The 72,089-nt window shown below is 39.8% G+C and overlaps 2 protein-coding genes across 2 annotated transcripts; one reads left to right on the forward strand and one right to left on the reverse strand.

Annotated features, from left to right (window-relative positions):
- Nucleotides 1–1,191: 1,191 nt before the first annotated feature.
- Nucleotides 1,192–15,516, reverse strand: LOC133044811 (prostaglandin F synthase 1). Its single transcript, XM_061126565.1, has 9 exons — nt 15,375–15,516; nt 13,100–13,267; nt 12,150–12,266; nt 10,484–10,561; nt 9,952–10,074; nt 7,513–7,622; nt 6,419–6,584; nt 4,042–4,124; nt 1,192–1,941 (listed from the first exon to the last, which is right to left on the reverse strand). The coding sequence occupies exons 1-9, from the start codon at nt 15,456–15,458 to the stop codon at nt 1,899–1,901; spliced, it is 972 nt and encodes a 323-aa protein (XP_060982548.1). The 5' UTR covers nt 15,459–15,516; the 3' UTR covers nt 1,192–1,898.
- A 21,997-nt stretch (nt 15,517–37,513) lies between these two features.
- LOC133044376 (prostaglandin F synthase 1-like) lies at nt 37,514–53,663 on the forward strand. The gene is made up of 10 exons (XM_061125766.1): nt 37,514–37,587; nt 38,468–38,634; nt 41,478–41,645; nt 42,467–42,583; nt 43,450–43,527; nt 43,947–44,069; nt 46,749–46,858; nt 49,658–49,823; nt 51,358–51,440; nt 53,533–53,663. The coding sequence occupies exons 2-10, from the start codon at nt 38,551–38,553 to the stop codon at nt 53,573–53,575; spliced, it is 972 nt and encodes a 323-aa protein (XP_060981749.1). The 5' UTR covers nt 37,514–37,587; nt 38,468–38,550; the 3' UTR covers nt 53,576–53,663.
- Nucleotides 53,664–72,089: the final 18,426 nt, after the last annotated feature.

Raw genomic sequence — 72,089 nt, forward strand, 5'->3', positions numbered from 1 at the left:
TTTCTCGGGAGGGAGGTGTTTTCTTTACATTACATGGTAGCAAACACGCCCTACATGTCTCTGCAGGGTAAGGCTATTTGTTGTACAGATGAAAAGTTGTGTGGGATGAAAGGTTGTTAGTGCCTCTTCCTGATAGATGTACAGAAAAGTGAGAGAGTGACTAGAACTATCTCAACAGGCACTTACTAATTTCTAACAGCTAAATACTCCTGATTTCATTCATAGTCTCACCCTCCTCTAGACTATCGACTCAAGAATTCATTTTAATTTGTCATCCATTTTATTGATAAAACAGTCTTACTAAAAATATTCAATAAACTTGTGCTGAATAAATCAATGAATGAATGGCTAAACATATAATAACTAATCAAAGTGTTTAGCATAAAAAAGAATGTATATATATATATATACATACATATGTGAATATATATATATATCTGAATCATTTTGCTGTACAGCAGAAATTAACACAACATTGTAAACTGACTATACCTCAATAGAAATGTTTTAAATAAAGAACTAACAGTTTTTAAAAATTAAATAAATTGAAAAGATGCACTGCTTTATAACGTGTGTGCATACTCAGTCATTAAATCCTGTTCAACTTTTTGCCACCCCACAGACTGTAGCCCGTCATGATCTTCTGTCCCTGGGATTTCCCAGGCAAAAATACTGGACTGAATTGCCATTTCCTTCTTCAGGGACTCTTCCCGATCCAGAGATCAAACCTGTGTCTCCTTCACTGACAGGTGGATTCTTTACCACTGAGCCACCTGAGAAGCATTATAAAAAGCTAAATATAATACCGTAACTTTTTAGTTTATTTTCTATTGAAGTATAGTTGAATGACAATGTTGTTTCAATTGCTGATGTACACAAAGTGACTCAGTTATACACATATATACAATCTTTTTCATATTCTTTTCCATTATGGTTTACCATAGATAAATATTGTTCCCTGTGCCATACAGTAGGACTTTCTTGTTAATCCTTTCCATATATAATAGCTTGCATCTGCTAACTCCAGCCTCCCAATCCAACCTTCTCCCAACCCCTTGACCCTTGGCAACCATCAGATAACACTTGATAGCTTACAAAAAACTTATGCGAAGTAAAACCTAAGTATACAACCTGCATATTGAAGATAATTTCAAATTATAAACAGAAACACACGTTTGTATAGGGGAGTCATGAAGGTATGAAATAAAATTTATATTTTATGACAGAAATTTAAATATGAAAAATTCTTCTGTGCCCTTTGCACCCCTCTGTCCTCATTGTGGGTTGTGGGTTTGCTTTATACATATACCGGAACTCTTCCATCAATGTGAGGACCTGCTCAACCATAAAGAGTCATATTTCTCCCAGCATCAATAAGATAGCTCCTTAAAAGATAAATTTCTTCTTGATCTTATAAGGGGTCACATGACTCAACATGATGACACTTAGATGTGTATTATGTACACTGTCAATAATATGTCTTTTCATGTAGAGCCCTCTGTCTCCAAAACTTTCATCCCTGTGCCTTGACTTTTAGAAGACAGAACAGCTATCAGAGTTTTCTGGGTTATAGTTCTCAAATTTGGCTCAAATACAGTGTTCTATTTCTTTCTTAGATTGATTCATTTTCAACAAAGTAAGATGCACCAAATTTATTAAATGGGTTAATCGGGTTATCTTTATTTTCTATCTTTTCCCCTTTACTTTTCAAATTATTTTGTTATCGGGAAAAACTAGTACCCATATTTGAAATCTTGATTAGTTCATAAAAGATTTTTAAAGAAAAACAAGCTTTCAAAAGTTCAGACACTTAAACATCTCCACCAAGTATAGAAATGCTCTTCACAGCCCTAGAAGCAAGACGTTCAGGTAGAAGGCATGGTGGACACCTCACACAGTCAATATTCTTCAGAAAATGGATACTCAGGGTGACCAATACCCCTGAAAGAGGAGGAGAATTGATTTATTAAATCTGTCTTGTTGTCACAGAGCAGATTACTCTGTTGATGCAGTCAGAATGGGCTCAAACTCGAAATCTACAAAACATTCCCTCCTTTTCCCCCAACAAGCACACACCAGGTGTCTGCTTCATGTGCGCACTGCACCTGCGTGTCCAATCCCAACATTCACGTGTAATAATTACTCCATGGTGACTTACATAATATATATTTGCATACAATTTATATGGGAGCACAAGACCTAGGGCTTACTGTGGAGGTCATTTCAGACACAGGTGGAACTTTCAACACTAAGTGATGAGAATAATCAGAGTTAAGGAATACCTTGCTCTTTTTCATATAAACATTCAATGAAAAAATGTTGAGCATACCCAAAATATAGGATGCCTCCACTGAGAAATTCCTATTAAACTGAAGAAATACCACATACATCTAAATAATCATATCTATAAATTGTGATTACTATTTTCTTATTTTATATGACAACACATTATTTATTCATTAGTATTACTGCTGTTATCTTTACTTATGGCCTGATTTATCTTTCTAACATGGTCTTTTTCAATTCAATTCATTAAAGAGTGCATTCAGAGCAATTCCATGTGCCAAAAGTTGTGCTCTTGACATAAACCCACAAGGATGAGTAAGTCTAGGCACTCACACCATAATGAAGGAGAACACAGAACACACTTAAAAGCTTTTGAAAACAGAAAAGTAACTTTCATTTATCATTATGTCTTTTCTCAGAATCATGGTATACTCGTAAACACATGTATATGTGCATATAAATATCTTCTTTAAGAGCAAGAAGGAGAGTTTTGAGATTTTTCATTTGAAACTAAATATTCATTTTATCACTAATTTGTATTTGCTTCTCTCTAAAATGTTTTCCAATATCTCTCTGGTTGATTAGCCCTCTTTCTCTTCAATCCTGACATTCTCCTGCAGTAATTAGGCAGCTGGAATTCTAGGTTTGCGACTAAGTCAAAATCAAGGAGGTAGGGGCTCCCCAGGGGATGGACCCCTGTGGGACAAAGGCAGCACTAGATTCAGTCTGGACTCAAGAAACTAGAGACCTAGACGATCTTACCAGGGTGTGTCCTGCTAAGGACACAGCAGTCACTCTCTGGAGGGTCAGTTAAGCTCATGATCTACTTGCACTTCATTTGGTGACATTACAAGGATGAAGAAATGTGTTGTAACAGGGGGGAAAGGGATCGATTTGGATGAAATGGATGGTGTCTTGGTACCAGAAATGCCATTCGGGAGAAAAACCATCAGACACTAGGAGGAGGGGGTGCAAGCAGGCCCACTGTGACTACTCAGCAATAATGCTTGTTGGCCTTCGTGGGTCCCTCCTCCAAAAAACATGAGCAATACATTTACAATTGTGTTAGGATAAACATGTGGACTCCCGGGTGGCTCACTGTTAAAGAATCCACTTGCCAATGCAGGAGATGCTGAAAATGTGGGTTTGATCCCTGAGTTGGGAAGATCTTATCCCCTAGATAAGAAAATGGCAACCCACTCCAGTATTCTTGCTGGGAAATCCCAGGGACAGAGGAGCCTGGAGGGCTACAGTTCCTGGGCCACAAGGAGTCAGACACAACTGACCATACACATACGTTAGGATAAACATGATCGTAATCCAAGATGGACTCTATTATACAGTCCTTATTTATCATTTCCTCCTGATTCTACAGCGATTTAAAGCTGAAATACTCATGTAGGTACCTGGAAGAGCAGTGGGCTACAGGCACTGTGCTCTCGGTGTCTAGTAGGTCCCTCAGCCCTGAGAGGAGCTACACCAGGCACGGATTACAGGCACAACGTTGTGAATTCATCACAATGTCAAATCTGGGGATCTTACTTATGGGTTGTCCTGGGCCCCAATCACATTTCTGTTGGTGATAAATGGAGCCCTGGAGGAAACCTCTGGTCTGAGGTCTGCAGGAAGACCCTGGTTTCCTCCTATGCTGGAAATCAGGACATCCTCCCTAAAACTAAGTTTTAAGAAAGCTTATTCCTCTGCTGAGCTATATGCTAGAGAAAACTGTGTGTTTAACATATACAAGTCACTTACTGTTGAAAATCATAGTATCTTATATTATGATTGAGGCCGTCGATTGCTTTGATATCCTCTGGAGTCAGTTCAAAGTCAAACACCTGGAAGGAAGGAAGAATCACATTAACCTCTCACCCAAGGAGCTGGCCTCCCCCTGGGGACTGGAGGACTTCCAGATGGATGGAGACAAGAAGAGGGGACAGGGAAGCCATGTCTGTCATCACCTTCCGGGTGAACGAGCCTGGGACCCTCTGCTGAGTTCTCACCTCTCCTTCCTACACCTTCTCCTTTTCTGTCCACCTTAAACAGATTATAGTGCATCAGTCTCTTGTCTTTCTAAGTGAATTATTTGAGACAGAAAATTAAAAGACACATATCTTCTTTCAAAAACAGAGGGGCAGTCAGACAATTCAGACAAAATACCTGCATTTCACCATGGATTAAACTGTTTTTCTTCTTCCCAACACCCCCTAAATATGATATAACTTTGAACTTAATAAGAATTGTAAGGAGGATCCCTCCCTCTGAAAACCTACCCAATAATCCTATATCAAACTTATTCATTATCTATGAGTAAATCTAACCAAAAAGGATTACATAAAGCCTTTAAGGAGATAAGTTATGAAATGTGCTTAAATATTAAAGCACACCTAAATAATTAGAAATTCATCTCATAGCATGGAAATCTCAATTTTGAAAAGAAATCAGTTTTCTCCAAAGCATTCTAGTGTTTCAATGTACCATGAACCTAAGACATAAACATGAATTCTTTTGTGAGAGTTGGGAAAGTGATACTAAATTTACATCAAGGAACAACTAGTGAAAAGTAGCAAAGATCTCTTTAAGGAAGGAGAGAAGCAAGACTTATTTTCCACTATAATAAGTACAGAAAATTGAGTAGTTAAATAGAAGAGAGATCATAAATGTACTTATGGACACTTGATATATGACAGAGTTGACAACGAAAATCTGTAGAAAAATATGGACCTTTAGATTTCCATTTAAATATACATATACATATATATATACATACATATAATGTATATGTATATATATATCCCTTTTCATGTCTTATTAGACAATCAGTTCCAGCTATATTACAGAATCAAATTTTAAAGGAAACAGTCTTTCAGGGGACAATTTCCCTTCCCCTTGACTTGACCTGAGCTGTAACCTGCCTTGGACAGTGATATCTGTATTGGACTGTGATATTCCCAGAAGTGGTGAGTAAGTTCTGAGTCCAGACATGAAGAGGGTTTTTCCCCACTCACTGACTGCAGATCATAGCACTGTGCTGAGATGAAGACTAGGTTAGCTGACCACAGTCTAGCCAAATATATATGAAAAACTAGATGGAAAGGCTTGCAGGCTCTTGTGACAAGAGCCACATCTACCTGCTAAAGCAGAACTACAAGCTGCTCTGCACTGAACTGCAAATGCATGAGAGAGGCCAGCCAAGAGGACAACAGCTGGGCTGAGTTCAGGCTGATCGACAAACTATGGAAACAAGAGAAGCATCACTAATCTCTGCATTAAATCCTGAAACCGGGGGGAGTTTCCTTACAGCTATGGCTAAGAGTACGATAATGGTCTCCTACACACAAGTCAAAAGACAACTCAGCAAAAATGGGCACAGCCTTGAACAGGAAATTTGCAACAACAAAAACTCATGGAGATTAAATGTATAAAAATGAAGCTACATTACTATTCAGGGAAATGTAAAATAAAATCATGATAATTTAGAGGTTCAAGATCACTCCTGTAACTTGTGTGTCCCCCTGAGTTACATGTTGGAAACTTCACCCCACTCTGATGGTGTTAGAAATGGGCCCTTGAAGAGTGATTAATTAGGTTATGATGGTAGGACCCTCATGAATGAGATTTAAACAATATCATATTCATATAAGAGACTTAGGAGAGCTCTGTTGCCCCCTCCACCAAGTTAAGATACAAGGAGAAGCCTGTGACCTGGAGGAGGACCCTCACCTGACCACATGGGCACCCTGATCTCGGATCTCCACCTCTAGAACTGTGAGACTACACAGTTCAATTGTTTCTATGCCACACAATGTGGTGTCTGTTAGAGCAGCCTAAATGATCTATGAAAATCACATAATGCAATTTTGTCAATTGAGAACAAAGAAAATGAGATGTCAATTGCACAAGATGATAGAATAAATGGTTGATGTAATGCTGAAACAAAAATCTGTTTTCTGTCCAACCTGAATCCTCTCCAGCCATACCACTTCTCCTGTTGCCATACAACACATTCATGCATTGAGAAGAATAGGTAACTTGTCTTGATTCAAGAAAAGTCTTGAGAGATGGACAAAGAATGACCCTCGTAAAGGATATTCCCTAGGAGTCCTCTGCCCACAGCCCCACTCATCATCACCTGCATGTTCTCCTTGATACGCTTCTTGTTGAAACTCTTGGCCAGAACCACAACCCCACGTTGTATCTGGTAGCGAAGGGCAACCAGAGCTGGCGTTTGCTTGTGCTTTTTGGCAATGGCACAAAGAACCGGGTCCTCCAAGAGAACAGGATTGTTTGAGTTCACCCTGGAAGGAAATTCAGAAATGCTGAGGAGCTGAGACTAAGTACTCAGTTTCTAAGGAGGCTTCTCAAACAGACCAAGTAGGTTCACTCTAGATCGATGCTTCTCAAAGTGCGGTCCCTGAGCCAGCAGCATCAGCAGCACCTTGGATCTTGCTAGAAATGCAAACTCCATGGCTTAACTGCAGACAAACTCAATCAGGAACTCAACTGTGGCACCTGGCAGTCTGTGTTTACAAAGCTTTCCCAGGAATGTGATGCGTGCTTCTGAGACCAGTACTGCTAATCTTGTGGAATTTTTTTTCTGTTTTTACTTCTCAGTAGTTGTTTTTCTCTTATAATTACAGCTCTAAAGTAAGTACAAGGGCATGAAAAGAAAATGAGATGGAGAAGACCAGGAAAATTAAAAATTTTTGCTGTTCTCAAGTGTTGATAAAAATTGAGTTGTCCAAAAATGAGAACTATTCATTTCATTGTTATTTGCATTATGCAATACCCCTACAAATAAATGTTTACTAAAGTGATTCGACTTGTTATTTTTTGATCATCATAGACCTGGGAGGTATTTAATATTATCCTGATTTTAGACATAAGGTAAGGGAAGCTTGAAAAGTTTATTATTCATTAGTAATGTATTCATTAGTTAATAAATAAGTAAATCATCACTTAAGTTTATGTCTTAGTTCTCAACTATGGAATTATATATAAATTTCTTGCAGACTTGCATTTTAACATTTTACAACAAGATACATGATATATAAAAATTGGCTGGGTGATGGATGGGAAGACAAAAGAGAAGGGTTTCTCCCATCTCTCTTCTCTTCCCCTGCCAAATGAGAGTTATCTCCAGAGCACTGTTACATTATGATAAAGATAGTTCTTCAAAAATTGAGTTTTAGAGAATCTCTTTGTTGTCTTCAGTGATGTTCATACCATTCTGATAATAGTTGGGATCCCAGAGCAGCATAAGCAACTAGGACAATATCATGGGACTTGCAGAACTCTAACAGTTTGCTCTGGTTGAGGTAAGGGTGACATTCCACCTGTAGAATGGAAGATAGACGAGTGTTAGTTTATACAAAAATAATATATTAATATTACAAAGATTAAAAGTTTAAAAAACTCTAAAGAAAAAACTATGTCACATCAAATTACAACTTAAAACATCAACCTGAAGTCATGATATTTTTAAAAAAAGAAATTTTATTGCTGTCTCCTGAAAAGATAAAAAGAAAAATAATGACATTCTTGAGAAAAAGCAACTCTAGGAACCAGATCTCGGTTGCTGTACACCACCAGGACACATGCCTAATTCCAGATCTGGGACAGGAAAAGAGCTCTCAGAATTGTGGACATCAAACTGTGCCAGACAGCAAGAAATTGCACAAAGACTTATGGACAAATGACTTAAAGACAAAGGAACTGGTGACATTTGGGTAGACTTGAGCATCAGAAGGAATCATGAGTGAAAACAAGTATAGCACACAGAGTAAATAAAAATCCCTGAAGCCCTAGTGATGAGAGAGGTAGAAAGAACAAAAATATTTTCCTCCAGGGCAGATGATTATTACAATAAATCCTTTCTCAGAAACTGACAATTAGTGACAAGGAGTTAAGTTTTACCCTGTCTTGTAGGAATAAGTGTGGAGGCTTCCCAGGTGGTGCTGGTTGTAAAGAACCCACCTGCCAATATGAGAGATGCAGGTTTGATCCCTGGGTCAGGAAGATCCCCTGGAGGAGGGCATGGCAACCCACTCCAGCATTCTTGTCTGGAGAATCCCGTGGACAGAGGAGCCTGGCAGGCTACAGTCCACAGGGTAGCAAAGAGCCAGACGTGACTGAGCACATGCACATGCATACTAATTAATGTCACAAAACAACGAGAAATACAGTGTATCTGTCAAAAGCTCGTCTAGATATTTTGGTAACAGAATGCTTCGGTGGTCATTCTAGGTGAAAAGACCTTGAGAAACGTGGCTCAGTGTGACATGGGAACCACATAAGATATAGGTCAACAAAGTGTTATAGATCTTTATTTATTAAATATATAATACATAATAAATACATAAAATTAAATATATTTATATTCTCTGTTGTAATCTTAACTCTTCTAATATCTGACATTTATCATAATAAAAAATATGGACAAAATTGATGTTAGAATCACATTAATATTTTAATTTCTAAAATTGAAAAAATATATAATTGATATATGTATATTTCTTGAATTTTATAAGCTACACTCAGCTTGCAAAGAATCTGCTATAGGAGATTCTTTATCCTTGACTTCAAGTTGTACATTAAAGACATTATGGCACGTTTGAAATAAGACCATTTCACCAGGATAAAGATTACATGACATGTATATCACATCTCAGTTATATATGTAGATAGGTCAAACTTAGAATTAAACATTAGAGAGATGGTCACCAGGGGTTGGGAGGAAGGAGGAATCCAGATTTGCTAATCATGCGTGTGAAGTCTCAATTATACAAGATGAATAAATTCTAGATCTGCTGTACACCACTGTCTGTATAGTAAACAACACTGTATTGTACTGAATACTTAAACATTTTTTATGAGGTTAGATCTCATGTTTTGTCACCACAATAAAGTAAAAATAGAGCCAAAAAAGGAAGAGTGCAGAAACAGACATAGACAAGGAGTGCTTAACCAGTTCATTTTATGATGGACATTGATGGGAGAACCAGTCCAAGACTGAGTAAATGATAAGATGTGCTCTAAGCTAAGTATATGTTCCTGAGTGAATATCTATGGATAGTATCACCATAAGCCTTTAACTTCATCCATCTGACTTGACAGACCTTCATCATCTCCAGCAAACTTTCCTGTACTGTGCTCCATGATGAAGACCAATGAATGTAGAGACACCAAGACTAAGTTTTCAGGCATCCTATGGACATAGACCCCACACAAACACTTAACACCTATCTCTGCTGATTTTTCCCTTTGTTATTTACTTCTCATTCCGTGTTTTCATGGTCTTCCATCCTATACACAGTTCCCTCTGAGGCACTTTCCCATCAGATTAGTGATCAGCCTTTCAACTCAGGGAAAGGCCTCCTTCCTCTAAGTTCTGGAGGACTAGTCTAACCCCGTTTCCCTCACATCCATTACCTTCCCTCAATTCCTACCACAACTTAGTGGGAAGTCCTCCCCATAAGTTCCACCCAGATTTTATCAAAGATACTGTTATGGATTCTATTCACACCATCCAGACAGAGGCTCAGCTGTGTAAAATCTTCTGTCCACAAAGGTTGGATGAACAGGAGGGGAGGACAGACAGACATCAAGCTCCAGTGCAAGGAGGAGGTTCTGAAGAGCAAGAGGGAGAGGAGCTGAGCTGCTCACCTGGTTGCAGACAGGCTTGTACTTGAGCCCCGGCTTGTTCAGGATCTTCTCCAGCTGCTTGTGGTTGAAGTTGGACACCCCGATGGACTTAGCCAGCCCTGCATCCTTACACTTCTCCAGGGCCTGGGAGGGAGGGGTGGAGTGAATGATTCAGTCACTTAGAGTGAATGATAGATCAAGAATAAATGTTGGAAAAAATCTGTAAAAAGTCAGGAATTAACATTGATTTTAAGAAAGAAAAAAGGAGAAGAGGGTCATGACACAAGAAGCATTACCATCTCCTTGTTAGAAAAACCCCAGAGAAGACATATCACACGGAAGGAAAGAGATGCCTGTCTTCACTGCCCCATATTCTCCTCCACTGTTCTTCTCTGTGAACATTTCAGCAATGGTTCCTCCCCACAACCTTCCCGCCCTTAAGTTCCTGAACTGCTAAGTCTGATGGTCCACAGCCCATTCTCACAGGTGGAAGAAATGAAAGAATTTTCCCCCACCTAGCTCCTCATCTGGGCTTTCTTCTCCCCAGACTCACCTCCCACGTGTGACAGAGATCCACCGAGTCAAATATCAGTTTTCCACTTTCATCTTTTGGAACAAATTCATTCCCTGGCTGGAATAGAAGCAATCATTGCAGAGCTGTTACCAAATGATTTCTCCACATTTAGCTAGGCTGCCGGGCATGTCTAGACCAGGCACCAGACCTCTACGAGATCAGTAAAGCAATATTCTAGATACCAATATTAGAAAAGTGATTTGCAAATGGAGTTATGAGAAATGTCTTCAGGAGGCAGGCTCCCACTAATCTCTTACACTTAATATATGTTTTAATGAATGTAATTTTCATACACTGTAATGGGGACTCTCAGTGACTTATGTGAATTTTTTTCTGCTCCTCATACTTTGCTCTTGCAAAATGTCTCTCACGCTGGGAATGGGAATAAATTACATGGCTTTATTTCCAGATTAAAGATTGCAAACTTGACCTGGGCCAGATAATCAGACTTCCTTTTCCCTCTGAGCATCTGATGCACTAGGACAGGCACATGAAACAGCAAGACTCTGTTTAGGTGGATATGGAATGTAGAAGATCCAGACATGCTCTCAAATTTCATGAGTATGAACCTTAAGTTGCCCCAAGGCTATATTTGCCACTAATGGAAAGTGTTCAGTGAAAATAAAGCAAAGCAAGAGTAATGACAGGATAACAGATTTTTTTAAAGGGTTACATTACTGAAGAGTATTGCAAATCCTTAAATCTATCCATGGCTGGGATGTGCCATCTACATAGTCAAATAGACTCTTTTGCATAGGATGGCTTGAGTAGATTTCTGTAACTTAAAATCAAGAGGCCTGGTGCACTGGGAAGACCCAGAGGAATCGGGTGGAGAGGGAGGTGGGAGGGGGGATCGGGATGGAGAATACGTGTAAATCTATTGCTGATTCATGTCAATGTATGACAAAACCCACTGAAAAAAAAAAAATAAATAAATAAAAAATCAAGAGTTCTATGTAATACATTTATTTTGTTGTTGCTGTTGTTTTGTTTTTGGATACAGCCTGCCGGATCTTAGTTCCCAGAACTCCTTCCCTCAACTTGACTTGCCTCAGCAGTGAAAGCATGGAATCCTAACCACTGGACTGCCAGGAAATTCCCGTTGCAGTTCTTAATGGCTAAGTACAGTCTATAATCCTCATCATGAAGCCAGGCAACAGTGTAGGCAATGTCCCTCAAGTCGCTCTAAAGGCTGGGAGGTTTAGACCCACCCAGAGGGAGCACCACCAAACCTGTTCCCCTAGAAAGAGTGAAAGGGGGAACAACTCAGACTGTGCAAGTGTGAGGCAGTGTCATTGCTCACCACTCTGTACCAAACTGTCTTCATGAAATCCCCAAGAGATTCAGAAGTCATAATCAGGGATGTGTGCTAAAAATGTCCATTTATATTTTCTCAAGTTTTTGAGCAAAGCACATGAGATTATTATTGAATGCCTTTCTCTGGGAGGCATGTAACAGAATTAAATATTCAAGGAAGCTCAGTAAAAAGATGATCAGAAATGATTATTTGGGGGATTCTACTCTAGTGCAATCATCTCTTCAACCTACTAAGAAAATCTTAAGTCAACCATCCATCCAAGTTTATAAGCACTCTGAGGCAAGAAAAAAAAAAAAATATGATTGAATACAAAAGCAGATTGCTAACCTTCAGGGACACTGGAGAATGAATAATATAGAGATCAACATAGTCCAGTTGAAGATTTTTCAGTGACTTTTCTAAGGCTGGTCGGACCAATTCTGGTCGAAGGTAAGTGCACCAAAGCTGCAGAGGTTAAACAAAGGAAGCTGCATGAAATGAGTGCTGTAGCTAATTTTTTTTGTCTCATTTCACTTAATAACTAGACATTTTTTATTGGTTAGAAATGGATGACCACTAAAAAATTGCCCCCTTTCTTCTAGAGTTCAATTTTAAGTCTACCCTACCCATGTAAACTTCATTATTTGAATTTATCATCACTCCACTATTCACAAAAGAATGAAATGAATCAAGATATAAATAACCTTATCAAATAATTACCAAGCCCATCATCTGAATTATGTTTGAAAGATATTCAGAAGACAAACAGTCTGATTTGATCAAATAGTCAATCTTCTCAGAATTAATTAGTGTTACATAACCTAGGGGAAGGTGCTTTGAACATATTAACATGTGAAGAACATAATTCTACACACTTTGGCTAGATCTTGTGTAATATACAAAGTGAAGCCCTAATGCTCTCTTACTGATGGAGCTGAGGTCTGAGATTCAGAATGTGAAGAAATTTGAGAAAGTCTCCCAGATGATAAGGAAACTATAATCTAATCGAACTTCTTTCTGTTTGATTCATTAGCTCATACTAAATCACACCACTCTGGTAGGTTCAGAGAAGTAAAGTGATTTAAATTAAAATTAAAATTTGAACACAGCAATGATGAAATAGTTATAATCACTCTCTCTTTTAGGAGGGGGAAGAGAAGAGGATACTAGATTTAAGATGTAAATATGTGCAAAAAAAGCTGTATCAATAAACAGCATTCACCTAAGTACTGATCCTATTACCTGTCACCTTCACACAATCACTGCACACATGTGCACACACACACCACACACAGCACCTTTGAAGTGTAGAATATGTCTTCTCTCTTCACAGTGCCATCTGCAATCTTGCTTCGAATGGCCTGGCCAACCTGCTCCTCATTTTGATACAAATGAGCACTGTCTACATGGCGGAACCCAATCTCTATAGCAAATTTCGTGGCCTCCAGAGCTTCACTCTTAGGAACCTACATGAGTAAGAAAAGGAGAAGTTGAATATCCACATGATTAAGAGATTGTTACGGCATGAGACTGATCATCCCAAGAACCAACTTTTCTTCATGCATTTGGTTCATTCTGCAAGTGTGTGGTGATGAACCCATGACAGTTTCTCTGAATGTTCCTGGTCAGTGCTTAAATGGACACCCAGGAACCCTTCAACCCCAGGTGACCAGTGGATGATCTCAGGCATCAGAGGACCCAAGACCACCTCCAGGTTCAGTCATTTGCTGATACAATCCAAAGGACTCAAAATAAAGTTGTAGTCATGTATACAGCTTACACTGTGAGATGTCTGGGGCAAAATCAACTAAAGTATGAGGGCATGGTAAAAGTATCAAAGGCTCAGCTTGTGGCTCAGCTGGTAAAGATCTGCCTGCAATGAGGGAGACCTGGGTTCGATTCCTGGGTTGGTAAGATCTCCTGGAGAAGGGGAACGCTACCCACTCCAGTATTCTGGCCTAGAGAATTCCATGGACTGTACAGTGCATAGGGTCACAAAGAGTCGAACACAACTGAGAGACTTTCACTTCAATTCACTTTAAAAGCGTCAAGAAAACAGGTGAAAGCTTTTGAGACCTCTGTCTACGAGTGCAGCCACACAGAATACACCTAAAACTATCTATTCAATCTGTAAAAAGTGATGTTCTCATATAATTATCCATTGCAAATGATTACCACAATTAAGCTATCAGAAGATCCATAACCCCACATACATTACTTCTGTGTGTGGTGAGAACATTTAAGATTTACGCTCTTAGCAAATCTCAAACAGAATCTATTATTATTAACTAGAGTCACCATGCTGTATATCCAGTCTCCAGACCTATGTATCTTATCAGTGAAGGTCTGTACCTTTGACAAACATCTTTCCATTCTTGAGAGCCTTGTCCTCAGTTTCTGAGCACTATGTCTCTATGCTTCTATGAGTCAATTTTTTTAGATTCCACCTATAAAAAGATCATGAAATATTTGTTCTCTATGCCTGGCTTATTTCATTTAATGTTCTCCAGGTTCATCTGTGTGGTTGCAAATGGTGAGATTAACTTTCCTTTTAAGGCTGACTAATATTGTATGTATGTTTCTATAATTCAGAATCTTTTATTTTCAAGGAGGTAGATGTTTGGTCTAACTTTCCTCTGTTGGGTCTCAGCCCTGGTTTTCCTTAAGATCACTTGCCTTGTGGGATGTACTAAGAAATGAACAAATGAGCTTTAGTAATGACCTGGGCCCTTCCCTCTCCTCATCACACTTTGCACTACAAGTAAACAAGCCCTGTATTCTGTCTGCAAAATGTCTCTGAATATTATCTTCTGTTTTAGAAATTAGAAAAGTGAGACTCAAAGTTTCAGGACCAGTCCCTTGTCACAGCTACATACTTTAAAGACAAGATGGACAGCAAACTTTCTGGGGTCAGGTCTAGAGATGTGTTCACTAGCACCTCTTATGCCTGAGTATTGCAGACTATAATAAAAAGACACTGAAAATCCCAGTAGTTCAAAGTTGGATGTAAGATAGTAGCTTATCCCCTCAAATGATACTAAAGCTTCCATTAGGAGATGTTTCCAAGCAGGAACAGATGTACAAGGCAAAACACAGCTAGTGTTTCTTTCCTGGCATGGAGCAGGCACCCCACAGTAAAAAACCAATTCTTCCCATTAGTTTTCTGTCACCTCCTATTCAGGAAATTTTACCTCAATACTTCTCTGGGTCATGTCTTTTTGGAAAGAGGAAAGAGTTCTGGAATTAATGAAATATACAGAGAAACCTGGCCATTGCAACCTCTCTCAAAGCAAAATAGCTGACAGGCAGTGTTCTCAACAGCCAAGTCTCACCTCTTCTGCCAAACTGGGAAAGAGACAGAAATTGGAGGGGAACTCAGAGTATTCTGCAGGTAAGCACAGCCTCAGACCCTGATGCAGAGTGGAGCCTGGATCTTCTCTCCTGGTTAGTGGAACCATGTGATCCTCCCAGGGTCACACAGGAACTCAGCACTTGACAACCCAAGTCCCTTTCCACTCATGTCACATCCACTACTATTTATATTATATCTCAACCCCAAACCACTACTCTTACCTCCTCAGGTGCATAGGTTCCAAATCCCAGGACAGGAATGAAATGGCCATCATTAAGCTTCACCTTCTGGCTTTTGGGATCCATTGCTTGTTGCTCCTCTGAGTAAGCAGACTGTGATTTTTTTCTTCTGCCTTCAGAGGTTATAAATAACAGGAAGTTAACACGCCAGCTGCACTGTCCAGTGTTTGCAGATACATTGTAGGAGGAGGAGCATGAATAAACCAATAGCTTTGGAGATGGAAGAAGATTGAAGTCAGTTAACTTGTTTGATTTTTTTTTTATCAGTATAACCTTAAGTATCATATAGTGATGAGATGGGCTAACAATTATTGATCATATGTTATATGGAAACTTCCACATAACAATCATTTCATTTTTATGATTATGAAGCCCAATCTTGATTCAACACCAACTGAAACAATTATCTTACAGCATTAACACCCGCACATATACAAATCACACAGTTTAAAAGTGTTTCATATTAATAAGCATGTTTCAAAATGTAATCCCTTAATAAAGAATCAAAACATCAAATGAGGAGAAATTTGCCTTTTTATATTTCCTAACAGCAAGTTATTTTTCTTTACAGACCTGAGAAGGGTGAAACCCTGAAAAGGATTCTAAAGGTGGACATTTTGTCAAAGTGCTTACTGACGTGTGCTGTGCCTAGTTGCTAAGTCATCTCTGACTCTTTGCCACCCCATGGACTGTAGTTTGCCAGGCTCCTCTGTCCATGGGATTCTCCAGGCAAGAATACCAGAGTGGGTTGCCATTCTTTTCTCCAGAGGATCTTCCTGACCCAGGGATCAAACCAGGGTCTCCTGTGTTGCAGGCAGACTCTCTACTGTCTGAGTTACAAGGAAGTCCCCTGCAGGGAAGGCTATCTATTATAGGTATATTTACATATGGGGCCAGGGACAAAGGAGTAAGGGTAAAGACATAGACTAGACCATGTATAAGTAAAATCCTGAGTAGAACTGTGGTGTGGTTTTGGGGATAGTAAGGCATTCAAAAACAGTCACAAATTCAGGAGAATCAGGAAGCTACCCATGGGCCGGACAAGATGTTGACTCAGGAATGGACCGAGTTGCTCTTAATTTTCCTGTTGGGCTGATCCCAGGACTAGGAGCATGGAAAACCAACTAGCTAAGTTCAGTCAGGACAAGGAATCAATCTGCCAAGAGCAAATATTTGCCTCGTGTGTCAAGTAGCCAATATGACCACAAACAGACACACAAGAACATTCACACTCGGCCTAGAAGAAAGGAAGGAAAGGAAGGAAGAAGGAAGGAAGAAAAATAGAAAGGGAGAAAGAAATAAAGAAAGGAAACCATGATCCAGGAAAGGAAGGAAATAAATCAGCACCGACTCTTCCTGAACAATCACAGGAGCCACACTCAGTGCACAGTGAGTTTCACACGCTGTCCTGGGGAGGAGCTCCAGGTGGGCAAGAGGACGCTGAGCTCAGCTCCCCCAGGAGCTGAGGAACAGGGGCTCGGAGGTCCTCCCTGGAGAGACCCATGAACACCACGCACTGGGCACCGCAGCCCTGGGATGACCTCAGGAGGTCATGGCCCCGCGGCTGCTGTGAACCCAGGGGGACCCACAGGAGGCCCAGGAGCCTGACTCCTATACAGAGAAATGCACCCACTCCTGCTCCTGGAATAGGCTGAGGGGGCGGCAGGACACTTCCCAGGACTCAGCCTGTTTATTGGGCAGTCTGTGTGCCCCCTGGCCCACAGATGGCCCCCTCAGCAGCCCTGGATCCAGTTTACCCCCCAGGGGCAAGGGGCCACCCATGCTGGGCAGAGTGGGCAGTGAGGGGTACAGAGCAGGCTGACACCAGCAGGACATCTGGATGTGGCAGGGCGGCCATCAGAGAGGGGACCAAGGAGCAGGATCTGGGGCTCTGATGGTGTGCCAGGTCTGCACCACAGGCACGGCCGCCCACACCAGGGGCTGCTTCAGCACACCTCCCTCCATCTCTGCCACCCTCTGGGGCAAAGGTGCCAGAGTGGGGGAGGGGGGTGCACACCTACAAGGTAGAGCCAAGTTAAGGCCGCAATCAGGGCTTCTGCTTCAGCGCCTTGGGACACGCCTGGTCCAGTAGGGTGTGGACAGCCACAGAGCACAAGAAAAGCCTCTGCTCACACTTGGCCCTGGATCTAGCCTCCCTCTCAACCTCCCACCCAGCTGCCAGCTGCCAGTACACCCTGGGAAAGGTCTGACCTTGGCCCACTTCTGCTCCAACTCTGTCCCAAAGCCTCCAGGCACACAGACTACAGACTGCACAGGGACATGTCCACAAAAGGACACCCCTGCAAGACTGGTATAGGTAAATTTTTCACCTAATTTCATACAGTTGGAAGAAGTTAAGCAAATTGAGAAGACAGAGGAAGTTGTTCAAGTTAAAGAATAAGAAAAAAAAAAAAAAGCCCTGCAAAAATAGCTAATAAGACAGTTAACTCACCAAAATAATTTACCATATTTCAAAGAATTAGTAATAAGAATTCTAACTTCACAAGGGAAAAGAATAAATGAACACAATGAAGAGTGTTAAGAAGTAACTAGAAAATATTAAAGACAATAACCAGTCAGAACTGAAGATTATGATAATTCAGAGAGAAAAACACACTAGGAGGAAATAATAGCAGGCTAGGTGATACAGATTTCAGAAGTGATCTGAAAGATACCATTATTAAAATCATTCAATAAAAACAGCAAAAAGAAAAGCAAAATTTAAAGAAGAGAATGGTTTAATGGGAGGGAGGCTCAAAGGGAGGGGACCTATGTATACAAGTGGCTGATTCATTTTGTTGTACAGCAGAAACTAACACACCCTTGTAAAGCAATTATCCTCCAATTTAAAAAAAGAAAACCATTTAAAGGACCACAGGGACAACATCAGGTATACTGACATCCACATTCTAGGAGTCCTAGAAACAGGAGAGAGAGAAAGGGGCAGAAAAGACATTTGATGAAATTATGACCCCAAATAACCAGGACCCAAAGAAGGGAAAAGTTATCCAGGTGTGGAAGCACAGAGTCTCAAATAACATAAAACCAAAGCTGCCCACACCAAGATATATCACAGTCAAAATGACAAAAGTTACAGATAAAAGAATTCTCAAGGCAGCAAGAGAAAAACAACATGTCACAGACAAGGAAAACCACATCAGATTATTGCCTGATTTTCCTGCAGAAACTATGTAGGCAGAAGACTATGCCATGATCTTTCTGAAGTACCAAAAGGAAAAAATTAAATGCAAGATAACCTACAAGATTATTATTCAGAATTGAAGGAGACCTAAAAAGCTTCTCAGACAAGCAAAAACTAAAAGAATTCATCAATAATAAAATAATCAGAAAAGAAATGTTAAAGGATCCTCTCTAAGTGGAAAAAAAGATGCCACCAAGAAGTAAGAGTTTATAGGAAAGGAAGAACATGACATCAAAAACACAAAATGTGCAAGAGGAGAGTAAAACATGCAGATCCTTTAGAATGTGTTTGAACCTAAATGGTTATCAAATTAAAATGAGGATACCAGTCACAAGTCTACAATCAATTCACAAAAATGAGAGAGAAAGGAATACAAGCAAAAAACTAAAGAAAATCATTAAACCACAAGTTGCTGTTGTTCAGTTGCTCAGTCACGACTGACTCTGTGACACCATGGACTGAAGCATGCCAGGCTTCCTTGACCTTCACCATCTCCTGGAGTTTGCTCAAACTCAAGTGATGTCACCCAGCCGCCTCATCCTCTGTCAGCCCCTTCTCCTCCCACCTTCAATCTTTCCCAGCATCAGGGTCTTTTCCAATGAGTTGGCTCTTCACATCAAGTGGCCAAAATATTGGAGCTTCAGCTTCAGCATCAGTCCTTCAAAAGAATATTCAGGGTTGATTTCCTTTAGGATTGGCTGCTTTGAACTCTTTGCAGTCCAAAAGACTCTCAAGAGCCTTCTCCAGCACCACAGTTGGAAAGCATCAGTTCTTCAGGGCTCAGGGTTCTTTGTGGTCCAACTCTCACATCTGTACTTGACTACTGGAAAAACCATAGCTTTGCCTATATGGATGGACCTTTTCTGACAAAGTGATGTCTCTGCTTTTTAATCCACTGTCTAGTTTTGTTAGTTTTTCTGCCAAGGAGCAAGTCTCTTTTGATTTTGTGGCTACAGTCATTGTCCACAGTGATTTTGGAGCCCAAGTAAAATCCAACTGATATTTGTCACTATTTTCATTTCTCCCCATCTATTTGCCATGAACTGATGGGACTGGATGCCATAAACTGGTTTTGAATGTTGAGTTTTAAGCCAGATTTTTCTTTCTCCTCTTTTACCTTCATCAAGAGGCCAGGCAAAGGAGAATAAAAGAACAACACAAAACTAGAGGAAAGAAAACAGAAAACAAGTAACGAAATGGCAATTAGTACAATCCTATCAATAATCACCTTAAAAGTCAATGGAATGAACTATCTGGTCAAAAGATGGATTGGCTGATTGATTGAATAATAATAATAATAAAACACGAGTCCATCTATATGCTGCTTACAAGAGACTCACTGCAGACCTATGTTTCTTTAGATAAAGAGACTGTCAGCAAAGGGATGAAAAAGACATTTCATGAAAATGAAAATGATGAGACAGTGAGGGGTGGAAATACTCATATCAGACAAAATAAACTCTAAAATACAGTCTATAACAAAAGACACAGAAGAGCATTACAGAGTGTTGAAGGGGTCAATACAGAAAGAGGATATACCACTGGTTAACATATATGCACCAGGATGTTGAGGAGTATAATTGATGCTATTGCTCCATCAGCATGGCATTTTGCATCAAGTGTATCTGTGATTAAGATCATTTTTATTTTTACCTCTACTCCTTCACAGACCGCAGCCTTGAGCAGTTTTCCATGCTTTGGAAAGGACAGTGGATATTCTTTTAATTAATTTCTGAAACCCAGGTGGTCACAGACTCTTTTTTCACCTTATTTTCTGCAGGGCATACAGTTTCTGTGGCACATAAATGCTGAGGTACAGAAAACGCCTTGCCTTTTTATTGTTACATATATGTGACAGTAAATCTGGTGTTTGCTGGACGGTGAGTAATGAATGAGCTGTCTTCCTTGGATCCACCAGACCTGTTGTGTACATTAGATGTGTCATGTATCACAAGGTCAGTGTTCTTCCCCAAAAGGGAAAACTAAAGAAGTTTTAGAGATGAAGACCACAGTCTTTACTGAAAGCAACTTCAAGAGTTTGTGAACAAATAATAAGATAAATGACTTGAATTTCTGTATATTTGAACAATAGTCCTTGATATCTGCTTCTACTGTGATTGCCAAAATTCACATGAAACCTTCCAGATACCGTCTAAGAGAGACTCTTTTGTGGTCTGGAGAACCAGAAAAGGGTCTTCTGATGGGGAGGTCTTTTCTCCCAGCATGGTCCCAAGCTGTCCTCCATTCGCACACTCGTATAGGCCATTCTGTTAAAACTTTTTCCCTTGTTTCTCTTTTATATCAACAATTAGATGCTGAGACCTGAAAGCAGTAACCCTCTTTTTCCTCTGGAGCTGAGCTGACCACCATTCAGGCACCTGGACTTGAATGCACAAAGGACTTGGGACAATGGGTGTCTCTATGGAGCTAATCCCTGATGATGGGGGTGCTCCCAAGTCTTGGTTCTTTATCTAGAATAGAGTATGTTCTTCAGCTACCATTTCCATGAAAGATCATGTTTGAAATAGCCACAAAGATATCAATTCCAAGCAAAATGAAAAACTGTGATTCCTTCCCACTCATCTGAATTTGTGGGTGGAAATCATGCACACTATAGTGAGAAGACTTTTCTAGTTACCAGATCAAGAACAATAGATGTACTTGCTTCAGGACATGAAGACTGTGTTTTCTATGAAGATGGATTGGATGAACACCCAGCAGATATTGAAATGCATGTTACCTAAAAAGAGCTCCTTGAATGTTTGTTTGAGAATCTGAGCACTTCTTATACATTGTTATCAACTCCTTCTATAAAAGATGATGTTTATTGATGTAGCACTTTATTCCTGTTGTGATCTGATCACACTTATCCTCTGATTGTGACAGGACTTCAAGTTCCCTGAAACTCTGAGATCTGGTAAGTACAAAAAAACAAAGATGAAGAACAGGTGGTGGTTCTGAGACATGGAGGGGAGGGAACAGAAGCAGGAACTGGGGAACGTGACCAAAGCACCTGGGCCACCATTATTTGGAGCTTACTATCATCCTGTTTACACAGTTACTATGGTTTGGGATGCACTGTGTAGAAAACTGAAGTCAAAGAGAAATAGAAGTTGGTACTGGAGGGTGTGGAGAGACTACACAACAGTGTTTTGTGTGATATTTGTGGAAGAATGTGTTTCCTTTCCTGTGTGTTGTCCATCCACACAGAAACTGTGACAGTTTCTACCATGTCCATGTCTGCTGGTTGGGAAACCCTAGGACTAGTTCAAGGTATAAATCCAAATGCTCTTAGAAAATGATTTGAATTCAGTAGGGAAGAGAAATAGCGGTAGCCAAGACAAACTCAAAAGACTGAGGAAATAAAAACACTTTACATTTCGCATCACTAGGCTGGGATAATCAAAAGTTTAATTATGGACATATTAAGGATTAAAAAGTAAAGAACACCAAGCCAAGCAATTTGAAATAAGGTTTTTAAGGTGTTTCCAGGAATTTCCGCGCTATTCAGCTTTATCAGAAATAAGATTTGCAAAGTTTTTTTTCCCTTTCTGTGGATTGTCCTCTCAGTCTCTTGATAGTTTCTTTGATACAAAAGTATTCTGAATTTTAACAAAATTTATTTATCTGTCTTTTGCCTGTGCTTATTATGAAACATTAAATCTAATATACTGAAGCCTTCCCTCTAGCTTTTCTCCTGAGTTTCATATTTGTGTCTTGTATGCTTAAGTCTTTGATGCATTTTGGGGTGTGTGTGTGTGTGTGTGTGTGTGTGTGTGTGTGTGTGGTGTGTGTGATGAAAATGAATGGGTAGCTTCTTTATTCTGAATACAGATATGAAGTTTATTCAGCACTGTTTGTTAAAAAGACTGACTTTTCCCCGTAAATGGCCTTTGCAACCTTGTCAATTATCATATATTATGTTTGTGTTTATTTCTGTATGAGTTCTATTTCACTAGTCTTTATATCTGTCTTTATGCCATTACCCACAGTTTTGATTATAGTAGCTTTGTAGTTAATTACGAAAGCTCAAATTATGAGAAACCAAATTCTGTTCTCTGTTGTTTCTTTACTTTCTACTTTCCAAGATTTATTTCTTCCTTTTCAAAATTGTTTTGTCTAATCAGGGTCCTTTGTAATTCCAGATGCATTTTAGGGTTAGTTTTTCTACTTCCCCTTCCTCCAAATATTGTTGGCATATGTAAAGTTCAATTGAATGTGCAGATCACTTTGATTAGTTTTGTCATCTTAATATTAAATCTTTCATTAATGAAACATGGTTGCTGTTCCATATATTTTTGTCTTTACTTCCTTCAGGCAAATTTTATATTGCTAATTATTCATTTCTTTTGCCTTTTTGGTTATTTCCAAATGCATTATTTTTTCATGTTTTTTTTTTCCAGTGGAATTGCTTTACAGTTTTTCTTTTAAGATTTACATACAAATTTACATTCTTAGTGTATAGAAATGTAACTGACTTTTCTGTTTTGATATTGCACCCTACACCTCTGCTAAAATTATTTATTAGTTGTAACAGTTTTTTGTTTTATCTTTATGGTTTTCTACATAAATGATCATGCCATCTCAGAACAGAGATAATTTTATTACTTTTGAATGCATATTATTTTTTGTTTCTTTTATTACTATAGCTGAAACTGATGACTGTATGTTTACCATGAGTGGTAAAAACTGGTAAAACTTCTATATTACTGATCTTAACCAGAAATGCTTTCAGTCTTTTATCACTGAATCTGATATGAGTTGTGGTTTTTTCATGTATAGGCTTCATTTTAAAAAATTAATTAATTTATTTTACCTTACAATATTGTATTGGTTTTGCCATACATTGACTTGAATCTGCCATGGGTATACATGTGTTCCCCATCCTGAACCCCCCCTCCCAGCACCCTCCCCATCCCGTCCCTCTGGTCCATCCCAGTGCACCAGCCCCAAGCACCCTGTCTCCTGCATCAAATCTGGACTGGCGATTTGTTTCACATATGATAATTTGCATATTTCAATGCCATTCTCGCATATTATCACTCCCTTACCCTCTCCCACAGAGTCCAAAAGACTGTTCAATACATCTGTGTCTCTCTTGCTATCTCGTATACAGGGTTATCATTACCATCTTTCTAAATTCCATATGTATGCGTTAGTTTTCTGTATTGATGTTTTTCTTTCTGGCTTACTTCACTCTGTATAATAGGCTCCAGTTTCATCCACCTCATTAGAACTGATTCAAATTAATGGCTGAGTAATATTCCATTGTGTATCTGTACCACAGCTTTCTTTTTTTTTTTTTTTCCAGTGGGTTTTGTCATACATTGATATGAATCAGCCATGGATTTACATGTATTCCCAATCCCGATCCCCCCTCCCACCTCCCTCTCCACCCGATTCCTCTGGGTCTTCCCAGTGCACCAGGCCGGAGCACTTGTCTCATGCATCCCACCTGGGCTGGTGATCTGTTTCACCATAGATAGTATACATGCTGTTCTTTTGAAATATCCCACCCTCACATTCTCCCACAGAGTTCAAAAGTCTGTTCTGTATTTCTGTGTCTCTTTTTCTGTTTTGCATATAGGGTTATCGTTATCACCTTTCTAAATTCCATATATATGTGTTAGTATGCTGTAATGTTCTTTATCTTTCTGGCTTACTTCACTCTGTATAAGGGGCTCCAGCTTCATCCATCTCATTAGGACTGGTTCAAATGAATTCTTTTTAATGGCTGAGTAATATTCCATGGTGTATATGTGCCACAGCTTCCTTATCCATTCATCTGCTGATGGGCATCTAGGTTGCTTCCATGTCCTGGCTATTATAAACAGTGCTGTGATGAACATTGGGGTACACATGTCTCTTTCAATTCTGGTTTCCTCGGTGTGTATGCCCAGAAGTGGGATTGCTGGGTCACATGGCAGTTCTATTTCCAGTTTTTTAAGGAATCTCCACACTGTTCTCCATAGAGGCTGTACTAGATTGCATTCCCACCAACAGTGTAAGAGGGTTCCCTTTTCTCCACACCCTCTCCAGCATTTATTGCTTGTAGACTTTTGGATAGCAGCCATTCTAACTGGCGTGTAATGGAACCTCATTGTGGTTTTGATTTGCATTTCTCTGATAATAAGTCATGTTGAGCATCTTTTCATGTGTTTGTTAGCCATCTGTATGTCTTATTTGGAGAAAGGTCTGTTTAGTTCTTTGGCCAACTTTTTGATTGGGTCATTTATTTTTCTGGAATTGAGCTGCAGGTGTTGCTTGTGTATTTTTGAGATTAATTCTTTGTTGCTTCATTTACTATTATTTTCTTCCATTCTGAAGTCTGTCTTTTCACCTTGCTTATAGTTTCCTTTGTTGTGCAAAAGATTTTTAAGTTTCATTAGGTCCCATTTGTTTATTTTTGCTTTTATTTCCAATATTCTGGGAGGTGGGTCATAGAGGATCCTGCTGTGGTTTATGTCAGAGTGTTTTGCCCATGTTTTCCTTTAGGAGTTTTATAGTTTCTGGTCTTACATTTAGATCTATAATCCATTTTAAGTTTATTTTTGTGTATGGTGTTAGAAAGTGTTCCAGTTTCATTCTTTTACAAGTGGTTGACCAGTTTTCCCAGCACCACTTGTTAAAGAGATTGTCTTTTCTCCATTGTATATTTTTGTCTCCTTTGTCAAAGGTAAGGTGTCAATAGGCACATGGATTTATCTCTGGGTTTTCTATTTTGTTCCATTGATCCATATTTCTGTCTTTGTGCCAGTACCACCCTGTCTTGATGACTGTGGCTTTGTAGTAGAGACTGAAGTCAGGCAGGTTGATTCCTCCAGTTTCATTCTTCTTTCTCAAGATTGCTTTGGCTATTCGAGATTTTTTGTATTTCCATTCGAAGTGTGAAATTCCTTGTTCTAGTTCTGTGAAAAATACCGTTGGTAGCTTGATAGGGATTGCATTGAATCTGTAGATTGCTTTTTGTCATATACTCATTTTCACTATATTAATTCTTCTGATCAATGAACACAGTATATTTCTCCATCTATTTGTGTCCTCTTTGATTTCTTTCATCAGTGTTTTATGGTTTTCTATATATAGGTCTTTTGTTTCTTTAGGTAGATATATTCCTAAGTATTTTATTCTTTTCGTTGCAATGGTGAATGAGATTGTCTCCTTAATTTCTCTTTCTGTTTTCACATTGTTAATTTATAGGAATGCAAGGGATTTCTGTGTGTTAATGTTATATCCTTCAACTTTACAATATTCATTGATTAGCTCTAGCAATTTTCGGGTGGCGTCTTTAGGGTTTTCTATGTAGAGGATCATGTCATCTGCAAACAGTGAGAGTTTTACTTCTTCTTTTCAAATCTGGATTCCTTTTATTTATTTTTCTGCTCTGATTGCTGTGGCCAAAACTTCCAAAACTATATTGAATAGTAGTGGTGAGAGTGGGCACACTTGTCTTGTTCCTGACTTTAGGGGAAATGCTTTCAATTTTTCACCGTTGAGAATAATGTTTGCTGAGGGTTTGTCATATATAGCTTTTATTATGTTGAGGTATTTTCCTTCTATTCCTGCTTTCTGGAGGGTTTTTATCATAAATGGATGTTGAATTTTGTCGGAGGCTTTCTCTGCATCTATTGAGATAATTGTATGGTTTTTATTTTTCAATTTGTTAAAGTAGTGTATTACATTGATTGATTTGTGTATATTGAAGGATCCTTGAATCCCTGGGATAAAACCCACTTGGTCATGATGTATGATCTTTTTAATATGTTGTTGGATTCTGTTTGCTAGAATTTTGTTAAAGATTTTTGCATCTATGTTCATCAGTGATATTGGCCTATGGTTTTCTTTTTTTGTGTGGCATCTTTGCCAGGTTTAGGTATTAAAGTGATGGCGGCCTCACAGAATGAGTTTGTAAGTTTCCCTTCCTCTGCAGTTTTCTGCAATTTTCTGGAAGAGCTTGACTAGGATAGGTGTTAGTTGTTCTCTAAATTTTTGTCAGAATTTAGCTGGGAAGCCGTCTGGTCCTGGGCTTTTGTTTGTTGGAAGATTTCCGATTACAGTTTCAATTTCTATGCTTGTGACGGGTCTGTTGAGATTTTCTATTTCTTCTTGGTTCAATTTTGGAAAGTTGTACTTTTCTAAGAATTTGTCCATTTCTTCCAAGTTGTCCATTTTATTTGCATATATTTGCTGATAATAATCTCTTATGATCCTTTGTATTTCTGTGTTGTCTGTTGTGATCTCTCCATTTTCATTTCTAATTTTGCTGATTTGATTTTTTTTCTCCCTTTGTTTCTTGATGAGTCTGGCTAATATTTCATCAAGTTTATTTACCTTCTCAGAGAACCAGCTTTCAGATTTGTTGATTTTTGCTATGGTCTCTTTTGCTTCTTTTGCATTTATTTCTGCCCTAATTTTTAAGATTTCTTTCCTTCTACTAACCCTGGGGTTCATAATTTCTTCCTTTTCAAGTTGTTTTAGGTGTAGAGTAAGATTATGTATTTGATTTTTTCTTGTTTCTTAAGATAAGCCTGTATTGCTATGAACCTTCCCCTTAGCACTGCTTTTACAGTGTTCCATAGGTTTTGGATTATTGTTTTTTCATTTTCATTTGTTTCTATGCATATTTGGACTTCTTCTGTGATTTGTTGGTTATTAAGCAGCGTGTTGTTCAGCCTCCATATGTTGGAATTTTTAATAGTTTTTCTCCTGTAATTGTCATATAATCTTACTGCATTGTGGTCAGAAAAGATGCTTGGAATGATTTCAATTTTTTTGAATTTACCAAGGCTAGATTTATGGCCCAGGATGTGGTCTATCCTGGAGAAGGTTCTGTGTGTGCTTGAGAAAAAGGTGAAATTCATTGTTTTGGGGTGAAATGTCCTATAGATATCAATTAGGTCTAAGTGGTCTATTGTATCATTTAAAGTTTGTGCTTCCTTGTTAATTTTCTGTTTAGTTGATCTATCCATAGGTGTGAGTGGAGTATTAAAGTCTCCCACTATTACTGTGTTATTGTTAATTTTCCCTTTCATACTTGTTAGCATTTGTCTTACATATTGTGGTGCTCCTAAGTTGGGTGCATATATATTTATGATTGTTATATCTTCTTCTTGGATTGATCCTTTGATCATTATGTACTGTCCGTCTTGGTCTCTTTTCACAACCTTTGTTTTAAAGTCACTTTATCTAATATGAGTTTTGCTACTCCTGCTTTTTTTGGTCTCTATTTGCATGGAATATCTTTTTCCAGCACTTCACTTTCAGTCTGTATGTGTCCCTTGTTTCGAGGTGGGTCTCTTGTAGACAACATATATAGGGGTCTTGTTTTTGTATCCATTCAGCCAGACTTTGTCTTTTGGCTGGGGCATTCAACCCATTTACACTTAAGGTAATTATTGATAAAAATTGTCCTGTTGCCATTTACTTTATTGTTTTGAGTTTGAGTTTATACACCCTTTCTTTGTTTCCTGTCTAGAGAAGATCCTTTAGCATTTGTTGAAGAGCTGGTTTGGTGGTGCTGAATTCTCTCAACTTTTGCTTGTCTGTAAAGCTTTTGATTTCTCCTTCATATTTGAATGGGATCATTGCTGGATACAGTAATCTGGGTTGTAGGTTATTTTCTTTCATGACTTTAAGTATGTCCTGCCATTCCCTTCTGGCCTGAAGAGTTTCTATTGAAAGATTAGCTGTTATGCTTATGGGAATCCCCTTGTGTGTTATTTCTTGTTTTTCCCTTGCTGCTTTTAATATTTGTTCTTTGTGTTTGATCTTTGTTAATTTGATTAATATGTGTCTTGGGTTGTTTCACCTTGGGTTTATTCTGTTTGGGACTCTCTGGGTTTCTTGGACTTGGGTGATTATTTCCTTCCCCATTTTAGGGAAGTTTTCAACTATTATCTCCTCAAGTATTTTCTCATGGCCTTTCTTTTGTCCTCTTCTTCTGGGACTCCTATGATTCAAATGTTGGAGCATTTAACATTGTCCCAGAGGTCTCTGAGGTTGTCCTCACTTCTTTTAATTCTTTTTTCTTTTTTCCTCTCTGTTCCATTTATTTCTACCATTCTATCTTCTACCTCACTTGTCCCATCTTCTGCCTCTGTCATTCTACTGTTGGTTCCCTCCAGAGTGCTTTTGATCTCATTTATTGCAATGTTCATTATATATTGACTTTTTTAATTTCTTTTAGGTCTTTGTTAAACCTTTCTTGCATCTTCTCGATCCTTGTCTCCAGGCTATTTATTTGTAACTCCAACTTGATTTCAAGATTTTGGATCATTTTCACTATCCTTATTTGAAATTCTTAATCAGGTAGTTTTCCTATCTCTTCCTCTTCTGTTTGGTTTAGTGGGCATTTATCCTGTTCCTTTACCTGCTGGGTATTTCTCTGCCTTTTCACCTTGTTTATATTGCTGTGTTTCGGGTGGCCTTTCCGTATTCTGGCAGTTGGTGTTTACTCTTTATTGTGGAGTTTCCTCGCTGTGGGTGGGGTTGAATGGGTGGCTTCTCAAGGTTCTGGTTAGGGAAGATTGTGTCGGCGTTCTGGTGGGTGGAGCTGGATTTCTTCTCTCTGGAGTGCAATGAAGTGTCCAATAATAAGTTTTGAGATGTCAGTGGGTTTGGTGTGACTTTGGTCAGTCTGTATATTGAGGCTCAGGGTTATGTTCCTGTGTTGCTGGAGAATTTGCATGGTATGTCTTGCTCTGGAGCTTGTTGGCCTTCAGGTGGTGCTAGGTTTCAGTGTAGGTATGGAGGTGTTTGATGAGCTCCTATCATTTAATGTTCCCTGGATTCCGGAGTTCTCTGGTATTCTCAGGATTTGGACTTAGGCCTCCTGCCTCTGGTTTTCAGTCTTATTTTTACAGTATCCTCAAGACTTCTGCATCTATACAGCACCAATGATAAAACATCTAGGTTAATGATGAAAAGTTTCTCCACAGTGAGGGACACCCAAAGAGGTACACAGAGTTACATGGAGAAGAGAAGATGGGAGAGGGAGTCAGAGGTGACCAGGAGGAGCAGAGTGGGTATCAAATGGGGAGAGAGCAAGCTAGCCAGTAATCACTTCCCTATGTGCTCTCCACAGTCTGGACCCCTCAGAGATGTTCACAGAGTTACAAACAGAGAGGAGGGAGGAAGGAGACAGAGGTGGCCAGGAGGATAAAAGGGGGAATCAAAAGGAGAGAGACAGATCCAGCCAGTAATCAATTCCCTAAGTGTTCTCCACAGCCCAGAACACACAAAGAGATTCACCAAGTTGGGTAGAGAAGAAAGGGGAGCCGGGGGAGATAAAGATGACCTGGTGGAGAAAAAGGAGAGTCAAAAGCGGGAGAGAACAATCAGGCCAGTGATCCCGCTCCCAAGTGAAAATGGGTACTGAAGATTGGGTTCTTAAAGGTACAAAGTTGATAACAAATACCAAAAAGCAAAGATCAAAAATCTTGGGTAGAGGTTAGATTTCCAAAAATACAATATTAAAAAAAGAAGAAAAATTAAAAACAAACAAAAAATAAAATCACAGAAATTATAAAATATATACATATGAAGTTTGTTTTAGAAATACGGCCTTTTTTTTTTTTTTTTTTTTTTTTTTTGCAAGGTAATAGTAGGTTATAAAAATGAAAATTAAAGGAGTAATGGGAACTTAAAAATAAAAAAATAGAATAAAAAATTTTTTTTAATTTTTTTCATTTAAAAAATAGTAGTAGTAAAAGTATATCCAAGAATTTCTCTGGAGCTGTTGCAGACAGTGTGGGGTCAGTTCATCTTCAGATAGTTCCTTTGTCCGGCTTGTACTTCTCAATGTCTATAGGCCCCTTCCTTTGTAGTCTGTGCTAACTACAGGGTTTTAATCTACTGCACCTGTCATTTCCAAAGCGGTTCCCTCTGTTTATTTTAGCTTCTGTTTGCTGGTCTCTTCGGAGTCTAATTCCCGCCCTGCAACACTGGGTGTGGTGGTGGTCACTTTTTCTTTTTTTTTTAGGTTCGCTTGCTCAGTCCTGCTTTGGGAAGGGAGGAACACTGTGAACAAATATCACTGGCATGTGCTCACAGTGATTCAGCCACACTGGGTTTGCCCCTGCTAACGGCATATGTGCTTTCCCAGTCTACACTGCTCAGACTCTAGGTTGCTCTGCCAAGAACTGTCTGATGCGGGCCCTGGTTCACATGCACTTCCCAGGTCTAAGCCGCTCAAATTCAGGTTCTCGGGTACTCCACAAAGGTGCAGGTTGGGCCTGCATTTTGCACCCATCCCAGGTCCGAGCAGCTCAGGTGACCAGGTCCTTGGCGTGTGTAGTCGCCCCCATTTGAAGGCTGCGGCTTATGCCCTCCCCCATTCTAGCCACTCAGTTTTCTGGGTGTACAACGGGCACACCTTCTTAGGTGTGCCATTTGTCTATTCTGGGGAGCTGGTCTCTGGCTGCAACCCTCCCTGTGGATGTCAATCGTCTGGAATCCCAAGAAGTCTTGGTTAGCAGAGAAGCCTGCTTGCAGTTTGGTATAGGATGCCTCTCTGGGGCCGCAATTGCCCCCTTCCAGCCTGCCTGTCTCCAGCGGGGCATGGGCTGGTCTGCAGCCAGCTAGCTCTGCTCAGTCCTTTGTTCTGTGAGCGTGCCTGGCGGTGTCTTAGGTTAGGGTTTTCACGGGATCATGGTATAGCTATCCCACAGTGTGGGTTGCTATCTCAAGCTAGTTCCCTCAAATTGCCCTCAGGGTATTTAAGCCCTGTCCTTACCCGAAGCCATGCAGACCGCTCCTCGCTGTCCCTTTCCCGCTTGCTAGTGGGGGATGCGAGAGTCTGGGCTGCTTCTCCACTGGGAGTTGATGTTAGGCAGGTAATCTGTGGGTTTTAATTATTTATTTATTTTTCCTCCCAGTTATTTTGCCCTCTGAGTTTCCAAGGCTTGCCACAGACCCGCCGGAGAGAGTGTTTGCTGGTGTTTAGAAACTTCTTTTTTAAGACTGCTTCCCTGGTGTCTCAGAGGGTGAAGCGTCTGCCTGCAATGAGGGAGACCAGGGATCAATCCCTGGGTTGGGAAGATCCCCTGGAGAAGGAAATGGCAACCCACTCCAGTACTCTTGCCTGGAAAATCCCATGGATGGAGGAGACTGGTAGGCTACAGTCCATGGGGCTGCAAAGAGTTGGACACGACTGAGCGACTTCACTTTCACTTTCCCAGGATTGATCTGTCTCTATCTCTTTTGTCTCTCTTTTTATCTTTTATATTTTGTCCTACCACCTTTCGAAGACACTAGGCTGCCTTTCTGGGTGTCTGTTGTCCTCTGCCAGCATTCAGAAGTTGTTCTGTGGAATTTGCTCGGTGTTCAAATGTTCTTTCGATGAATTTGTGGTGGAGAAAGTGGTCTCCCCGTCCTATTCCTCTGCCATCTATGTATAGGCTTCATTATGTTGAGAAAGCTTCTTTCTATTTCTGGTTTATTGGAATTTTTTTTTTAATCATAAAAGGATATTGAGTTGTGTCACAATCTTTGTTCCACATCACTTGTTATTATCATGTGATTTTCCCCCCTGCTTTTTGTTAATGTGGTGTATTGCCTTTACTAAAATAAATATGTACACATTTGTTGCCCAGGAAAGAGTCTCATTTGGTCATGATGTATAATTTTTAGTATGCTCCTGAATTCAATTTTCCCATATTTTATTGAGAAATTTTGTGGCAATCATCATCTGAAACATCTGTCTGTAGTTGACTTTTCTGTAGTACTGGTCAGGTACTGGTCTCTGGCTAATGCTGGCTTTGATAGAATGTGTTGGAAAGTATTCCTTCCTCTTGAATATTTTTTGGAGAATTTAAGAATGATTGCTGTTAATTCTGCTATAAATGCTTGGTAGAATTTACTAGTGTGGTCGTCTGGCTCTGGGTTTCTCTTTCTTGAGAGTTTCCTAATTACTGATTCAATCTGCTTGGTAGGAATAAGTCTACTCAGGCTTTCTGTTCCTTCAGGATTTTGTCTTCACAGACTGTGTGTCTCTAGAAAATTTCCATTTCAGCTAGATTATTCAGTGTGTTGGCATAGATTTGTTCAGAGCATCTCTTTCTATTTCCTCATTGGTCTTTTGTCTAGTTGTTTTATCGATTATTGAAAGTAGACATTAATGTCTCCAACTAGTGCTATAGTGGTATTTGTTTTTCCCTTCAACTCTAACTATCTTGGCTTCATCTATTTTGGAATTCTGATGTTTGGCCCATCTATGTTTGTAATTTCTCTATATTCTTGGTGGATTCACCATTTATCAGTGTAGAATATCCTTCTTTGTCTTGTCACAATTTTTATTTTAAAACCTTTAAATTTTCTGATATACACAGAAGAATTATACAAAGATCTTCATGGCCCAGATAACCATGATGGTGTGATCCCTCACCTAGAACCAGATAGCCTGAAATGTGACATCAAGCAGGCCTTAGGAAGCATCACTATGAACAAAGCTAGTGAAGGTGATGGAATTCCACTTGAGCTATTTCAAATCTTAAAAGATAATGCTGTAAAAGTGCTTCCCTCAATATGCCATCAAATTTGGAAAACTCAGCAGTGGCCACAGGACTGGAAAAACTCAGTTTTCATTCCAATCCCAAAGAAGGGCAATGCCAAAGAACATTCAAACTACCACACAAGTGCACTTATCTCACATGCTAGCAAAGTAACGCTCATAATTCTCCAAGCCAAGCTTCAATAGTACGTGAAACGTGAACTTCCAGGTCTTCAAGCTGGATTTAGAAAAGGCAGAGGAGCCAGAGATCAAATTGCCAACATCCAATTTGATCATCAAAAAAGCAGGAGAATTCCATCAAAACATCTACTTCTGCTTTATTAATAACGCCAAAACCTTTGACTGTGAAGATAACAACAAACTGTGGAAAATTATACAAGAGATGGGAATACAAGACCACCTTACCTGCCACCTGAAAAATCTACGTGCAGATCAAGAAACAACAGATAGAACCGGACATGGAACAATGGACTGGTTCCAAATTGGGAAAGGAGTACGTCAACACTGTATAATGTCACCCTGCTTATTTAACTTACATGCAGAGTATATCATGTGAAATGCCAGGCTGGATGAAACACAAGCTGGAAACAAAACTGCCAGTAGAAATATCAATAATCTCAGATACGCAGATGACACCACCCTTATGGCAGAAAGTGAAGAAGACCTAAAGAGCCTCTTGATGAAAGTGAAAGAGGAGAGTGAAAAAGCTGGCTTAAAACTCAATATTAAAAAGGGTAAGATCATGGCATCCAGTCCCATCACTTCATAGTAAATAGATAGGAAACAATGGAAACAGTGAGAGACTTTATTTTCTTGGGCTCCCAAATCACCACAGATGGTGACTGCAGCCATGAAATTAAAAGACACTTGCTCCTTGGAAGAAAAGCTATGGCCAACCTAAGTAGCATATTACAAAGCAGAGACATTACTTTGCCAACAAAGGTCTGCCTAATCAAAGCTCTGATTTTTCCAGTAGTCATGTATAGATGTGAGTTACTATAAAGAAAGCTGAGTGCCAAAGAATTGATGCTGTTGAGCTGTGATGTTGGAGAAGACTCTTAGAGTCCCTTGGATCCAACCAGGCCATCCTAAAGGAGATCCATCCTGAATATTCAATGGAAGGACTGATGCTGAATCTGAAACTCCAATACTTTGACCACCTGGGGCAAAGAATTGACTCTTTGGAAAGGACCCTGATGCTTGAAAAGATTGAAGGCAGGAGGAGAAGGGGACTACAGAGGAAGAGATCATTGTTGGATGACATCATCAACTCAATGGACTTGAGTTTGAGAAAGCTTTGGGAGTTGGTGGTGGACAGAGAAGCCTGGCATGTTGCAGTTCATGGGGTCGCAGAGTCAGACACGACTGAGCGACTGAACTGAACTGAGTGTGGTCACACCAGCTCTCTTTTAGTTACTGTGTACATAGAATGTCTTTGGTCACTTTTTCCTTTCAAAGAAGGTTTGTCCTTAGATTTACAGTAAATCACTTATAATGACAGAAATGCTATATATTTTTTAAAAATCTATTCTGACAAAATATACTATTTGAATATGGAGTTTAATTTTTTTACATTAAAAGTAATGACTGATAGGAAAATACTTTGTCTTTTTATATTTTTTGGTGTGACTTAGTTCCTTATTTCCTCCATTACCACTTTCCTTTATGTTCAGATGATTTTTCATAGTGACAGCTTTCATTCTCATCTCTTTTATATTTATGTTCCATATACTCTATTTTAGTTTCTTTGTTGTTACCATAGGACTTACATATAACATTGTTAAGTTACAATAATATATTTTGAAAAGACTAGAGAAACACAGTGAGAACTTCAACAAAGAGCTAGAAAATATAAAAAAGACTCAATGAGAGCTGAATAACACAATAAATGAAATAAAAGTACTTTTGAAAGAGTTAACACCAGGTTAGCTGATACAGAATAATGTGTAAGCAACCTAGAAGACAGAATAATGGAAATCACTCACTCAAAACAGTAAAAAAAAAAATCAATTTTTCACAAGCGTGGTCTCCTGGGACAACATCAAGTGTAGTAACATTCACATAGCAGTAGTCCTAGGAGAAGAGTGAGAGAAAGGCACAGAGAAATGCATTTGATGAAATTATGACAGAGAATTTCCCAAACCTAAAGAAAGGAAAAGACATCCAGGTGCCAGAAATACAGAGAGTCCCAAGCAAATGAAACCGAGGAGACCCACACCAAGACTTACAGCTGCCAAATATTAAAGAGAAAATTTCAAAGGGAGCAAGAGAAAAACTGAGTCTCATGTAAGGGAATCCCCACAAGGTTCTCAATTGATTTGCAGCTGAAATATTGTAGGCCAGAATGGAGTTACATAATATATTCAAAATACTGAAAGGATAAAAATATCTACAACCAAGGACTTTCTACCCAGTAATATTGTCATGCAGAACTGAAGAAGAGACAAAGAGTTTCCTAGAGAAGCACAGCTGAGATCCTCACTAAACTGACCCTACAGTAAATGGTGAGTGTCAGCCTCTCAGTCACGTCAGACTCTTTGCAAGCCACCCCATGGACTGTAGCCCACCAGGCTCCTCTGTCCATGGGATTTCCCAGGCAAGAATACTGGAGTGGGTTGCCATTTGCTTTTCCAGGGGATTTTCCCAACTCAGGTATCAAACCCAGACCTCCTTCATTGCAGGCAGATTCTTTACCAACTGAGCTATAAGGGAAACCCAGGTCTTTCAGAGTGAGCATGAACTTAAATGACATCTGTTTTAAATAGATAGATACAGTTTTGAAGGACAATCTTTTCAACTACCAGTGAGGGGAAAACTAGGTATCCACATGCAAAAAGAAGGTGGGAGTTGACCTTATAGAAAAAGCAACTCCAAATGCTTCTGAGATCTAGACATACAATATACAAGTATGAAATTTGCAGAAGAAAACCTCTGGAAAAAGTTTCTCATCATTGGATATGGTCAAAACTTGGGGGATTTGACACCAAAAGTACAGGCAATAAAAGGAAAAATTATTATTAGTCTTTATCCAAACTCAAAACTGTTTCGCACTGAGACAAATTACCAGAGAGGGGAAAGACAAACCACAGGATGGAAAAAAAAGTCATTGCAAATCATATTTGTGATAAATCTGAATAGAATAACATTTTCTGTCGACACTTTACCACACATTGTCTTTGCTCAACTGACAGACATTGCATGGTATCCCTTAGTCGTTTTTGTTTACTATTTCCATAATATTATTCCTGGTTATGCCTCCCTATTGATACAACATTGAGATTTTTTTTAATATTTAATCACTATAATTGAGTTTATCTTGAATACCACCTCTTCTCTCTTAAACTCAGAATGTTTTCTATAGTGTTTGGATTTATGCCTTGAACTAATCCTTGAACTAATCTTCAGCCATCTAGGGTTTGGAGTTGAGGTTCTTGCACATCTCCTTTGGGTCCCCCTGGGTTCACTGCAGCTATGGGGTCATGAACTCCTGGGGTCATCCCAGGGCTGCAGTGCCCAGTGCATGGTGTGCATGGGTCTCTCCAGGGAGGACCTCTGAGCCCCTGTCCCCCCATTTCATCTGGGGCCCTCCTGGGGGCTCAGTCCTTACCTGATGGCTTCTCTTACCTTCCCACCCAGCTCTGTGAGGACAGTTCTGTACAGCCTTGGAGTGGATGAGGCTTCCTGTTGGTGTCATGTGTTTTCAGGAAATGTGACCCTGATGTGCTTCTGGGGGAGCTGAACTCAGCGTCTTTTTGCCCACCTGGAGCTCCTCCTCAGGACAGCTTATGACACTCACTGTTCGCTAACTGTGGCTCTTGTGACTGTTCAGGAAGAGTCAGTGCAGATTTATTATCTTCCTTTCCTGGACCATGGTTTCCTTTTTCTTTTTTTCTTTCTTTCTCCTTCCTTCCTTCTTTTCTTTCTGTTGTGTGTGTGTGTGTGTGTTCGTGTGTGTGTGTGTGCATTCATCATTGGGTACTGAAACAACAGGCAACTACTCACTCTTGGTTGATTTCCTCCACTTCATGACTGGACTTCGCTAGTTAACTTGGCAGTCTCCTTGCCTGGGATCAGTCCAAAGGAAAGCTAAGGGCTGCTCAGTTTATTTCTGAGTCAACATCTTGCCTGGCCCATGGGTGGCTGTTTTATTCCCATGAATGTATGGCTGTTTTTGAATGCCCTATGTCCCCCAAATCCACAGGTCAGTTCTACTCAGGGTTTTACATAGTCTAGTCTAGGTCTCCACCCTTAATCCTTTGTCCCTGGTCCCACATATGTATAGTCCCCCTGCAGCTGTAATGAGACATGACAGCTGCTCTTCAGTTTAAGCTTGTTTAGGTAAAGCAAACATTCATCTTCCGGCTGTCCCCAAGTAGGTTGGAACATCGCGTTAAGGTTTTCTGTGATCACTCTGGTTTGAGGGAGCGGAGCCGCTGCTCTTTAAAGATCAAGATTGCACTGCCCCAGGCAGGAGGAGGGTACAGGTGAGTAAAACCACTGCGAAATGTCCTTTCATCCTCTTCTGGATTTTTCATAATTATGTGTTCACTTTGTTGCCATAGATTTTGTTTGACTGTTCTCTAGCGCTCATATGACATTTTTCATCTGGGTTCTGATTGTTTTCTTATGTTTCTAAGGGAGAATTCAATACATCCTAGCCCACCATTTTGCTCACGTCACTCTGTTAAATTTTATTTGGTTTCACAACATTTCACGATATCAGTGCCCCACAATTTCCCTTACTCATTCCAAAGTTGTTACAATTTAACTTGCTTACAAGTTTTTCTTTCATGGGTAAGGTTGAGCAAAATAACAAAGTATATAAAATGTGTATAATTTACACTATGATAGCTTTCTAAAAGTTATATAACTAAGTTCAAAGTATAAACCCTCTAAGAGTCTGTTTGCACACTGCACATGGTATCTCAAAACTGGCCAGAATGTGTGGTTTTGGTGTCCTTTTCAGGATTTCACAACCGTCAGGTCTGTAAAGCAAAATAATTTTGCTGGTGGGAAAAATAAAAGACAAATTTATTTTCATTTGAAGTTTTCATTCCTTATGAAGGGATAAGATTTTTTTAAATGTTTATTAATCATTCCTTTAAATTGTGTGACTCTCTGTGTGTATTTGTACTGTAAGATTCAGCTTCATAATTAGAAAAATGAAAAAAGATTGCTATGTGGAAGTTTCTAGTCTAATATACAGTTAATGCTTGTTCAGCCAACCTCATCGAAATGTATCTTAAGATTATACTGATAAAAAAGCCCAAGCAAGTTAACTGGCTTTAATTCTCTTCTCACTCCATGGGAACTGATTTAATCATGCTCCTCCTACAATGTATCTGCTAACATTGGACAGTGCAGCTCGGGCGTTACCTTCCTATTATTTATAACCTGTGAAGGCAGAAGAAAAAAACCAGTCTGCTTACTCAGAGGAGCAACAGGCAATGGAAACCCAATGTCAGAGAGTGAAGCTTAGTGATGGCCACTTCATTCCTATCCTGGGATTTGGAACCTATGCACCTAAGGAGGTAAGAGTAGTGGTTTAGGGTTGAGATATAAATTGTAGTGGATGTGACATGAGAGGAAGGGGACTTGGGTTGTCAACCACTGAACTCCTGTGTGACTCTGGGAGGATCGCGTGGCTCCACTAACCAGGCTAGAACCATGCCCTGTGAAACGGGAGAGAGCATCCAGTCTCCACTCCGCATCACAGTCTGAGGCTGTGCTCACCTGCAGATTTCTCTGGGTTCCCCTCCAGTTTCAGTCTCTTTCCCAGCTTGGCAGAAGAGGTGAGACTCGGCTGTCAAGAACACTGACTGTCAGCTGCTTTGCTTTGAGGAGCATTGTAATGGTGGGGTTTCTCTGTATGTTTCATTAATTCCAGAACATTTTCTTTCTTCCAAAACACATGATCCAGAGAAGTATTTCAGGTGGAAGGTCCTGAAGATGAGGTGACTAAAAACTAATTGGAGACAATGCTTTTCTACTGTGAGATACCTGTTCAGTGCCAGGCAAGAAACACTCCAGTGTTTTGCCCTGTACTTCTGTTTCTGCTTGGAAACTTCTTCTAATGGAAAGTATAGCTTCATTAGAGGTGATAAGCTACATTCTTTCAGGCAAGGTTTCAATAGTAGCATTTGTATTTTATTCTTACTATACTCTTCAGTCCTTCTGCATAAGAGGGCCTAGTGGACAAGACTCTAGACTGGAAGCCAGAAAATTGGCTGTTCATCTTGTCCTTAAGAGTATGTGGTTGTGACAAGGAACTGGTCCTTAAACTTTAAATCCTGCTGTTTTCATCTACAAACAGAAGGAAATATTCAGAAATACTTTGGAGATAGAAGACAGTGCTTGTTTACTTTGTAGAGCAATGTGGAGTGAGGGTAGGGAAAGGTTCAGGCTATTATTGAAGCTCACCATTTCATTACTCAATACACCCCTGAGTGTCCCTGCATTTAAGGAAAACCGGTACTAGAGCCAAAAGAGGGCCATTAGACCAAGGATCTATCTCCTTGAAAAAGGAAAGATTCTAAGTCACATAAAAACAAATGGAATATTATTCAGCCTTTATAAAAGAAGTTATCCTTTTTGCCTTTTGCAACAACATGGAGGAACCTGGAGAATATTAAACTAAGTGAAGTAAGCCAGAAGTAGGAAGACAAATACTGCCTGATCTCTTTGTTTGTGGAATCTAAACAAGTGAAACTCAGAAGCAGAGGGTAGAGGAATGGTGACCAGAAACTGAGTACATGCTGGGGAAAATGGCAAGATAATGGTCAACGATACAGACCTCCAGTTATAAGTTGTGAGATGTAATGTAGAGCATGGTAAATATAGTTTAAGAAATGGATTCTATTCATGAGATTTGCTAAGAGACCTGATATTAAGTATTCTCCCCACAGCCAAAAGTTATCCATGTGAGGTGACAGATCTGTTATTAGCATGATTGTGTTAATCATTAACAATGGATACTTACATGAGAACATCGCTTTGTACAACTTGAATAGATACAGATTTTTAATTGGTGTATTCTATGTGGCTTCACTGGTAGGCAGAGGTCCCAGAAGCTTTCACCTGGTCTCTTGATGCTTTTCAGCTCAGTTCAGTCGCTCAGTAGTGTCCAACTATTTGCAACCCCATGAACTGCAGCTTGCCAGGCTTCCCTTTCCATCACCAACTCCTGGAGCTTGCTCAAACTCAAGTCCATCAAGTCAGTGATGCCATCCAACCATCTCATCCTCTGTTGTCCCCTTTTCCTCCTACCTTGAATCTTTCCCAGCATCAGGGGCTTTTCCAATGAGTCGGTTCTTCACATCATGTGGCCAAAATATTGGAGTTTCAGCTTCAACATCAGTCCTTCCGATGAATATTCAGAACTGATTTTCTTTAGGATGGACTGGTTTGATCTCCTTGCAGTCCAAGGGTCTCAAGAGTCTTCTCCAATACCACAGTTCAAAAGCATCAATTCTTTGGCACTCAGCTTTATTTATAGTCCAAATCTCACATCCATACATGACTACCGGAAAAACCGGAACTTTGATTAGACAGACCTTTGCTAGCAAAGTAATATCTCTGCTTTTTTTTATGCTACTTAGGTTGGCTTCTTCTTCCAAGAAGCAAGCATTTTTTAATTTCATGGCTGCAATCACCATCTGCAGTGATTTTGAAGCCCAAGAAAATAAAGTCTGTCACTGTTTCCATTGTTTCTCCATCTATTTGCCATGCAGTGATGGGATCAGATGCCATTATCTTAGTTTTTTGAATGTTGAGTTTTAAGCCAGCTTTTTCATTCTCCTCTTTCACTTTCATGAAGAGGCTCTTTAGTCCCATTAATTTCTGCCATAAGGGTGGTATCATCTGCATGTCTGAAGTTACTGATATTTCTCCAGGCAATCTTGATTCTAGCTTGTGCTTCACTCAGGCCAGCATTTTGCATGATGTACTGCGCATATGTTATATAAGCAGGGTGACAATATACAGCCTTGACGTACTCCTTTCTTTATGCTTTTACCAGGTACTTTATACCTTTGTGGATTTTGCTTCAAGCATCTCACTATATAAATTGTATCCATGACTACAACTTTATGCTAAGTCTTACACTTTTTTCCAGAAAATCATTGAATCTGGAGTTTTTCCTGGGGTCGTCTGATACCTGCGATCAACCACTGAACCCCTGGGATTGAAGGGTTCCTGGTCATCCATTTAATCAGTGACCAGGAACATTCAGGAAAACTGTCATGGATTCATCACCACACATGCAGAATGAACCAGAAGCACAAAGAAAAGTTGACTCTTGGGAAGATCAAATCTTGTGGCTCAGCAATTTCTTAATCATGTGGATGTTCAATTCCTACCTTTGTTGCTTATGTAGGTTCCTAAGAGAGAAGCTCTGGAGGTTACCAAATTCGCTATAGAGGTTGGGTTCCGCCACATTGACTGTGCTTATGCGTACAAAAATGAAGAGTATGTTGGCCAGGCCATTCGAAGCAAGATTGCCGATGGCACTGTGAAGAGAGAAGACATATTCTACACTTCAAAGGTGCTTTGTGTGTTGTGTGTGTGCACATGTGCACAACTAGTTGTATGCAGGTGATAATTATGTAATAAGATCAGTAATTAGGTGAATGTTGTTTATTGATACAGCTTTCTTTCCACACATATTTATTTCCTCCTCCCCTGGCCAAAAATAGAAAATGACAGCAACTCTCTTCACTGCCATGTTCAAATTTTAAAGTCACTTTCCTTCTCTGAGCCTAGATCAGACAAGTGTGATTTACTATGGTCTAAGGATTCATACAGAAGTGTGAATAGATTATAGCTTTCCTTATCATCTGTGTGAGTTTCTCAAATTTCTTCACATTCTGAATTTCAGTTCTCAACTCCAAGAGTAAGAGAGAACATTAGGAGAGGCACTTTGTATATTACACAAGATCTAGCCAAAGTGTCTTGAATTATGTTCTTCTCATGTTAATACGCTCAAAATACTTTTTTTCCTACAGTTGTGTAAACAAAATGCTAATTAATTCTGAGAGGACTGATTGATTGAATTAGACTAAGTTTGTGCTTTTACGCTCTATCAAACACAATTCAGATGATAAGCATGGTAATTATTTTATAATGTTATTTATCTTTATTAATTTCATTCTATTATGAATTATATACTGATGATATGTTCAGTCAAATAATAAAGTTTGCATGGGTGGGTTAGATAAAAAATGGAACTCTAGAAAAAAAGGAGCATTTTTCCCAGTGGTCATCCATGTCTAACCAATAAAAATGTTTAATCATTAAATGAAACAAGACAAACAAAATTACCTACTGCCTTCATTTAACGTAACACCTATTATTTAATCTCTGCAGCTTTGGACCACATCCCTTCAACCGGAGTTGGTCCAATCAGCCTTGGAAAAGTCACTGAAAAGCCTTCAGCTGGACTATGTTGATCTCTATCTTATTCATACTCCAGTGGCTCTGAAGGTTGGCAATTTGTGTGATCACCTCTATCTTATTTCATGTGTCACAATGTCTGTCAGCTTCCATGGATGGTTGGCTTAAGATTTTTCATAGTACTTTTTTTCATAATACTTCACTACTTGAGTACTTAAGATTTTTCATAGTACATTTTTTTCATGGTACTTAACTACTTAAGATTTTTCATAGTACTTAAGTATTTTTCATAGTACAGTGTAGGATGTACTCTACAGAGGAAAGTTGAGTTGCAGGACTTTTAGAAATGGCTCCATTTTTTTATTTCTTATCATGACATTACTCTTGGTTTACTTTATTTTCACTGAAGATTTTCTATTGGTGGCAAATATGGCCTTGGGGCCTCAAAGCTCATGGTCATGAACATTTGAGAGCATGTCTGGATCTTCCACATTTCATATCAACCTAAGGAGAGCCTTGCTGGTTCATATGCCTGCCCTAGGGCACCTGATGCTCAAAGGGAAAAGGAAGTCTGATATTTAGCCCAGATCAAGTTTGCAATTTTAATGCCAGAAGTAAGGCATAACTTACAGTCACTCCCAGCACAATAGAGGTATTTTGCAAGAGGAAAGTAAAAGAGGCAGAAAAAAAATTGAAATAAATCATTGACAGTCCCCATTAGAATGTAGGAAAATTGTATTCATCAAAATGCAAGTGAAAGAGATTAGTGGAAAATTGCCTTCTAAACACATTGCTCAAAACTCCATTTGTAAAGCAGTTTGCAAATATTAGTATCTAGAGTGTTGTAAACCTACCTCAAAGAGGTTTGATGCCCAGGTCCTAGACATGCCTGGCTGTCTGGCTAAGTGTGGGGAAACTGTTTTGTAACATCTCTAGAATGACTGCTTCTATTCCAGCCAGGGGAACAAATTTTGCCAACTGATGAAGATGGAAAACTGATGCTTGACTCAGTGGATCTCTGTCACACGTGGGAAGTGAGTCCAAGGAGGAGAGAACCAGGGGAGGAGCCAGGAGAGAGGGAACTGTCTTCATTTCTTCCACTTGTGAGAATGGGCTGCGGACCATCAGATCCAGCGGTTCATGAATCTAAGGGCTGGGATGCTAGGGTTGTGGAGAGGAAACTATTGCTGAAATGTTCACAGAGAACAGTGGAGGAGAATTTGGAATGGTAGCATAGGCATCTATTTCTTTCCATGTATTATGTCTTTTGCAGGGTTTTTCTAACTGTAATTCTTCTTGGGTCATGAACTTCTTCCACTTTTTTCTTCCTTTTAAACAATGCTAATTTTTGACAAGAGACACTTTTTGAACAATTTTTTTTTCAGCCATTAATCTTGTTTTATTGCCCATTCCAAGTGACTGTTCATGACTGTTCACCACCCCTCCCTCCCAGGCCCTGGAGAAGTGTAAGGACGCAGGGCTGACCAAGTCCATCGGGGTGTCCAACTTCAACCACAAGCAACTGGAGAAGATCCTGAACAAGCCGGGGCTCAAGTACAAGCCCGTCTGCAACCAGGTGAACAGCCTTGACTCCTCTCCCTCCTGCTCTTCAGAACCTCCTTCTTGCACTGGAGCCAGATGTCTGTCTGTCCTTCCCTCCTGTTCATCTGACCTTTGTGGACAGAGGATTCTAGAGAGCAGAGCCTCTGTCTGGACAGTGTGAATAGAATCCATAACAGTATCTCTGACTGATAAAGTCTGGGTGGAGAAGGCGGGGAGGGCTTCCTGCTAAATTGTGGGTAGGAACTGAGGAAAGTGAAAGGGAGTTAGACTCAACACCCAGAACTTAGAGGAAGGGGTTTTCCCCTGAGCTTAAAGCATGACCAGAAATCAGATGTGAAAGTGTCTCGGAGGGAACTATGTACATTAAGGTAACATGGAACAGGAAGTAAACAAAGAGAAAAATCAGCTGAGATGGGTGTTAAGAGTTTGTGTGGAGTTTGAATGCTTGAATCCTTTGTCTTGATTTCTCTTCATTTATGGGTCTTCAGCAAAGTTTGCTGGAGGCTATGAAAGCTCATCAAGTTTGATGAATGAAGTTAAAGGATGATGGTGATACTAGCCACTGATGAAATATACATTCAGGGATACTTAATCATAGAGCACACCTTGTGATTTACTCAAGCTTGGACTGGTTCTCCCATCAATGTCCATCACAAAATTAACTGATAAACTCATTTTTCTATTTCTGTTTTTGTACTCGTACTTTTTTGGTTCTATTTTTTACCTTACTGTGGTAAAAGAAGACCATGAGACCTAACCTCATAGCAAGTTTTTAACTATCCATATAATATAATACAGTGTTGTTTATTATAGGGACAGTGTTGGAAGCAGATCTAAAATTCATTCATCTTGTATAATTGAGACTTCACATCATGCTTATCGATTCTGGATTCCCCACTCATCCCCGCCCCTGGCGACCATCTCTCTGCTGTTTAATCCTAAGTTTGACAGATCAAGATATGCCATATAACTGAGATGTGATACATGTGTCATGTAATCTTCACCCTTCTGCAATGGTCTTATTTTGTATGCAACATAATGTCTTTAATTTACAGTTTGGAGTCAAGGAAAAAGAATGTTATATTGAAAGTGCAGTTTACACAATTCAAGAAATATATGTATATATTTTTTTTAGTTATAAAAGTTAAGAGTTTTTTATAAAAGTTTTTTTTAGTTATATAACTTAATGTCATTCTGGTATCAGTTTTACTTCCATATTTTCATTGTGAAAAATTTCAGATATTAGAACAGCTAAAGATACAACAGTGTGTGTGTGTGTATATAAATATATATATTTAATTCTATGCATTTATATAATAAATATATATATATTATGTTTTGATGATCTGGACCTGATGTGGTTCACATGTCACTTTGAGTCATATTTTTCATGGTTTTTAACCTAGAATGGTCACTCAATCATTATGTCATGAAGATAGTGAGACAAGTTCTCAACAACACACTGTATTTATCATCATTACTTTGTGACATTAATTAACTTGTTTGTTTCTAGTTTATGTAAATTAGTAGTTAAATCTGAACTTCTTACTACAGTAAGGTTAAACCTTTGACAAGAAAATGTCCTTTTTTTCCCCCTTGTTCTGATGGGCATGGACTTTCTCCATAAATCTTTACTTTTTTAAGATTTATTTTAATTGGAGGCTAATTACTTTACAATATTGCGGTGGTTTTTGCCATACATTTACATGAATCAGCCATGGGTGTCCTTTGAGTGCTGTGCCTCTCACATACACCTGAGTAGGAAGCATGTGATGACAAATTGTCCTTTTGTGAGTAGTGATATTTTTTTCTCCTGGTAAAGCTACTGGTAGCTAGATTTTTTTTGTTTGGAAGTGTGTATTTTCCTGTTGAAATTATTGAGTCATCTGTCGGATAATAACTTGGACCAGGGGAATTTTGATTTCCCCCAAATTTTCACAAAACGGTTGAGAATCCTTCAATGACTTCCACCTGCATTAGTTATTTCATTGGGATGTTTTTCAATATTTTCAATTTTAAGCAATATTTTTAATCTCCTGACCTGACATTTTACTGTAAAGACAAAATTCCCTCATTAAATCAACATAAAATGCACTTATTCCTGTAAGACAGGGTAAAAACTTAACTCCTTCCCATTAACTGTCACTTTCTGAGAAAGGATTTATTGTAATACCATCCATGGAGGAAAATAGTTTTGTTCTTTCTCCCACTCTCATCATTAGAGCCTCAGGGATTTTTATTGACTCTGTGTGCTACATTTGTTTTCACTCATGATTCTTTTTGATGCTCAAGTTTACCCAAATGCCACCAGTGGGACCTCCCCCTCCCATCACACTAGATCCCCTCCCATCACATTAAATCCTATAGTCCCAAGATTCTAACAGCTCTTTTTCTGTCTCCAGTCTGGAATTAGGCATATGTCTTGGTGGGGTTCAGTGGTATTTAGTAACCAAGATCTGCTTCCTAGAGTTGCTTGTTCTCAGGAATTATTATTATTTTTTTAATTTCTTTTCAGGGAACAGAGATAAAATTTGTTTTTTTAAAAAAATCATTACTTGAGGTTGACGTTTCCAGTTGTAACTTGATTTGCACAGTTATTTTTCTTTAGCATATGTAATTTTTGCTTTTAAGCTTCCTCTGGCATATTACCTTTTCATATAACTTGACACTCTTGTCTGTTGGCATTCTACAGGTGGAATGTCACCCTTATCTCAACCAGAGCAAACTGCTGGAGTTCTGCAAGTCACACGATATTGTCCTAGTTGCCTATGGTGCTCTGGGAGCCCAACGGTTATCACAATGGTATGAACATTACTGAAGGCCACAGGAAGTTACTCTGAAACTCAATTTTTAAAGTTTTTACTGAATTTGTTACAATACTGTTTCTGTTTTCTGCTTTGGTTTTGGGGCTTTAAAGCATGTGGGATCTTAGTTCCCTGACCAGGGATCAAACCCCCAACTCCTGGACTGGAAGATGGTCTTAACCATTGGACAAACAGGGAAGTCCATAAAACTCAAATTTTGATGAAATTTTTTATAATAATGTACACAGTGCTTTTTTCATACTGTTCATGGGGTTCCACAAGACTGGAAAAGGTCAGTTTTCATTCCAATCCCAAAGAAAGGCAATGCAAAAGAATGCTCAAATTACCACACAATTGCACTCATCACACATGCTAGCAAAGTAATGTTCAAAATTCTCCAAGCTAGGCTTAAACAGTACATGAACTTCCAGATATTCAAGCTGGATTTAGAAAAGGCAGAGGAACCAGAGATCAAATTGACAACATCCATTGGTCATTGAAAAAGCAAGAGAGTTCCAGAAAAACATCTACTTCTGCTTTATTGACTATACCAAAGCCTTTGACTGTATGGATCACAACACTGTGGAAAATTCTTAAAGAGACAGGAATACCAGACCACATGAGCTGCCTACTGAGAAATCTGTAGGCAGGTCAAGAAGCAACAGTTAGAGCTTTACATGTAACAAAAGAATGGTTCCAAATCAGTAAAGGAGTACATCAAACCTGTATATTGTCACCCTGCTTATTTAATTTATATGCTGAGAACATCATGCAGAATGCTGGGTTGGATGAAGCACAAGCTGGAATCAAGATTTCTGGGAGAAATATCAATAACCTCAGATATGCATTTGACACCACCATTATGGCAGAAAGTGAAGAAGAGCTAAAGAGCCTCTTGATGAAAGTAAAAGAGGAGAGTGAAAAAGCTGGCTTAAAACTCAACATTAAGAAAACTAATATCATGGCACCCAGTCCAATCACATCATGGCAAATAGATGGGGAAACAATGAAAACACTTAAAGTCTTTATTTGGAGGGGCTCCAAAATCACTGCAGATGATTACTGCAGCCACGAAATTAAAAGAACCTTGCTCCTTGGAAGAAAAGTTATGACATACCTAGACAGAATATTAAAAAGCAGAGACATTACTTTGCCAACAAAGGTCCACCTAGTCAAAGCTCTGGTTTTTCCAGTAGTTATGTAAAGATGTGAAAGTTGGACTATAAATAAAGCTGAGTGCCGAAGAATTGATGCTTTTGAACTGTGGTGTTGGAGAAGACTCTTGAGGGTCCCTTGGACTGCAAGGAGATCAAAATAGTCCATCCTAAAGGAAATCAGTTCTGAATATTCATTGGAAGGACTGATGCTGATGCTGAAACTCCATTACTTTGGCCACCTGATGCGAAGAGCTAACTCATTTGAAAAGCCCCTGATGCTGGGAAAGATTGAAGACAGGAGGAAAAGGGGATGACAGAAGATGAGATGGTTGGATGGCATCACCAACTCAATAGACATGAGTTTGAGTAAACTCTGGGAGTTGGTGATGGACAGAGAGGACTAGCGTGCCGCAGTCCAAGGGGTTGCAGAGTCAAACATGACTGAGTAACTGAACTGAACTGAACTGAACACAGTGCTCTGCAGATAACTTTTAACTGACAGGGAAGAGAAGAGAAATGGGACATAATCCTTCTGTTTTGTCTTACCATCACAAGTCAAATTGATTTTTTTACATTTCATGTGTCTTGTTGTATGTAGATTTTAAAGAAAGTGTCTCTGCATTGAACACTTAAGAGATAAACTTAAGTCATGACTTACTTATTTTTTAACAAATGAACACAGTGCTAGTAATAAATGTGTCCAAGTCTCTCTCACCTTATATCTAAAATAAGGATAAGAAATGTACCTCCCAAGGACTGCAAGGAGATCAAACCAGTCAATCCTAAAGTAAATTAGTCCTGAATATTCATTAGAAGGACTGATGTTGACTGAAGCTCCAATACTTTGGCCACATGATGCAAAGAACCAACTCATTAGAAAAGACCTTGATTTGGGAAAGATTGAAAGCAGGAGAAGAATGGGATGACAGAGGACAAGATGGTGGGATGGATAACTGACTCAATGGACATGAGTTTGAACAAGCTCCAGGATATGGTGAAGGACAGATAAGCCTGGCATGCTGCAGTCCACAGGGTCACAAATAGTCAGACATGACTGAGCGACTAAACAACAACCCAGATCTATGATGATAGAAAAAAATAACAAATTGAATCATTTTAGTGAAAATTTATTTGTAGGAGTATTGCACAATGCAAATAATGATGAAATAAAGCGTTCTTATTTTTGGACTACTCAATTTTTATCAACACTTGAGAAAAGTGAAATTTAAAAACAAAAACCTTTCCCTGGCTCCATCTCTTTTTATTTTATTGCCCTTGTATTTATTTTAGAGCTATGATTGTTAAAGAAAAAAAACCACTGAGAGGTAAAACAGAAAAAAGAAAAAATCCACAAGTTTGGCAGTACTGATCTCAGCTCAAGCATGCATCCAAATGACTGGGAGACTTTGTAAATGCAGATTGGGAAATGACACAGTTGAGGTTCTGATTCAGTTTGTCTTCTGCTAAGCCATGGAATTTGTATTTCTAACAAGATCCCAGGTGATACTGGTGCTTCTGGTCCCTGGACCACCCTTTAAGAAGCACTGGTCTAGAGTAGACCTATTTTGTCTATTTGAGAAGCCTCCTGAGAAACTGAGTATTCAGTCTCAACTCCTCAGCATTTTTGAATTTCCTTCCAGGGTGAACCCGAACCACCCTAATCTTTTGGAGGACCCGGTTCTTTGTGCCATTGCCAAAAAGCACAAGCAAACCCCAGCTCTGGTTGCCCTTCGCTACCAGATACAACGTGGGGTTGTGGTTCTGGCCAAGAGTTTCAATAAGAAGAGGATCAAAGAGAACATACAGGTGATGATGAGTGGGGTTATGGGCAGAGGGCTCCTAAGGAATATCCTTCATGAGGGTCATTCTTTGTCCAGCTCTCGGACTATCCTTGAGTCTAGACAAGTTACCTGTTTTTCCCGGTGCATGAATGCCTTGTGTGTGTTTCTGATGGTTTTCTCCTCCTGCCGTTGCAACAGGAGAGGCGGCACGGCTGGAGAGGGTTCAGGTTGGACAGAAAATAGAGATTTTAGTTCCAGCACTGTGTCTCTAATTTATTCTGTCACCTTGTACAAATGACATCTTATTTTCTTCATTCTCAATTGACAAAATTACATTATTTGATTAGAGCAGACCATTTAGGCTACTCTAACAAAATACTTAAGATCGGGTGGCTTAGAAAAAAATGATATTTGTTTCTCACAGTTCTAAAGCTGGAGGTCTGAGGTCAGAGTGCCTGTGTGGTCAGGTGAGGGCCCTCCTCCAGGTCACAGGCTTTCCTTTGTATCTTAACATTGTGGAGGGGGCAACAGAGCTCTCCCAAGTCTGTTATATGAATATGATATCGTTTAAATCTCATTCTTGAGGGCTCCACCATCATGACCTAATCACCCTCAAAGGCTCCAATTTGTAACACCATCTCAGTGGGGTGAGGTCCCATCATGTGAATTTGGGGCCATACAAATTATAGCAGTGATCCTGAACTTAACAAATCATTGTGGTATTGTTTTGCATTTCCCTAAATACTAATGTTTCACTTTCACGCATTTAATCTCCTTGAGTTTCTGCTGTTGCAAAGTTCCTATGCAAGACTGTCCATTTTGCTGAGTTGTCTTTTGATTTGTGTGTAGGAGACCATTGTTGTACCCTTAGCCATAGCTGTACAGGAAACTCTCCCCAATTTCAAGATTTAATGCAGAGATCAGTTATGTTTGTCTCTTGATTGTGTGGTTTGGCAAACAGCCTGCACTCAGCTTAGCTGTAGTCTTCTTGGCTGGGCTCTCTCGTGCATTTGCAGTTCAGTGCAGAGCAACTCAGCAGCTCTGCTTTAGCAGGTGGATGTGGCTCTTGTCAGAGGAGCCTGAACACTTCTCTGTGTATATTTTCATATATATTTGGCTTATCTGTGGCAACTAACCGATTCTTCACAGGTTAGCGTGCTTCAGCACAGCACTATGCCCCCTCATCAGTGAATGGGGAAAAATCTTCACGTCTGGGCTCAGAAATGACTCACCACTTTTTCTGGGAGCAGATTCTCAGTCTGGAGTGTCCAAAGGCTGTGTGTTTGGAAAAAGAGGAGTTTAGTTTGTTTTCTGTCTCAAGTGATTCACTTAGAAAGGCTGAAGCACTGTAATGTTTGTGAGGTGGACAGAGAAGGAGAAGGTGTGGGAAGAAGAGGTGAGAACTCAGCAGAGGGTCCCAGGCTTGTTCACCTGGAAGCTGAGGACAGACTCGGCTTCCCTGTTCCCTCTTCTTGTCTCCTCCGTGGAAACTCCTCCAGTCCCCAGGGGGAGGCCGGGTGCTTGGAGGAGAGGTTGATGTTATTCTTCTTTCCTTCCAGGTGTTTGACTTTGAACTGACTCCAGAAGACATGGAAGCAATCGATGGCATGAATGGAAATATGAGATATTATGAATTTCTATCGTAAGTGACTTGCAGATGTTTCACATACACTATTTACTGTAACAGGCAGATCAGCAGGGGAACGAGGATTTTTAAAAGCTTAATTCTAGGAAGACTGTTCTAATTTCCAGTGTAAGAGTAAACCAGATGCTTCCTGTAGGCCTCAGACCAGAGGTTCCCTCCAGGGCTCTGTCTCTGACTAACAGAAATATAATTGGGGCCCAGGACAGCCCATCAGTAAAATCCCCACAGTTGACACCGTGGTGAATTCAATACTTTGTGCCCCTAATTGCTGTGCCTGGTGTACCAGCTCGCAGGGCTGAGGGACCCAGTAGACACATGGAGCACAGTGCCTAGTACTTTAAAGCTCTATGAAAAAATGTTCATACTTAATTCTTTTTAAAATTGAGTGAAATGATCAGATTAATAGTGACTGTGTAATAATGAATCTGTCCTGGATTATATTCCTGTTTGAAATTGAAAATGAAAGTGTTAGCTGTTCAGTTGTATCTGACTCCTTTGTGACCCCTGGACTGTAGCCCCACCAGGTTCCTCTGTTCATGGAATTCTCCAAGCAAGAATATTGGAGTGGGTTGCCATTCCCTCCTCCAGGGGATCTTCCCAACCTAGGGATTGAACCCTGGTGTCCCATATAGCAGGCAGATTCCCTACAGTCTGAGATACCAGAGAAGCCCATATTCATTTTTATCCTAACACAGTTGTAAAATGTCATGTCAATGTTTTTATGGAGGGGAGCCCATGAAGGGCAACGTGCATCAGTGCTGAGAATTCACAGTGGACCTGTCTCCACCCTTCCTTCTAGTGTCTGATGGGTTTTCTCCCTAAAGGGCATTTCTTTTTCAAGACACCATCCATTTATGTCATGTTTATCTCTTCACTGGGCTTTTACCCCTATTACAACTCCCATGTCCTCATCCTTGTTATCTCACAAAGCTAAATTACCCATAGAGCATGAGCTTAACTAACCTTCTAGTGAGTGACTGCTGTGTCCTTAGCAGGACACACCCAGGTAAGATCATCCAGGTCTCTGGTTTCCTGAGTCAAGACTCAGCCCAGTGTGGCCTTTGTCCATCACTGGTCCATCCCCTGGGGAGCCTCCACCTCCTGGACTTTGACTTATTTACTAATGCAGAATTCCAGCTAATTACTGCAGAAGGATGCCAGGATTGAAGAGATAGAAGACTAATCAGAGAGAAGCTGCAAGGGAGTTTAGAGAGAAGGGAACACAAATTAGTGATAAAATGAAGACAGTTTCAAATGAAAGATCTCAAAACTCCCCTTCTTGTTTGTAAAGCTATATCATAATTCTAAGAAAACACATGATAAATGAATAAAATGTATAAAGCTACTTTTCTGTACTCAAAATATTTTAAGTACAAATCTATGCTCTCCCTCATTAGTCTTGAATGCCTAGACTTATTTATCTTTGTGACTTTATGTCAACAGCACAGCTCCTGGCACATGGATTTGCTCAGAATACACTTTTTGATGAATTGAACTGAAAAGGACAAATTTAGAAAGAAAAATCAGAACATGAGAAAAAACAGAAAATGGCAGTAATACTAACAAATGAATAAGAAGTGTTCTTATAAATTATAAATTAAGAAAGCAGTAATCATATTTGGTAGTTATGATTATTTAGGTGTACTTGGCATCTCTTCAATAAATTGGAAATTCTTTAATGGACGCACCCTGTATTTTTGGGTGATGCTTGATATTTTTTTTGATGGATGTATGAAAAAGAGCAACTAATTCTTTAACTGTGATTATTCTCATCATTTTGGGTCAAAAGTTACACCCAGGACTGAAATGACCTCCACAGTTAGCCATAGGTCTTGTGCTATCATACAAATTGTAACCTGAGTCAAACTACCTGTCACTGTGGAGTGAATATTACACGTGAATGTTGGGACTGGATGTGCAGGTGCCGTGTGCACATGGAGCAGACACCTGCATGTGTGCTTGCTGGGGGAGAAGGAGGGACGTGTTTCATAGATTTCAAGTTTTAGCCCATCATGACCACATCACAGAGTAATACTTGCTATGACAACATGACTGATTTAATAAACTAGTACTCCTCTTTCTCTTCCAGTGTTATCGATCACCCTGAGTACCCATATTCTGAAGAATATTAGCTATGAGATATCTACCATGCATTCTACTAGAATTTCTGGCTTCTAGGGCTGTGAAGAGCATTTCTGTACTTGGTGGAGGTGTTTAAAAGAAGTGTCTGAACTTCTGAAAGCTTGCTTTTATTAAAAAAAAATATTTTGTGAAATAATAAAGATTTCAAATAAGGATATTCATTTTTACTGATAACAAAATATTTGGAAAATAAAAGGGAAATGATAGAAAATAAAGATAACCTCTGATTAACCCATTTAATAAGTTTGGTGTGTTTTCCTGTGTGGAAAAATGCATCAGTCGACCTAAGAAAGAAATGGAAAATTTTATTTGAGTCAAATTTGAGAACTGTAACCCAGGAAGCTCTGAGAACTGTTCTGTCCTCCAGAAGTCAGGCACAGGTATGGAAGGTTTTGAGACAGAGGGCTCTGCATGAAAACACATTATTAACAGTATACATAATCCAGATCTAAGCATCATTATGGTGGATCATGTGAGCCCTTACAAGGTCAAGAAGGAATTTACCTTTTAAGGAGCTGTCTTACTGATGCTGGGAGAAAGTTGCTTTTCATGGTTGAGCAGGTGTTCCCACTGATGGGGGAGGTCTGGTCCATGCATAATGCAGACACACAACTCACAGTGAGGGAGAGATGAAGTCAAAGGGTAGAGAAGAACTTTTTATGCTTAAAATTTTTTGTCATGAAATAAATACATTTCATTTCATACTTTCATGACTTACCTATAAAAATGTGTGTGTTTACTTATTTACAATTTGAAATCATCTTCAATATACAGGTTGTATACTTATTTTTTACTTAACATAAGTATTTCTGTAAGCTGTCAAGTATCACCTGGTGGTTTCCAAGGGGGAAGGGGGTATGAGAGGGTTGGATTGGGAGTTTGGGGTGAGCGGATGCAAATTGGTATATGTAGAATGGATAAACAACAAAGTTGTTGTACTGTTCTACTGTTGTAGGAGCTATTATAATCACATAGGGAGCTATTACATATTCAATATTCTATGGTAAATATAAAGGAAAAGAATATGAAAAAGAGTATATATATATATTTGTATGTATAACTGAATCGCTTTGCTGCACAGCAGAAATTAACAAAACATTGTAATTCAACTCTCTCACAAGCTGCAACTGAAGATCCTGTGTGCCCCAATGAAGACCCAGTGCAGCCAAATAAATATTAAAAAACAAAACCCCAAAACTATTAGAAGTTATTTATTATTTAAAAAAATTTATTGAAGTATAGTTGACTTACAATGTTGTGTTAATTTCTGCTGTACAGCAATATGATTCAGACATATGTATACATATATATATATATTATTTTTGCTCAGTATTTTAGTTAGTTCTTACATGTTTTGTCATTTATTTAGTCAGCAAACTTTATTGAACATTCTTTAGTAGGACATTGTTTTATCAATAAATATCAATAATTAAAATAAGAAATGTCTTTAGTTGATAGTCTAGTGGAGGATGAGACTATGAATGAAATCAGGAGTACTTAGCTGTTAGAGATGGGTAAGTGTTTCTTGGAGATAATTCTGCATAATCTCTCACATTTCTGTACATCTGTTAGGCACCAACTACCCTTCATCCCACAAGATGTACAAGAAACAGCCTTGAAACAGAGATACTGGCTCCCTTCATTTCCCTGGAACAGAAAATGCTAAGTTCAGGAAGAAAGAGTGTTATGCAACATTTAAGGGCCAGAAAGTCAGCTGATGTGGGTGGAGTTCAGTGAGGTGGAGAGATAGGAATTGAAGATAAGGCCAGAGGACCAGTGGGGCCAGGGGGCCTGTGTCATTAGGCTTTAGAAAGGAGTTTAGTCTCAGAGAAATGGAAAATAATACAGGTGTTGAGCAGAACAGCTACCTGAACTGACAGGTTAGAAGGACTTTAAGATAAAGATTAATGTCAATGTATGACAAAACCCACTACAATATTGTAAAGTAATTAGCCTCCAACTAATAAAAATAAATAAATAAATTTTTTAAAAAGAGTTAATTATCTTTATCTTATATAGATAAAGAAATTATCCGTAAAGTAATTAAGATAAAGGAATTGGAATGTTCCTGGATTACCTGGGTAAGCCTCGTGTCATCATGAATCTCTCATACATGGGACCTGGGAGGGTTATAGTCAGAGAGGAGGTAGGAATATAGGAGCTTCAGATGAGAGACTCAAAGAGGCTATCAGTTCAGTTCAGTTCATGCCCTCAGTCATGTCCAACTCTTTGCGACCCCATACACTGCAGCACACCAGGCTTCCCTGTCCATCACCAACTTCCAGAGTTTACCTGAACTCATGACCATTGAGTTGGTGATGCCATCGAAAAATCTCATCCTCTGTCGACACCTTCTCCTCCCACCATCAATCTTTCCCAGCATCAGGGTCTTTTCAAATGAGTCAGCTCTTTGCATCAGGTGGCCAAAGGATTGGAGTTTCAGCTTCAACATCAGTTCTTCCAATGAACACTCAGGACTCATCTCCTTTAGGATGGACTGGTTGGATCTCCTTGCAGTCCAAGGGACTCTCAAGAATCTTCTCCAACACCACAGTTCAAAAGCATCAATTGTTCGGCGCTCAGCTTTCTTTATAGTCCAACTTTCACATCCTTACATGACTACTGGAAAAACCATAGCCTTAACTAGATGGACCTTTGTTGGCAAAGTTATGTCTCTGCTTTTTAATATGTTGTTGAGTTTGGTCACAACTTTCCTTCCAAGGAGCAAGTGTCTTTTAATAGCATCGCTGCAGTCACCATCTGCAATGATTTTGGAGCCCTCCCAGAAAAGTCTGACACTGTTTACACTGTTTCCCTATCTATTTGCCATGAAATGATGGGACCGGATACCATGATCTTAGTTTTCTGAATGTTGAGCTTTAACCCAACTAAGCCAAAGAGGCTATGCAGATGGCTTTGAAGATGGTGAAATAGTCCCCAAGGCAATGGATGAAGGAGTTCTCTAGGAGCTGGAAAAGGCAACCAAGTAGGTTTTCCCCTAAGAACTCAAGAAGACATGCAGACCTGCTAGCCCATTGAACAAGATGTTGAATTTCTGAACTCCAGAAATGTAACGTATTGTTTCAGGCCACAAAGTTTTTGGTCATTTGTTGGAGCAGCAACAGTAGCTAATGTGGATGTGGTTCAAATCAGCCCACCTCCATCTGCTGCATCATAGGTTTTCCCTTATCTGGGGACTGTTTCTCTGATCTCAGAGGCAGGCAGTCATCTCCCCTAACAAGGAACCTCACCTCTTGATTCCACTTTCTTCTTCAACAACTGCCAACACAGTATCAGCCCACTCACACCACTGAAAACCACTAAACGAGACCACCTCTTAGAGACAAATAATACTGGCCTCAAAATTTTATTTCTTAAAAAAATCCAAACCAACATACCATTTGATGAGCAAATATTTGCTGTTCTATGTACACTGATGAGTCTCTTCAAGGGCGTGATTGAGGAGAAATAAAAGTAATTGTTTATGTGTGGCACAAGAGAATGCTTGTGTATAGTTCAAGACTCCTCTTTCCTCCCTGACTTCCTCTTGTCCTCTTTCTTCACTCTGAAAAGTATTTCTTGATAATATGAAATTTTACTTGCATGTGCCTCTTCTAGTCAACATAGAATTGGTAGTTTCAACTAAAATAAGAAGACAAACAAAAAAGAAATACTATACTTCAAAATAACTAAAATTATCTCTGTTCTGAGATGACATAATCATGTGTGTAGAAATCCATAAAGGTAAAATTTAAAAAAAAAAAAACTGCTTGGAGCTAAAGAACAATTACAGCAAAAGTGTAGGATAAAATGTCAACACAGAAAAATCATTTCAATTCTATATATGAAGGATGAACAGTCTGGGAAGAAAATTTAAAGACCAACTTCATTGAAAATATTATCAAAAATACTCAGAAATAACCAAAAGAGAAAAGAAATGTGTCATTTCAAAATTTTGTTTGAAGAAAATAAAGACACAAATATTAGCAAGTTAACCACGTTCATGAATATTAAAATGACAATACTAACCAAAGTGATCTATACATTTGATAGAACTTTATATATACCCCCAGCAAGTCTTGGAAAGGAAAAAATAAAAAGAGAGCACATTTAGATTTCTCACAATCACAGATTTCATAACTTACAGCAAAGCTATTATCATCAAAATAACATGAATAATGGGGTAAAGTCAGATAGAAAGACCAGTGAAATAGAACAGAATACAAAAATTAACACAAATTAATGTTGTTTGACAAGGTTGTCTAAGACCATTTATGGGAAAAGTGCAGTTTTTTCAACAAACAATGCTGATAAAACTACGCATCAATCTACAAAAGAATAAAGTTAGACCTCTCTACCTTAAACCACACAGACACACATACACATAGAAACCTCAAAATGCGTCTAAGACCCAAACTTGCAAGATACAGGTATGAAGCCCTTAGAAGAAAACATTGAGGAATGGTTTCATGACACTGGATTTGGCTATGACTTCTTGGGTATGTCACCAAAGGAAAAATGAGATAAATTAGCATTTGTCAAAATTCAAATATTTTTCATATCAAAGGAAATTATGAAGGAAGTGAGAAGTCAATCCACAGAATGAGATAGAAAATCTTTGCAAATTATATTTCTGATAGAGTTGAACGGAGTGGAACTTCCTAGAAACACCCTAAAACTTTCGCTCAAATTGCTTGGCTCAGTTGCCAAGGTCACCTGGTGATCTTTGCTCATCAAAGCTTAATATTTCCAAAATTAATCTTTTAATTATCCCTCCTAGTGGTGCAAAATTTAAAGTTTTCTCTATTTCCTCACTCTGAGTTTGTCTTGACTACCACCATTTCTCTTCCCTACTGAACTCGAAGTGTTTCCTAAGAGCATTTGGATTTATATCTTGAACTGGCAGACTTAGCCATGGTAGAAATTTGAACAGCCGACACACAAGAATGGAAACACATTGTTCCACAAACAGCACACCAAGCACTCTGGTATATTCTCTCCACACCCTCCAGTAGCCACTTCTGTTTCTCTTTGACTCCAGTTTTCTACACGGTGCATCCCAAACCATAGTAACTGTGGGGAGAGAATGATGGTAAGCTCCAGGTGATGGTGGTCCAGGTGCTTTGGTCACATTCCCCCAATCCTGCTTCCATTCCCTCCCCTCCATGGCTCAGAACCACCACCTGTTCTTCTTCATCTTTGTATTCTTGCACTTACCGGATCTCAGTGTTTGAGGGAACTTGAAGGCCAGTCACAGTCACAGAATAATTGTGATCAGATCGCAACAGGAATAAAGTGTTACATCAATAAACATCATGTTTGTTATAGAAAGTGAAAGTGAAAGTTGCTCAGTTGTGTCTGACTCCTTGTGTCCCCATAGACTATAGAGTCCATGAAATTCTCCAGACCAGAATAATGGAGTGGGTAGCCTTTCCCTTCTCCAGGGGATATTCCCAACCCAGGGATCGAACCCAGGTCTCCCACGTTGTGGGCAGATCCTTTACTGGCTGAGCCACAAGGGAAACCCAAGAATACTGGAGTGGGTAGCCTACCCCTCCTTCAGCAGATCTTCCTGACCCAGGAATCAAACTGGGGTCTCTTGCCTTGCAGGAGGATTCTTTACCAACTGAGCTAGAAGGGGTTGATAATAAGGTATAAGAAATGCTCAGAGTTGCAAGCCAGCATTCAAGGAGCTCTTCTCAGGTAACATGCATTCTAACATCTGCTGGGTGTTCATCCACTCCATCTTCAATCAGAAAAATTTCTTCAAGTCCTGGAGTAAGGACACCTATTGTTCTGATAACTAGGAAAATCTTCTCAATATAGTGTTCATGGTTTCCACCTACAAATTCAGATGAATAAAAAGAAAACATAGTTATTCGTTCCTCTTCAAATTGATCTTTCTTTGAAAATTGTAGCTGAAGAACATACTCTAGTCTACATACAGAACCAAGGCTTGGGAGTACCCGCACCATCAGGGACTAGCTCCACAGAGACAGCCATTGTCACAAGTCCTTTGTGCATTCAGGTCCAGCTGCCTGCATGGAGGTCAGCTCAACTCCAGATGGAAAAGAGAGGGTTACTGCTTTGAGGTCTCAATGTTTAATTGTTGATACAATACAGAAACAAAAAAAGCTTACCATATTGGCCTATTGTGAATGGAGGACAGCTTGGATCTGTGCTGGGAGAAAAGACCTCCACATCAGAAGACCTTTTTCTTATTCTCCAGACCACAGAGAGTCTCTCTCAGACAGTCTCTGGAAAATTTCATATGCAAATTTTGGCATTCACAGTAGAAACAGATATCAAAGACCATTGCTCAAATGTTCAGGGTCATTTATCTTATTATTTGGTCACAAACTTTTGAAATTGCTTCTAATCAAGTCTTTCTTCCTTATCTCTAAAACATCTTTAGTTCTCTCTTACAGGGAAGAACCCTGACCTCATGGTTACACAACATGTGTAAGGTACCCAACACAACTGGTGGATCCAACGGAGACGGCTCATTCATTACTCGCCACCCAGCAAACACAAGATTTACTGTCACACATATGCAACATAATAAAAAAGAGATGATCCAAGGACTTGGAACAATGGTTGTCTCTGTGGAGCTAATCCCTGATGATGGGGTACTCCCAAGTCTTGGTTCTGTATCAAGAATAGAGTATGTTCTTCAGCTACCATTTTCCAAGAAAGATCAATTCCAAGAAGTATGAACAACTATGTTTTCTTTTCTATATCTCAGCATTTATTTGCCACAGAAACTGTATATTCTACAGAAAATGAGAAACAGATATTTTGGTTTTCTGTGTCTTCAGAAATTAATTAAAATTAGAACTGCTGTCCCTTCATAAAGCATGGAAAACTGCTCTGCTCATGCCTTAGATCTGTGAAGCGAAAAAAAAAAAAAAGAAAGAAACAAAAATAATTTTAATCACAGACACACTGGAGCAGAAATGTTGTGTTGATGGAGCAACAGCTTCAATTATATTACCCAATAGTTTGAGTGATTGCTGTTTTCCAGGCAGCAGTCTCAATGACTCAAACACCCTATGAAGTAAGTTCAACTATTATCTCATTTTACAGATAAAGAAACCAGAGGTTATTGACTTGTCCAATGCCACATGGAAGGTGATTGTTTCAGTTATTTTTGTAAACCTGAAGAGGCACTGTATTATATAGATGGTTACAGATTTCCCCTTCTTTTCTACTTCTTGCTTCCCCCCTTATCTGATAACAGTGTGGGTAAGGTGGATAATTTTGAGAAGGGGCAAAGGGAACATTGGCAGAAATCTTCTTGCCTTACATGTCAACTTTACAGAAAATGGGCAGCTACTTGGAAGAAGCGAGATGGCTCGAGCTCTGATTTTCCAAGTTTTCCCAAGGGCACCTCATGGTTAAGATGAGCAAACCTGTTCCAGCAGCACACCTGGATTGACACTGCAAGTTGAGCAAGATGGGCTTGGTGTTTGACACATGTGCGTCATGCCAGGTACAACTCCAATCTTCCCCCAACAGACCACCTGCACCAGTATTAAATGACCCTATGGAGAGTCACCATGTCTGGCGAGGAAGTTACACAGAACTAGGTCATCCTAGTGTCTCCCTCCTATGAAGTACAGTCAGAATTTGTCCCATGATCTCAATTATAGAGACCACAGATGGATGTGAGTAGGGTGAAGAATGCACTAGTTGGTGTCCCACAGTCTTGTGTTCTCTGACCTGGATGTTGTTTGGATTTCAGCTGATGACTTTTCTTCTCTGGTCAGTCCTCTGAGTATTCGACTCCCCTGCCTCTGTATCACTGAGGTCACTCATTCAAATGGCAGGTGTCTGGTCAGAATGTTGTGGAATTTTAATATCCAGACACACTCAAGAGCCATTACAGTGTTGCTGATAGCTGTTTGGAGCTGCCCAATTCTCTGGTTGTTTTTTTTTTTTTTTTCATTTATATTTATTAGTTGGAGGCTAATTACTTCACATCATTGCAGTGGGTTTTGTCTTACATTGACATGGATCAGCCATGGAGTTACATGTATTCCCCAACCCGATACCCCTCCCACCTCCCTCTCCACCCGATTCCTCTGGGTCTTCCCAGTGCACCAGGCCCGAGCACTTGTCTCATGCATCCAACCTGGGCTGGTGATCTGTTTCACTATAGATAATATACATGCTGTTCTCTCGAAACATCCCACCCTCACCTTCTCCCACAGAGTCCAAAAGTCTGTTCTGTACATCTGTGTCTCTTTTTCTGTTTTGCATATAGGGTTATCATTACCATCTTTCTAAATTCCATATATATGTGTTAGTATGCTGTAATGTTCTTTGTCTTTCTGGCTTACTTCACTCTGTATAATGGGCTCCAGTTTCATCCATCTCATTAGAACTGATTCAAATGAATTCTTTTTAATGGCTGAGTAATATTCCATGGTGTATATGTACCACAGCTTCCTTATCCATTCGTCTGACGATGAGCATCTAGGTTGCTTCCATGTTCTGGCTATTATAAACAGTGCTGCGATGAACATTGGGGTGCACGTGTCTCTTTCAGATCTTGTTTCCTCAGTGTGTATGCCCAGAAGTGGTATTGCTGGGTCATATGGCTGTTCTATTTCCAGATTTTTTAAGAAATCTCCACACTGTTTTCCATAGTGGCTGTACTAGTTTGCATTCCCACCAACAGTGTAAGAGGGTTCCCTTTTCTCCACACCCTCTCCAGCATTTATTGCTTGTAGACTTTTGGATAGCAGCCATCCTGACTGGCGTGTAATGGTACCTCATTGTGGTTTTGATTTGCATTTCTCTGATAATGAGTGATGTTGAGCATCTTTTCATGTGTTTGTTAGCCATCTGTATGTCTTCTTTGGAGAAATGTCTGTTTAGTTCTTTGGCCCATTTTTTGATTGGGTCATTTATTTTTCTGGAATTGAGCTTCAGGAGTTGCTTGTATATTTTTGAGATTAAACCTTTGTCTGTTTCTTCATTTGCTATTATTTTCTCCCAATCTGAGGGCTGTCTTTTCACCTTACTTATAGTTTCCTTTGTAGTGCAAAAGCTTTTAAGTTTCATTAGGTCCCATTTGTTTATTTTTGCTTTTATTTCCAATATTCTGGGAGGTGGGTCATAGAGGATCCTGCTGTGATTCATGTCAGAGAGTGTTTGGCCTTTGTTCTCCTCTAGGAGTTTTATAGTTTCTGGTCTTACATTTAGATCTTTAATCCATTTTGAGTTTATTTTTGTGTATGGTGTTAGAAAGTGTTCTAGTTTCATTCTTTTACAAGTGGTTGACCAGTTTTCCCAGCACCACTTGTTAAAGAGGTTGTCTTTTTTCCATTGTATATCCTTGCCTCCTTTGTCAAAGATAAGGTGTCCATAGGTTTGTGGATTTATCTCTGGGCTTTCTATTCTGTTCCATTGATCTATATTTCTGTCTTTGTGCCAGTACCACACTGTCTTGATGACTGTGGCTTTGTAGTAGAGTCTGAAGTCAGGCAGGTTGATTCCTCCAGTTCTATTCTTCTTTCTCAAGATTACTTTGGCTATTCGAGGTTTTTTTGTATTTCCATACAAATTGTGAAATTATTTGTTCTAGTTCTGTGAAAAATACCGTTGGTAGCTTCATAGGGATTGCATTGAATCTATAGATTGCTTTGGGTACAATAGCCATTTTGACAATATTGATTCTTCCAATCCATGAACATGGTATGTTTCTCCATCTGTTTGTGTCCTCTTTGATTTCTTTCATCAGTGTTTTATAATTTTCTGTGTATAGGTCTTTTGTTTCTTTAGGTAGATATACTCCTAAGCATTTTATTCTTTTTGTTGCAATGGTGAATGATATTGTTTCCTTAATTTCTCTTTCTGTTTTCTCATTGTTAGTGTATAGGAATGCAAGGGATTTCTGTGTGTTAATTTTATATCCTGCAACTTTACTATATTCATTGCTTAGCTCTAGTAATTTTCTGGTAGAGTCTTTAGGGTTTTCTATGTAGAGGATCATGTCATCTGCAAACACCAAGAGTTTCACTTCTTCCTTTCCTGTCTGGATTCCTTTTACTTCTTTTTCTGCTCTGATTGCTGTGGCCAAAACTTCCAAAGCTATGTTGAATAGTAGTGGTGAGAGTGGGCACACTTGTCTTGTTCCTGATTTCAGGGGAAATGCCTTCAATTTTTCACCATTGAGGGTGATGCTTGCTGTAGGTTTGTCATATATAGCTTTTATTATGTTGAGGTATGTTCCTTCTATTCCTGCTTTCTGGAGAGTTTTAATCATAAATGGGTGTTGAATTTTGTCAAAGGCTTTCTCTGCATCTATTGAGATAATCATATGGTTTTTATCTTTCAATTTGTTAATGTGGTGTATTACATTGATTGATTTGCGGATATTAAAGAATCCTTGCATTCCTGGGATAAAGCCCACTTGGTCATGGTGTACGATTTTTTTAATATGTTGTTGGATTCTGTTTGCTAGAATTTTGTTAAGGATTTTTGCATCTATGTTCATCAGTGATATTGGCCTGTAGTTTTCTTTTTTTGTGGCATCTTTGTCTGATTTTGGAATTAGGGTGATGGTGGCCTCATAGAATGAGTTTGGGAGTTTACCTTCTTCTGCAGTTTTCTGGAAGAGTTTGAGTAAGACAGGTGTTAGCTCTTCTCTAAATTTTTGGTAGAATTCAGCTGTGAAGCCATCTGGTCCTGGGCTTTTGATTGCTGGAAGATTTCTGATTACAGTTTCAATTTCCTTGCCTGTGATGGGTCTGTTAAGATCTTCTATTTCTTTCTGGTTCAGTTTTGGAAAGTTATACTTTTCTAAGAATTTGTCCATTTCATCCAAGTTGTCCATTTTATTGGCATAGAGCTGCTGGTAGTAGTCTCTTATGATCCTTTGTATTTCAGTGTTGTCTGTTGTGATCTCTCCATTTTCATTTCTAATTTTGTTAATTTGGTTCTTCTCTCTTTGTTTCTTAATGAGTCTTGCTAATGGTTTGTCAATTTTCTTTATTTTTTCAAAAAGCCAGCTTTTAGCTTTGTTGATTTTTGCTATGGTCTCTTTAGTTTCTTTTGCATTTATTTCTGCCCTAGTTTTTAAGATTTCTTTCCTTCTACTAACCCTGGGGTTCTTCATTTCTTCCTTCTCTAGTTGCTTTAGGTGTAGGGTTAGGTTATTTATTTGACTTTTTTCTTGTTTCTTGAGGTAAGCCTGTAATGCTATGAACCTTTCCCTTAGCACCGCTTTTACAGTGTCCCATAGACACCAGAGTGTTTTTGATCTCATTTATTGCATTATTCATTTTTAATTGACTCTTTTTTATTTCTTCTAGGTCTTTATTAAACATTTCTTGCATCTTTTCAATCTTTGTCTCCAGGCTATTTATCTGTAACTCCATTTTGTTTTCAAGATTTTGGATCATTTTTATTATCGTTATTCTAAATTCTTTTTCAGGTAGATTCCCTATCTCCTCCTCTTTTGTTTGACTTGGTGAGCATTTTTCATGTTCCTTTACCTGTTGGGTATTTCTCTGCCTTTTCATCTTGTTTATATTGCTGTGTCTGGAGTGGGCTTTCTGTATTCTGGAGGTCCGTGATTCCTTTTTATTGTGGAGGTTTTATCCAGTGGGTGGGGTTGGACGATTGACTTGTCAAGGTTTCCTGGTTAGGAAAGCTGTGTCGGTGTTCTGGTGCATGGAACTGGATTTCTTCTCTCTGGAGTGCAATGGAGTGCCCAGTAATGAGTTTTGAGATGTGGCTATGCGTTAGGTGTAACCTTGGGCAGCCTGTATGTTGGCGTTCAGGCCTATGTTCCTGCGTTGCTGGAGAATTTGCGTGGTATGTCTTGCTCTAAAACTTATTGGCTTTTGGGTGGTGGTTGGTTTCACTGTAGGTATGGAGGCTTTTGGACGGTCTCTTATTACTTAAAGTTCCAGGTAGTCAGGAGTTTTCTGGTGTTCTCAGGTTTTGGGCTTAAGTCTCCTGCCTCTGGATTTCAGTTTTATTCTTCCAGTAGTCTCAAGACTTCTCCTACTATACGGCACTGATAATATAACTTCTAGGTTAATGGCAAAAGATTCTCCCCCATGAGGGACACCCAGAGAGGTTCACAGAGTTACATGAAGAAGAGGAGAGGAAGGAGGGAGATAGAGATGAGCAGGAGGAGAAAAAGGGGGATTCAAGAGGAGAGAGACAGATCTACGCAGTTGTCTGTTCCCACAGTGTTCTCCGTAGCCCAGACACCCACAAAGATTCACAGAATTGGATTGAGAAGAGAAAAGGAAAGGGGGATATAGAGGTGTTCTGAGGTAGAAAACAGAGAGTCAAAGTGGGAGAGAGTAATCAACACACTCCTGAATAAAAATGGGAACTGAACATTGGATTCTTAAATGTCCACAGTTTATATCATATACTGAAAAACAAAGATTAAAAATCTAGAGTAGAGGTTAGACTCTTAAAAATACTATATTAAAAACAAAAACCAAAATACACACACACACACACACACACACACACACACATTTTTAGAAATATATATGAAGTTCGGTTTAAAAATAGGGCTTCTCTCTCTTTTTTTTTTTGTAAGGTTATAGTGTATGAAAATGAAAATTAAGGAGTAGTAGAGAAGTAATAGAGGACTTTAAAAGGAAATAAGAGAAAAAGAAAAATATAAAATAGAAGAGAAAAAGGAAAAAAAGAAAAAAAAACACAAGAAAAGAAAAAAAATTTTTTTCCTAATTAAAAAAATCATAAAAATCTATGAAAATGAAAGTTAAGGAGTAATGGGGGGGGCGTGTAATAGGGAATTTTAAAAGAAAATGAAAGAGAAAAAAGAAAAAAATTTTTTTAATTTAAAAAAAAAAAAGTAAAAATATATCTAGGAATTTCTCTGGAGCTGTTGCAGTCAGTGTGGGTTCGGTTCAGTTTCAGATAGCTCCTCGTTCCAGCTTACACTTCTCAATATCTACAGGCCCCTTCTGGTGTAGTCGGTGTTACCTACAGGGATTTTAATCTGTTGCACCAGTCCCTTCTGAAGCGGTTCCCTTTGTTTATTTGGCTTCTGTTTGCCGTCTCTTCAGTGCCTAATTTCCGCCCTGACACAGGCGGGCGGAGGTGGACTCTTATTCAGGTTGCTAGTTCAGTCGGGCTGCGGGGAGGGGCTGGTGCTGCTTCCCCCACCCCCACCCCCGTCTACGCTGCTCAGGCTCCCGGCTGCTCTATCTGGAGCGTGCCCTGCGCTGCGCGCGGTTCCAGCCCTCCGGTTTTCCACAAAAGCGCGGAACAAAAAGCTGCACCTGCTTTTTGTGCCTACCCGCTCCGAGCGGCTCAGGCAGCCAGGGGCTTGATGGGCGCACTTTCCCAGGGTGCAGCGCGCCTTCTCCCCTCCGCCGGTCCCAGTCTCAGTTTCTGCCTGTGCCAGTTGGGTGCGTGCGCCCTCTGCCCTCTGCGTCCCCAGCCCCAGTCCCTGCCCGCGCCGGTTGGGTGCCTGCGCCCTGTGTCTCGCCGCGACCCTCCCGGCAGATGTCGACCATCCAGAATCTCAGGAGGTCTTTGATTAGAAACTGGAGGTCTGTTTGCAGTGTGGTAGGGAATGCAGTCCTTGGGGCCGAGCCTGCCCCTTTCCCCTGCCCCCTGCCTCCAGCCTCCAGCAGGGCTGGGCCGCTCTGTAGCTTGTGAGCTCTTCTCTGGACTTGCTCGGTCCCTTTGTTCTGCGAAAGGCCGGAAGTGTGTTCGGCCGGTTAATTATCTCTCTCTCTCTCTTGCTATCCCACAGTTTAAGTTGGTAACTCACAAAAGCTCCCTCCGATTGTCCTCGGCACTCAGGCCCAGTCCTTACCCTAAGCAACACCGCCCGCTCCTCTCCGTTCTGCCCCCACTTGCTGGTGGCGGATGCAGGCGTCTGGGGTACTTTTCTGCTGGGAGTTGCTTTTAGGCATGTAATCTGTGGGTTTTATTTATTCTTCCCCTCCCAGTCAGGTTGCCCTCTGAGATTCAAAAACTTCCCCCAGACCCGCCAGTGCGAGGGTCTCCTGGTGTTTGGAAACTAGACTCCCTTCCCAGGAAGGATCTCCATCCTTAGCTCTTTTGTCTCTCTTCTTATCTTTTATGTTTTGTCCTACCTCCCCTCGAAGACAATGGGTTGCTTTTCTGGGCGCCTGGTGACCTCAGCTAGCGATCAGAAGTTGTTTTGTGAAGTTTGTTCTGCATTCAGTTATTCTTTCAATGAATTTGTAGGAGAGAAAGTGGTCTCCCCGTCCTATTCCTCCGCCATCTTGGCTCCTCCCCTCCAATTCTCTCTTTGTAAGGAAGTTAACATTCCCCAACGTAATGCTATTTTCTAAACTTTGTCCTGTTCTAATCTTTGGCTCAGTCATATTGTGTTCTCTCAAGAAACATGAAGAATATAAGATTTCAACCTAATTTGTGAGCTAACAAATCAGCTTGCCCTGGTTTCACAGATGCTGGTAAAGGAACAAATGTTTTTTACTCATAACAAATGCTGTAGCCAAATAGGAGTATCATTTTCCAGCTTTGTTGAGCCATAATTGGCATAGAACATTGTATAGGATTAAGGTTTACAAGGTAATGAGTTCATGTATAGAGTATATTACGGAAATGTTCTCCACAAAAAGGTGTGTTGTGCTAGTTCTTTGGGTTCCCATTTCTAAAGTTGAAGTGAAAGTCCCAAGTGATGCCTGAATATTCAGTGAGTTGAGTGACAGGAAAAAAACCTTGAGTCTAGGGATCCTGGGTCAATGACAGTATGCTCTCAGCATCCCTCCTTTTCTCAAGAGGGATAGGTTTTATTTACATGACTGCACAGCAAACATGCCCTCCATGTCTCTGCAGGGAACCACTGTCTCTGTATTGCAAGGATGTTCACTGTACAAATGTCTTGAAAACTTAGTGTGAGATGAAGCGTGGTCAGAGCCTCCACTTATCAGGTGCCCAGAAATGTGAGAAACTGCAGGGTTATCTCTCAAGGGGAACTCTCCCACTCCTAACAGCTACATATTTCTGATTTTATCCATAGTATTTATCCTCCACTAGACTATTGACTCAAGTCATTTAAAAATTTTATTTCCTGTTTTCATTACTTGTGGATAAAAGTGTCTGGCACATAAAATATTTTCAATAAAGTTTTGCTGTATGAATCTATGAATGAGTGGCAAAATATGCAAGAATTAATCTAAATGCTAAAGCAAACCTAAATGATGAAGGAATGAAGTAAATTAAGACCATACACTACTCAAAACAAGCAAAATATAATACTGAATTTTGAAAATAATATTTGATAGCTTCAGAAGATACTTAAGTCAAAAGGAAAGCATACAATTTGCATGTTGGAGATTATCTGATTTATAAATAAAATACAAATTCACACATTTGTAAAGGAAAATCATGACAAAAAAAATGTATCAAATGTTAAAAATTTTCTAACAGGCTAATTGGGCTTACCTTGAGGCTCAGATGGTAAGGAATATGTCTGCAATGCAGGAGACCTAGGTTTTATCCCTGGGTTGGGAAGATACCCTGGAGAAGGGTATGGCAACCCACTCCAGTATTCTTGCCTGGAGAATCCCCAAAACAGAGAAGCCTGGTGGGCTACTGTCCATGGGGTCGCAAAGAGCTGGACACAACTGAGTGACTAAGCACAAGCACAACAGGATAATTGTAGGTTATATTTATTCTCTAACCTCTCCTTTCTTCCCCTAAATTCTGTAATTTGTATGTATGATTTTGGAGAAGGCAATGGCACCCCACTCCAGTACTCTTGCCTGGAAAATCCCATGGACGGAGGAGCCTGATGGGCTGCAGTCCATGGGGTCTCGAAGAGTCGGACAAGACTGAGCTACTTCACTTTCACTTTTCACTTTCGTGCATTGGAGAAGGAAATGGCAACCCACTCCATTGTTCTTGCCTGGAGAATCCCAGGGATGGGGGAGCCTGGTGGGCTGCGGGAGCCTGGTGGGCTGCCATCTATGGGGTCGCATAGAGTCGGACATGACTGAAGTGACTTAGCAGCATGTATGATTTTAATGATCAGGAAAGCAAATCTTCTTGTCTTTTTCATTGGAATATAGTTGACAAAATATTATATTATTTCAGATGTGCAACTGAGTGATTCATTATTTTATAGATTATACTTCGTTTAGGGTTATTATACATTATTGGATCTATTTCCTAGTATCCTAGGTTGTAGGTTTTTCCCTTTCAGCACTTTAGAAATATCATGCCACACTGTTGTGCCTAATTTCTGCAGAATAATCAGCCAACAGCCTGATGTCTTTTTCCTTGTATGTGACTCATCATTTTTCCCTTGCTGCCTTTAGAATCCTCTCTTTATCTTTAACGTCTGTCTTTTTAATTTTGATGTGTCTTGGTCTGGGCCTCTTTGGTTTTATCTTACTTGGGGCTCTCTGTGCATCTTGCACCTGGATAGCTTTTCCCTTCTTCGGGTTCAGGATATTTTTAGCCATAATTTCATCAAATGCCTTTTCTGCCCCTTTCTCTCTCTCTCTCTCTTCTAAGACTCTTATCATGAGGATGTTAGTACACTTGATGTTGTCCAAGAGGCTTTTTAAATGGTTCTCTTTTTTAAAGTTTGTTTCCCTTTTTGCTGTTATTAATGCTAATGCATGATTCACATAAATCTCTCTTCCAGGTCACTTATGAATTTTTCTGTAACACCTAGTCTGCTATTAATTCCTTCTAGAGTGTTTTTTTAATCTGAGTTATTGCGTTATTCAGTTTTGACTGGTTATTTTTTAAAATATTTTTTAGTTACTTGTTAACAGTCTCACTGTGTTCATTTACTCTTTTCCCTAGTTCAGCTAGCATTTGTATTACTGACACTTCGAATTCTGGTAAATTACTTTGGTAAGCAATATATCTGTTTTATTAGCTGATTTTGCAGGTGTTATTTTCTTATTCTTTCATCTGAAACAAATTCCTCTGTCTTTTCAATTTGTTTAACTTTCTCCATTTCTACGAAACTAGTTATCCATCCGTGTCTTGCAGGTGTGTCCTTGTATGGGCACTGCCCACTCTGCCCAGCATGGGCATCACGAGGAGGTGAACTGGATCCAGAGGCACTTAGGGGGCATCTGTGGGCTTGGGGCACATGGGCTGCACAGTAAACCAGCCCGAGTCCTGGGCAGTGTCCTGCTGCCCCCTCAGCCTGTTCCAGGAGCAGGAGCGGGTACATGTCTCAGGAGAGGAGTCAGGTCCCCGGGCCTCTTGCGGGTCCCCCTGGGCTCACAGCAGCTGTGGGGCTGCGACCTCCTGGGGTCGTCCCAGGGCTGCGGTGCCCAGTGCGTGGTGTGCACGGGTCTCTCCAGGGAGGACCTCTGAGCCCCTGTCCCCAGTCCTCGTCTGGGGCCCTCCTGGGGCTCAGTCCTGATCTGACGGCTTCTCTTCCCTTCCCACCCAGCTCCATGGGGATGGTTCTGTACAGCCTTGGAGTGGATGAGGCTTCCTGCTGGTGTCGTGTGTTTTCAGAAGATGTGACCCTGATGTGCTCCTGGGGGAGCTGAGCTCAGCGTCCTCTTGCCCACCTGGAGCTCCTCCCCAGGACAGCGTGTGACACTCACTGTTCATTAACAGTGGCTCCTGTGATTGTTCAGGAAGAGTCAGTGCCAATTTATCTTCTTCCTTTCCTGGACCATGGTTTCCTCTTTCTTTTTTTCTTTCTTTCCCCTTCCTTCCTTTCTCTCTTTCTGTCGTGTGTGTGTATGTGTTCCTGCGTGTGTTCATAGTTGGGTACTTGAAACAACAGGCATGCACTCACTGCTGGTAGATTTGTTTCGTGTCCTGACAGTCCTTCACTAGTTTGCTTGGCATACTCCTAGTCCTGGGATCAGCCCGAAGGAAAACTGATGACAACTTGGTTCATTTCTGAGTCATAATCTTGCCTGGCATATGTGAACCTTTTTTATTCTCCTGAATTTATGATTGTTTTTGAAATGCCCTACTATCCCCCAAATGCACACTCCAGTTTTACTCAGAGTTTTACATGGTCTAGTCTATGTCTCCACTCTTATCCTTTGTCCCTGGCCCCACATATGTATAGTTCCCCTGCAGCTGTAATGAGATACTCTAGCTGCTCTTCAGTTTAAGCTTAGAATATTGAGTGAAACAGACACCAGTCTCCAGGCAGCCCGCAAGTAGGTTGGAACATTGCAGATAAGGTTTTCTGTGATCATTCTGGTTTGAGGGAGGCAACTGGGAGACTGCATTTCCCCAAGCAGAAGGAGGGTACAGGTGAGTACATGCATGATGAAATTTCCTGCCATTCTGTCCTGAATTTTTCTTAATTGGGTGTTCATTTGCTGCTGTTGTTGTTTAGTCATTAAGTTGTGTCTGACTCTTTTGAGACCCTATGGACTAGCCCGCCAGGTTCCACTGTCCATGGAATTGGCAAGAATACTGGAATGGGTTTTCATTTCCTTCTCCAGGATATCTTCCTGACCCAGGGATTGAACCTGTGTCTCCTGCATTGCAGGCAGATTCTTT

Source organism: Dama dama, chromosome 23 (genome assembly GCF_033118175.1).
Source record: "Dama dama isolate Ldn47 chromosome 23, ASM3311817v1, whole genome shotgun sequence".
Lineage (NCBI taxonomy): Eukaryota > Metazoa > Chordata > Mammalia > Artiodactyla > Cervidae > Dama > Dama dama.

Bases quoted from the DNA above. Each gene is read 5' to 3' on its own strand.
- LOC133044811 (XM_061126565.1), bottom strand. From the start codon at position 15,458: ATGGATCCCAAAAGCCAGAAGGTGAAGCTTAATGATGGCCATTTCATT. The intron at 10,562-12,149 runs GTTAGCAATCTG...CTTCTATTCCAG, and splicing joins ATTCTCCAGTGTCCCTGAAG to CCAGGGAATGAATTTGTTCC. The intron at 4,125-6,418 runs GTGATGATGAGT...CCTTCCTTCCAG, and splicing joins GTATCAAGGAGAACATGCAG to GTGTTTGACTTTGAACTGAC.
- LOC133044376 (XM_061125766.1), top strand. From the start codon at position 38,551: ATGGAAACCCAATGTCAGAGAGTGAAGCTTAGTGATGGCCACTTCATT. The intron at 41,646-42,466 runs GTGCTTTGTGTG...TAATCTCTGCAG, and splicing joins ACATATTCTACACTTCAAAG to CTTTGGACCACATCCCTTCA. The intron at 46,859-49,657 runs GTATGAACATTA...ATTTCCTTCCAG, and splicing joins GCCCAACGGTTATCACAATG to GGTGAACCCGAACCACCCTA.